At 38.6% G+C, this 72,089-nt stretch overlaps 1 protein-coding gene across 2 annotated transcripts; it reads right to left on the bottom strand.

Moving 5' to 3' along the window:
- Positions 1 to 45,745: 45,745 nt before the first annotated feature.
- LOC120307270 (probable phospholipid-transporting ATPase VA) lies at positions 45,746 to 58,558 on the bottom strand. 2 transcript variants are annotated; one of them, XM_039341834.1, is made up of 2 exons: positions 57,039 to 58,133; positions 45,746 to 46,307 (listed from the first exon to the last, which is right to left on the bottom strand). In XM_039341834.1, the coding sequence occupies exons 1-2, from the start codon at positions 57,473 to 57,475 to the stop codon at positions 46,304 to 46,306; spliced, it is 441 nt and encodes a 146-aa protein (XP_039197768.1). In that variant the 5' UTR covers positions 57,476 to 58,133; the 3' UTR covers positions 45,746 to 46,303. The 2 variants fall into 2 exon arrangements, with proteins under 2 accessions (XP_039197768.1, XP_039197767.1); XM_039341833.1 differs by lacking the exon at positions 45,746 to 46,307 and adding an exon at positions 53,723 to 56,736 and having other exon boundaries at positions 57,039 to 58,558.
- Positions 58,559 to 72,089: the final 13,531 nt, after the last annotated feature.

Below are 72,089 nucleotides of genomic sequence, written 5' to 3'. Positions count from 1 at the left end.
ATTGTTCACTCCCAGTAAGCAAGGAAGGGAGTTATAGGGACATCAACCAGGCTAAGACTTTGCTAGCAGCTGGAAATAATATGTTTTGTACATTTTGTACAAGGCCTTCAAAAAGTCTCAGGCAGGATACTTTTGACTGTTGTGCAATATGCAAAGGCTTGTAGTTCTCTTTTTTTACCCAAAGCAAATGTTATATCGAGTGGAGCCATCATTCCTGAATACAATAAAGGCAATATATCTTTAACAATCCCATCATATAATACATTCTTAAATTATTCCAAGAATTACAAAAAAAAAACAACAACCCCAACAACCGTGTACTGTATCCACATTAGTGAATTGAACAATGCCATCAGATTTTTAGAACTGTTGATGTATTTGGGAAATATAAACCTATTCACTGGAGGTTAAGTTTCCTTAAGATTAATAGAACTTCTAAGTCAACATAAAATTCAGCCTAAATCATTATTTATGGTTTTCACAAGCTATGATTTAAAACCAAAGAGAACAAATAGTTTTTACACTTCTTTGCAGCTAAAAGGCAAAAAGAGAGAGAAACACAACTCTTGAAGATTTAGTTCAAAACATTTAGCATGCAATAGCAGGGAATTATAAACCTGAACATTTTTTATATACCTCCCAAATGGAGTGTTGTAATATGCTCTATATTGGGTTGCCCTTGAAGAATACCAGAAAGCTTCAGTTGGTGCAGAAGTGGTGCAGTGGAGTGCTGGGTGTTCCTGGAATTGTACACATTAACCCTCTGCTCCCATTTCTTTTCAGATTCAATTCAAGATGCTGGTTTTGACTTTTAAAGCCCTACATGGTATATGGCCAGATTATTTGAGGAATCACCTCTATTAGAGTACATCTATTTATCCTATCACATCCAGCATAAGGAGGTGACCTCTTATGCTGTGGCACCCATCTGGTAGAACATTATCCCCCAACCAAAGGTGAGACTGGCCCCAACCCAACTGATTTTTCAAAAATCTCTTAAAACCTGGTTTTGTTCTCAGGCTTGGGAATCCCATGGGAGCGAGGAGCCTGTGAAATAGCTACGTTGTATATACGATCTTGAAGGTACTTTCCTGTGGTTTTAGTTATATTTAGGCTTAGTGATTTAATGTTTTTTAGAATTTTATTTTTAATTGTTCTAATTATTTGCCACCGAGAGTCACACATGTTAGTTGGGTAGCTATTCAAATCCAATAAATAAATAAATAAATAAATAAATATGTAATCTCTTTTATTCATATTTAACAGATGCCATAGGATTGTAGTGTTAATTCTTAACTTTACAGATCACTGCTTGTCTCAATGCCATAGGAATATGAATCTACAGTGAAGTAAATAGCCTCAAGTCACTAGAAGTCTGAAGGTGTTTTTCACACCTAAATGTTTTTAATAGACAAAAGACAAGAACTTTGTTATAATAAGATGGAATTATAGATATATTTCAGTTCACACAAAAAGCCACATCAAAGGTTACACTGAACAGCAGAAAGAGACATCAGAGTTGCAATGTTGTGGAGTGGGGGAGGCAAGTTGTCTTTAGTTTCCCTATTTTCCTAAGCATCACTTAGCAGCTAAGGAATTACCATTAATGTAGTGTTACTTTATTGATCAGATATATTTACATAATAGGAGTTAAAATATATATGAATAGCATATTATATACAGGTAAGTTCTTAGTTTATGACTGGTCACTTTGTGGCCATTCAAAGTTACAATGGACCTCCCCAAAAGTATTTACAATCCAGTTCCAATTCCCCCCCCCCCAAGTCACATGAACACACGTTGGGCACTTCACAACTGGCCTGCATTTATGGCTATCTGCAGCATTCTGAGGTCATGTGACCATGAATTATGACATATTTACTGTACTTCTAGTTTTCAGCAGAAACAGCCCATAGTGAGCAATAGCTTTGCTTGATAACCACAGAGTTTGCTTAACAATTGTCGCAAAAAAATTTGTAAAATCAGATTGGTCACATGGGTGACCGGCTTTATGACTGTCATGACTTACGACAATAATGGGCAGATTTCATTACAACCGTAAATCAAGGATTATCTGTATTTCAACCTATAATTTCAATATTCTAAACTTTTGTTGCTTTGGACATCCATGCTTTGGAATTTTTAATTAAAAATCAAATAAACTATCTTATACCAAATTAAATCATTGATCTACCCGTGTAACTTGGCACTATTTGACCAGAACCTTTGGTTTTCTAAATGCTCTTGAGTCAATCTAATCAGATTAGCCAATAGTGACAGGAGAGCTGAATCCCGTAGTGGAGACTATAATATATCATTCCTAGGTTAACTTTATCTCTCCAGAATTTTAAGCAGAGACCATTCCCAGCTGGAGATGTCAGAGTCCTGACTTGCCAGCCTTTGCATGCAAGCAAAAGAGCTATATGGCTCTTCCACTAGATGGCAGTCAAGATCCCTTCATGACTCCATCTTCTTCCCTTCTCTATTTTAGTGCTTTTTCTGTTTTATTTTCATATTTAGCTACACAACACTTCTGGGCTATCCAATCTGCCCCACCTTTTGCATATATTAGCTACAGTAGTGGGATTCAGCCAGTTCGCACCACTTTGGCAGAACCGATAGCTAATTTTTTGTTGCCCGGGCTCAGAATGGACTTCTGGAAGTGGCATCCACACAGAGAACCGATTGTTCACATATTTGAATCCCACCACTGATTAGCTACCAAGTCAAATTATGCTGATTAAAAAGTGCTAATTTTCACACCAAGGATTTGTTAATTCCTTACTCACAAAGTAGTCTCAGTTAGTTCCACTTTGCTAGATAACTTTAAGAATCTACACACGTGCCGGTTCCTTTTTTAGAACTAAAGCTCTCCTTCTCCAGTGTGTTCACTGAGACTTCATGACTCTGAGGCTTAACCAGGAGGATGCATCACAACATTTAGAACTATATGTTTAAAACTTTTTGTTCTTGATGTTTAAACCATTTATTTTCTCTATAGTGTCCTTGACACTTTTTTCACTGATATATCTTTGATCTTGCTGCATCACATATGTTTGATAAATTCACATTTATTTGTATATTCATATAATACCATTTCTTGCCACTTCCTTATTACTAACTGCTGTTAAATATGGAAAATAAAAGTTTCAAATCTCTTCTCAAAACCATCGAAACTAGTAGTACTCAACACATCTGGGGGTACTGAATCCTGTAAATTAGTTAAGTGTTCCGTTAAGAAGCACATCCTTCTGTGTAACCTGAATCTGTTGCAGATCAACTGAGTTGCCCAATTTAATATTACCCAATTTAATATTACATTAATCATCACATGAACCTTTCTGATAAACCCACTTCCTCAATGTAACTGGAAATGATTTCAGTTTCTGCAACCATCCATAGTTAATCTGGATGTATGAAGAACAAAACCTTTCCTACATCAAACTGAAGTTTAGCTTCCAGAACGTCTCAGATTTGTATTTTGAAACTCCTTTCTTGCATCAAAATCATCATGTTACCATAGAATAACATTTGTAGAGGATGATGGCTTTTGAGTTGTCAGTGGGAAATGACAATTGTTAAGTCTTAAGGCAATATACACCTCCTTTCCCAAAACTTTTTATGCCATTTTGATTTTTAATTAGAACTGGCCCAATCCTGCCAATGTCACTATGGACTTCCTGTTATCAGGGAATAGCAGTAATAAAATGTTTTTGCATTTGAATTCAGTGTTTGTGTTAACTCTGGACAGTTAAGTATTAACTGTTCAATTCCCAGCATTACTTCTAAATCTTTTAACAAACCCAAAGAAGAGAGTGCCATATTTGGATAATGTCATTATAATTTGAGATGTCTCTCTCTCTCTCATACACATACATTCAGTATATAAGTGGCAAAAAAAATCTTTTGTATTTTAGTTTTCCTTTTATCAGTTAAAATAAGAAAATATAATCTGAGGTCAGACATAATATTTTGAGAGTATTTGCTTTCAGCTTCAGTTTTTTCAGTATTAACTTTTGTTTAACTTGTGTTGAAATAGGAAACTTTGCTGTGACAGAATTTGGCTCTCCGTGTTTTTTAAAATTCTCATTCAACAACTTCGAGGTTTTTTAAAAATAAGACCAATTAAGAGTGAAGGAGACATACATATAAGACAAAATTTATAGTCCTAAATTCCAACAAATGAGCTTTACTCATTTGTTTGAAAGATTCATGTTCTCAGAGTTTAGAAAACCATTTGATATAGTAATGGAAAATTCATACATATTTTTAACATGACAATAAGGTGATCCAATACAGCAGCTGGATTAATATAGCAGACCAAAAATTATCAAATATTTGTAATCTTCTGCAAGTTTTGAATTTTTAATAAAAAATTCCAGTGTCTTTTCAGATTTCTTCAAGTCTATAGAGACCAATTCCTCTTCTAAAACTAATCACAAAATATTTGCAGCAATATTTATACCTTAAAGCCTCAAATATTATCAATAAACATATCCAGAATGGATTTTGGAAGAAAAATTGGTGATTGAATAACAAGAGCAAGGTTTGAACTTCAGACTTCATATCCCATCAGAAACTGTAAGCTCCCCTACACAAATAGGGCAGCAACTTGTGCAAATATTATGCATATTATATTTTTCAGGTTTTGTTGAGAAAAGAACTCCTGGGATTCTTTTCCTGACCACCACATCCATTGGAAAGTATCAAGTTAAGGAGTGTGATGATAGATGATATATATTAGATGATAGATGATAGATAGATAGATAGATAGATAGATAGATAGATAGATAGATAGGTAGGTAGGTAGGTAGGTAGGTAGGTAGGTAGGTAGGTAGGTAGATAGATAGGATGTATGAACTAATCTGTAAACACACAAAAAGAAAAATAATCATCCCTGCAGTTAAGTAATACTCATACTTTTTATCATGCTTTTCAGTTCAAAAGGACAGCTGTTGCTTGGGAGTGAGAGGTGATGTACTCAGGGATAAGCTGTCATTAAGAGTTTTTGAGGGGAAGAAAATGCAGTACTAAAACGCACATCAAGTGCCACAAAGAAAATCAGCAATCTGACATGAATCTCTGGAAGGGAACCTCTACTTTCAAAGTGACTGGTAAGCAATTATTCTGAGAATAGATTGATAGGATATACACAAATATAAGGTATATGAGCACTAAATCAATACTAGAGATTGGTCAAAATTCAGAGCTTCTATTCAGTGATTGTAGTTCCTCTTATCTCATTGAGGACAGTGAATAGCATACAGGATTGTGCATAGATGCAAAGATAGGAGTATTCTGAGCTAGTCTTTCTACAAAACTAGACAAAATTTTATACCAGAAGTTAGTTTGGAATGGATGTATTGTGCACTTCTTGTCCATCTGCTATGGAAAAAACAACTATCAGCTTTTGCATTAATAGTAATCACCACCATCTACCATGTCTCCAAGAACTTCCTGCTATCTAGACTGAATGCCTCACTATAAAGGTTGCAGAATTGAGACTTCCAGTTCTGGTTTGCGGCGTCTCTAATCTCACGGGGAGACTCGTCTCCTCGTCGACTAGCCTTCCCTCCGCCAGTAGACCCTTATGTGGGTCAAAAGTCGCCCTGGAGGGTGAGACTTCTGTCGAGGAGGCTCTGCTTGGCTGCTGAGGAGTGGCGGCTCCTTCAGCTGTCCAAGCCATCTCTGAGGGCCGAAGGAGAAGAAGATCGGCCAGTAAAATGGCCGCTCACCCTGCTGCTTCAAACCGCATGTCAAAGAACATCTAAACTGTAAGAGCCCCCGTGGTGAATCCGGGTGAAATTTTTCTTTGCTACTCTTTCTATTTTATTTTGGTTTTGGTACCTGAAAGAGCCTTGTTGGAATTATTTCCCTGGCTTGAAAAGGCAGCTTCTACATTCTTTGGGAAGAAAGGCGTTCTATAAAAATACAACAAAATTTTAAAGACTATATTTTACTTCTATATTTTTGGGGGTACAGAAAAATTTTTTTTTCTTTTCCTCTCTTTCTAAGAACTGTACTATCAGCCTATGCTGGAAGATTATTTCTTTTTCACATTATACTTTAAAAGATAGAAAAAAGGAAATGGTGTCTGGAAAAGACCTTTTTTAATTTACTTTGGACATCTAGTGGTAAAAATTTAATACTGCAACTTCTGGTTACTTGGTTTAAAGATGGAACAGACCTGACCTTCAAAATAATTTTGAAGAGAAAAGATAAGCTGTGCAGCTGTGGGAACTGTGGGGGTGAATATTGCCCAAATTATATCAAATATAGCCTCCACAAAAAAAGAAAAAAAGACTCTTTTTAATCACTATCAAAATGGAGAAACCTCAGTCACAATTAAACTGTACACTTATATTGGAAAAGATCTATGAGGCTACTGCAGAAATATGTACTACAATGAAAAAGTTTACTACAGAACTAAGATCCAGAAATTTCATTTCAAACGTTCAAATGGATATCCAGGCTACACCAGACTATGGTATAAATCAAAACATACTAGAAGAGGAATCAACAGAGATAAAAGAGGAACTTATTCTATCTTATAAACCTTCCATCTGTAACTTAGAGGAACAAAGAAGCAAAGACTAAGATTTCAAACTACAAAGCAACGATGCTTCAAGGAGGAGAGAAATAGATGTCTAATGCAGAGGATGGGATTTCTATCCTTTCAAAGGCTACTGCAAGCAACAAAAATAGATCTACTGGCTGAAAGGGAAGCGTCTTAATGGAAACCTGCCTGACACAGAAAAAAAGCCAGAATTAGACTGAAAAGAGAAATTTAAAATTGTGTAATGGATTAAAAGGCAATGTTGTACTTATGGAGTGTTTTAAGGATTATGATTTAGAGTTAGAAACAAGAAAAAATATAAATATCTATATACGAGGGTGATTTTTAGCACAGATATTTTAAATAGATTAAGAATGTACTTTTTGGAATAATAGATTTATTTTGATGAAAATTATGTATTGGAATTGAAAAAAATGTTGATTTTTTAGATTGAAATGGTTTTAATAATTAATGGAGTGTTTTAAATTAGTTAGATGATCTTTTTGTACAATAACATAGACGTGATAAGGTATGATAATCAGTTGGATGAAATTTGAAGTTTGTATAATGAATTGAAATGAATTAAGGTTTAACATTATTTTTTAATTAAGATAGCTATTGTGTAGTGGAAGAAGAAATAAATGAGATTGGTGATAAAAGGAGGAATGAGAGAGATTAAGAACTAGAATACATCTGGAACGGATACCTGAATTGATAACTTGTTGTTTTAAAGTTAAATTTGATTATGGTAATTGTAAACTGATAAAGTTGTAAAACAGGTTTAGTAGTAATAGAAATTTAATTTAGATATAGAATATTTTAAACGTATTATGTTATTTGAGAGAAATAGAGAGGGGACAGTGAATGTATTAAGTTGAGTTGTTTATTTATGTTTTTACTTTTGAATGTCTGATTACGGTGTGTCCTGAGTACTTTTTCTTAAAAATTAAAAAAAACAATAAAATATCTTTAAAAAAAGAAAACTGTAATAAATGCTGGTATTCAACTGTACATTTATTAACAACAATAAGAATTGTATTTGCTTAATGTGGAAAAATGTTTATTACCGGAAGAGAAGATGTATTGGATGGTGTAATATTGGATTTAGTCTGAAGAAGCTTATATGTACCACGGAATTACTAATGGACCCATCCAACATGTTGTCTATTAAGCACTTGTTTATAAAAATAGAAAATTAATAAAATATTTATTTAAAAAGAAGAAGAAGAAGCCATTGCTGGACCTGAGCATACTGGACAATTTTCATCCTGTCTCCAACCTCTCCTTTTGGGGGAAGTTTATTGAAAAGGAAATGTTGCTGAAGCTTCAGAAAGCCCTATATGATGTAGATTATCCAAATTCCTTTCAGTCAGATTTCAGAGGCAGCTATGAGATGAAACAGCATTGATTGTACTTCTGATAACTTCTGGTGCAGGTAGGATTGGATAAGTGCCTCATCCTAGCTCTCCTTAATTTCTCAGTGGTTTTTGATATCAATATTCTGGACAGGTTTTGGGATTTAAGAGTGGGGGCACAATCTTGCACTGGTTCTCCTCCTTCTTTAGGGATCAGCTTCAGCTAGTGTTGATAGATTCAACTCAGAACTCCTTTGTGGGGTCCCTCAAAGCATGATGCTCTCTCCATTCCTGTTTAACTTGAATATTAAGCCACGGGGTGAGGTCATTTAATGCCACAAGGTAAGATATCATCAACATGCTGATTATAGTTATACAGTATACTTCTGCTACAGGCTGAGCGAGTGATGCTGTTGAGGTTCTTTCTTGGTTTCTGGAGACTATTGGGTTCTGGGTGGGAAAGAACAGGCTTCAGCTCAACTCTAGCAAGCCTGAATGGCCTTGAATTTTTAAAGACTCTCTGGATACAGTAATATCTTTACTTCTGGATGGATGACCCAGAAGCATTTGGGGATCCTTCTTGACATTTCCTGTTTGAGAAGCACATGGCCAGGAGGGCTAGCAAAACTTTGTTTTATGTCTCAGTTGTATCATTTCCTGGATTAATGGGCACTGAACACAGTCACTCAGGTTATCTCCTGAATGAATATGATTATGTGGGGAGCTATATACACACCTTGATATAGCCATTTTACAGTTGTGCTTTGTAAGCTTCTCTGTGAGCTTTCATTATACTACTGGACAGAATTCAATGTGCTGCTTCTTATCTATAAAGCCTTTTTCTGGCCTCATGCTATATTATTTTTGGGACCATCTTTCTCCAATTCTACTTGTCCCGTCAGTCAAATAGTAAAGGCATCCTTCAGGTATCATCTAACAGGATCCAGGAAACAAGCCTTTTTCTATCACAGATCCTGCTCTTTGGAACACTATACCCCTGAGACTGAGTTGGCCCCAATCTTTCTGGCTTTTCGGAAAGCTATAAAAATCCAAATTTTCCTCAGGCATGGAGTTGGGTTCTTAATTTATGAAATATGTAATATTCATATCTATTCTCTAAGCTGGAGTTTCTGGCCAGAACTTCAGCTGATGACTAGTAAGTATGAAAAACGTATTTATTCCTATAAATGAACCTTATTTTTAATTTATTTGATAACACTATTTAAGCTGAGCAATTGCCGAGTTGCCTATTATCTAATTTTGTTAGCAGTATTAGGAAAGACTTTGCTGCTCAAATAGCTCTATTTATGCAACTTAAACCACTATTAATTTTAGATGCATTGGAGTAATTGGATTCTTTTAATTACCCTATTTGTCTTCAGAAATGCTAAATTCAGTAGAAGCATTCATGATTTTATAAATGGATTTGAATACAGAAGATTCAGTTCTCCAGGCAGTCTGGTAACTGTGAGTCTTAAGTTACAATTTTCAGACATTGTTCCTAGTGTTTTGCTCCTTACACTCATTAGCACCGATGATGTTACCCAGTTGGCTAATACAGGCAAACAACCAAATTCAAAGAGCATCAAGGATTCCACAGTTCGACCCTGAGGTACATATTTCCCTTCTTTTGGGAACATAATTTAGTCATAAGGTACAATATTAATAATAGTTGTACCTATTGTAATTGTATGTTGTGAACATACTTGTAATTAGCAGAACATGAACATGATTTATTTATTTATTAAATTTATATGTTGCTGATAAGGTGACTCTATCAAACCTGATCAATCAGTTTTGGAAGTAGATGCACACACACACACACACACACACACACACAATTCTGTGTTTCTCTCTTTGACAATGAAAATAGGTATGGAGATTAAAGAACATATGAACCAAGAAGGAGTTGGCATAAATACAGACTTGTGTAAAGTTTTGCAAAATGTTCAGTATAATTTCAGTTGAATCAACCCATCACAACCAATTCTTTAACTGAAGCAGAAATTTGCTTTGAAGTACAACTCCAATTGGATGGCTTTGAGGCATATCATAGGGTGTGGTGACTTGAATGACTTGATGGTTTTCCTGACATGAATGGCCTCCCAATAAGATTTATCACCCTATTATGCTGTATACTTACAGTAGCAGTGGCTAAGATTATTGTGGGGCATCATTCACTTTCTCAGGTCTCAGCTTTGGCTAGGCACAAGCCTTAACTTGATCTTTTTTGCGATAATGAACAGACTTCTGAGCTGATCCTGCCAATCTTATTAGGAGCTCATTTTAAAGCAAATCATTCTAACGTGTCTTCTCTGCATGACTGGGGTAGATTTATTTATTTATTTATGAGACTTATATACCGCTTTAAGTGCAAGCACTCTCTAAGCGGTGTACACTAGTAAGCAATGTATATATATTTTACATATATTTATGAACAACGAGCAAATTAATGCCAGACGAACATAGGTGCTGCCTTCAACTTTTGCTGTTTTTAAGAACAGGGAGTGAAAAGGTTATGAATACATATTGTTTGGTCCCAGCCTCTAACTCTATAACCTGCCTATCTACCTGGCACTGCATCTCATTGTTCAAGTTGCCTCTACTATCTCTGCTAATTAAATAATATAATAAGCCATAATCCTTACACAAATGAATCCTGCTATTGGTAAGGAAGTTCTTCCCAAAAGGATATTTGGTTGGCCTTATTTTCATGTGCAGTTTAGTTTATTTAATCTTGCAGTCAAATAGCAAAATCTCCTTTCTATGGCTGACCACAGATATTTCACAAAACTGGTTTAGTCCCTTCAAGCAGGATACAGTCTACCCTACAGAAATCATTGCCTAAATAATGTATGAAATAAATGGAAGAGGATACAACTAACTAGGATCAAAAAGCTATTCACCTGTGTCTTGATCAGGATTGACAGTGATCTAATGATATCATAGGTCCTCATGAATCAGCACTACGTTTTCTTTACCAATGACCTCAAGAGGTGGCAAGCTCCCCTTTACGTGATGTGTTTTAAAGGATGTAGAACAGCCCTCTATATGGAATGCCTTAATTTAGGTTCCCACATTCAGCACAGATTGGATTTGATGTCCTAAGTGGTTCTTCCAATTGTATGATTCTACAAAACAAAAGCTAAATCAGAAAATGCACATATTCCTCTATAGTTGCAAATAGTAGCAGTAAAAGCTGAAACTGTTAAAATTACTTTAAGTCTAGTAGGCAGCCCTGTCACAATTAATGCTACACATGTATCTAGTATGAGAACAAATTTGCAAGAAACTCAGAAATGCTCCAACTAATCACATACAGTTGTTAATTTGAAGCCCCTTGTAGCAAAGACTTCAATTTCCAGAAATAAAGGCTAATATTGAAATTTCAAAATACTTCATCTACTTTACAGCAGCTATTCTGAAGAAAAAAGGAAGGAGTAAATTAGCTCTCACACAAGAAATCTGATGGAATTCATTAGTAGATTGCGTTGAACACTTTATCTAGAAGTAGCCTATTCTGATGACAGTTTGTGAGTTAAATGATTAAAAAAATCAAAGTCAAAAATTATTTATTGTATATTGGTCTAAAGAGAAGGACTGAATATAAGCTGACTTCCCCAGAGCCTATTTTCATACCCTTGAAGAAACTGTGGTAGGTGAGATAAAGATGTTTTATTCCTGATCCTATTGAAGTTTCCCCTGAGACCTTGAGAAGAAAAGTATATGATGTCAAGGGTTGAACTACCCATATTAAAAAGAGGGGGAGGTCTCTCTCCATTTACTTTTATTGCCGGTATTGTCAATAGTCGCTATTATGGGCAACATTTAACAACAGAAGAAGAGTTGCTATGATGTGGGCCCCCATCAGTCATGTACACAGTTATGTATTAGATTTCTGCCACATCTTTTGTTCAGGAGATCAAGAAATTATGCATCCCATTGTTTCCCACAACAACTTTGTGAGGTGTCTTTTTGCAAAGAGCAAACAAAGCGACATGGCAAAAATGAAGATAGAAAAATTGACGGTGTCAGCCAACTGAAATAACTTAGATCAGTGTTTCTCAACCTTGACCTCTTTAAGATGTGTGGACTTCCATTCCCAGAATACTGCAGAATTCTGGGAGTTGAAGTTTGGACAACTTAAATTTGCCAAGGTTGAAAAACACTCACTTACATTATGCCAATGGCTGAAGATTATCACTGTATAATACAAAATTACTTATTTTCAGAAACAAATATGTTCAAGCAAAATGTTTGTTGGTAAACAAGTTAAAGAAATCATATCAATGACCTAGTGCACAGGTCGGCAACCTGCGGCTCCGGAGCCGCATGCGGCTCTTTGAGCCTTCCCCTGTGGCTCCCAGCTTCCTCTGCCTTTGCAGAGAGAGACAGAGACAGAGAGAGGCAATTGCACTTCCCTGCTTCTCTCTCTCTCTCTCTCTCTCTCTCTGTGTGTGTGTGTGTGTGTGTGTAAAAGAGAGTGCACTCACAGTGTTCTCCAAGGAGCTGAGAAGCTTAGTGGGCGGAGCTCCTCCCTTTGCTGCTCTCTGCAGGAAGCAGGAAGCAGGAAGGGCATGAGAGAGCTAGCTAGCCCAGCTAGGCTGACTCAGGAATTCTGGGAGTTGAAGTCCATGAGTCATAAAAGAGACGAGGTTTTCTACCCCTGAGCTTGTTGGACAACAGCTTGAAGCTTGCCAGGTGAGCAGCAGATAGGGGGGGGGAGAAATAGAGAGAGAGAAAGAGAGAGAGAGGGAGGGAGGGAGAGAGACAAAGAGAGAGAGAGACCCTTTTGACATCTAAAATGAAGATAACACTGCATATATCCTTTTTTTACCTGTGTGTGTATGTAATTTTATTCTCTTAAAGCATTCTCTTGGTGATCATTGTTTTAATAGTCTGGATATTCCCAAGAGTCATATTTTTACTTTTATTTTTAATGTGTGTGTGTGTGTGTGTGTGTGTGTGTGTGTGTGTGTGTGTATGTATATATACACATACATACATACATACATATACACACACATACATACATACATACATATACACATATATACACACACACACACACACACACACACACACACACACACCTATAATAAAGGTAAAAAAGGATATATGCAGTGTTATCTTCATTTTAGATATCAAAAGGGTTTTGTGGCTCCCGGTGTTTTGTTTTTGGTGGGAAACGGGTCCAAGTGGCTCTTTGAGTGTTTTGGGTTGCCTACCCCTGACCTAGTGGTAATTACTTTGTATCTGAATTAACATTTGAATTCCAAGACCACTGAAGTGGTATCATCCACCTTTTAGCTGCATACTCTTATTGTAGTATGGATAGATTCACCCTAATTTAACAAATAATTAGCAGGAAAGTTTGCATGTCTTTTTGCAAAGAGCAAAAAGAGCAACAAGGTAAAAGTGAGCATAGAAAAGTTGACAATGTTAGCCAACTAAAATATCTAACTGATTTTTAAAGGTCACATATATAAGGAAGAAATACATGTGCCAGTTGGTTGAACCAACATGTTGCTGAAAGAAAACATTAACTCTGATAGACATGTAATTTTTTGTAATTTTTACATGTACTGTAAAATAAGCCCCAACTCGAAAAACAGATCTACCCTGATTTTTCAGGGTGGGCCTAATATAAGCCCTACTCCAAAAACAAGCCCTAATTAGGACCCCGCCCACTCCGTCCCACCTGGCTGCCACAATGGGGCAGGAGGCCGCGCAGCACATTGTGCTACTACCACAACGAGGTGAGGCAGGTGGGGGAGGGGATGGAGCTGCCCCATGCGCCCTGCACCCAGTTCCTTCAGCCCCTCCCCCCAGCCAGGCCATTCCTTTCTCCCTTTCACTACCCTCCCAAGCTAGACTGCCATGCTACCATATGGAGGATGGGCGGGGTAGGCCCGCTCCTCATCCACCATTTCGTAGATAGGGGGGAGTGATGGCGAGAAGTTGGAAGGTCTGACTGAACTATTTTTAGTCCCATGAACTCCATTTCCCTGCAGCAGGAGACAAATGCACCAGAACTCGAAAGCAGGTTAGTGTTGAAATTTTTTGCTTTTGGGAGGAGAAGTGGCAGGAAATTTCAAGAAGGGAGAAGGGAGATGCGGGGTGATGCAGAGTAGCAAGCAAGTGCTCTTTTCTGCTCTGCATCACTGTGCAGAGCCGTTCCGCTTCACATTCTCCATTCTCTCCAGTGGCGGTGACGGAGGGCTGGCGGAGAGAGGTGGCAGGGGTGGCTTGTGCCACCCGGTCATGGTGCAAGCCACAGGAAAGTTGGTGGAGGAGGTGGGGGCTGCCACTGGGCAGGTGATCTGTGGGGCAAAGTGTGAAGAAAGCCCCTCCAGCAGTGCACAGTGGCAGTGGAGCCTTTTGCCGTCACTCCCCCCTGTCTCCGAAATGGTGGAGGGGAACCAGGCCTACCTCACCCATCCTCCATATGGTAGCATGGCAGTCCAGCTCTGGAGGGGAGTGAAAAGGAGCAAAGAATGGCCTGGCTGGGGGGGGGGGCTAAAGGAAACAGGTATGGGGCTTGTGGGGCAGCTCTATCCCCTTCTCCATCTGCCTTGCCTTTTTGTGGTGGCAGCGGTGCAATGTGACTCACAGCCTCCTGCCGTGAGAGGCCACAGCAGAAGTGGGCCAGCAGCCATGCGGGCTCCTGCTGGATAGGGTTGTTGGTGCAGCCACCGTGAGGCAAAGCAGGTGTCACGGAAAATATAAGACACCGCCTGAAAATAAGACCTAATGCCTCTTTTGGAGGCAAAAATAATATAAGACTGGGTCTTACTTTCAGGGAAACATGGGTATTACTGTCAGTGCTTGAGGTAGACTAGATCAGGAAATAGACACTGTAATAACTATTAGAACTCTACTCTTATTTTAAATGGGTATAATAAAGAATCTTGAAAATCTCTCCCATTTTCCCCCTTATATCAAACAAAATCATAGCAGGACAATCTTCAATTTTGTTCTTATTCCATATTTCCTTTCAGATCTAAGCTGGTAATGCTGTTAATACTTTCTTCAAGGACATTTTTATATTCCTCTACAATTATTGCAACAACAACTTTTGCTTGTCTATAACAGCCCTGGTTCCCCTGGCAGCAAAATAGCATCCACAATTGGTTTATATCCTAATTTCACAAAATGTGTCAGGTTACTGAAAAAATGATCAAATATGTCCACTGTTTAAGGTGATTTGAAAACAGCATTTTTAATAATGGGCTTCTTAAGAACAAATTCCTACATTTGTATCTGAGAAGTGATGGATAGGTATGATATTTATCTTGGGCCAAACTGCACTTTGGATTTTTGTCCTAGTGCATTTATAACTTTTGGGAGTCTCATTTTGGATTGATCTTTATTGCAATGTGGCAGTTATGACTCCTCTGTTATTCTAAACTGAATTGTTCCTTTAGATATGAAGAAAGGTATTGCGACTTCCGGTGGTTTAGCATCGTGATGGCGGCTACTTTGTAGCCGTCCTCCTGGGAAAGCGTGAGAACTGCAGAGAACAGCAGACACCAGCTGTTCCGCGGCTCAAAATCTCCCTCCCAGGCGAAGGGGGGGGAGAGGAGTATCACCTGAATAGAGGTAGAGCCTCTTAAACCCCCCAGGAACTTTTTCCTTGGGGGGTGAAAAGAGAGCTCCCTCGGAGTTCGGGTTGCATCCGCCTCCCAGCTGTCTGTGATCCTTCGGGAACAAAGCAAAATGTTGCTTCCACCTCTGTGCTTAAAGGAACTTGGTGAGTTATTTTTAAAAGCGGACAGAGCTGGATAAAGGATTGGATTTATTGGATTTTATTTGAACTTTAGACTGAAAGGTTGACCTTTCTTTTTTTTTCTTTGTCTTTTCTTGTGTGGAGAGTGAAAGTAAAATGGCGATTTGAAAGTTTTTTGTTCCGGAAAAAAGTGAGTGAAACGGAACGTTATGATTTTCTTTTAAATTTTTTTTTGAAGGTGGATTTGAGTTTTGGAAAGATTTTTTTAACTCTCCTTTATTCTTTTTTTCTCTTGAGGATTTTTTTTAAGAAGGAAGAAAGAAGAAACAAGATTTTTTCTTTTTTAAAATGGCTTTAAAGAGGCAAGCAGCTTCTACAGTTCCTAAGGTGGCTTCTTCTCCTGCGATCTTACCGGTACACCAACCTAAAGCTACACCACCATCTTCTCCTCCTCTGCCAGCAATAACGGTACAAGATATGAAAGATATAATGGGAAATGCTGTATCTCAAATCAGAGGGGAAATGAAAGAACTTTTAGAGCAGAATAAAATTCAAATCAGAGGGGAAATGAAGAACCTTTTAGAGCAGAATAACACTATTCTGAGGCAAGATATAGTTATGGCTTTAACAGGACTTGCTTCTGTGGTTGAGAAGTTAGATTCCAGAGTGGAAGAGGTGGCAGACAAGGTGGACATTCTGGAAGACAAGTTTGAAGGTATGGAAAAAAAGATGGAAATTTCACAAGATGACATTGTTATGTCTCAGTACAGGGAGATGGAACATGCTTTAAGAATCAGGGGCCTGAAAGAAGATATGCAGCAAGATCTGACAGAGATTGTGGTAAATGACTTTGCTGCTATTTTGAATAGAGAGAAAGAGGAAATATTCAGAGAAGTTGAAAAAATTTACAGAGTTAACTCCTGGGTTGCAAAGCAAAAAAATTTACCAAGAGATGTGGTGATTTATTTTGCAAAGAGATCTCTGCGCAATGAAATCATACAAGCTTTTTATAATAAGAGGTTTCAGATTGCTGCTCAAGATGTCATTATTTTAAAGGAGATCCCATCTAAAATTCTAAGAAAGAGAAAAGAGTTTGCTTTCTTAGCTAACGAACTTAAAAAAAGATTGATGCCATTCAGATGCGAGATTCCAATGGGTATTGTTGTGAGCCATGCGGGGACTCATTATAGACTTAACACAGTTTCCAAAACAAAGGAGTTTTACAGCTCGGTCCTGGGAGCAGGCTCACCATTATTTATGATGCAGAAAGTTTTGGATGGTAAAGAGGTGGAACAGCAATCTGAAGGTGTAGGAGTGATGGTTGCTGGAAAGTTACAGGCGGAGTGGTCGCAACAAACAGAGATCAAAGAGCAAAGAATGACTCGTGCAGCACATAGACGTAAGGAAAAGGAACAACAGAAGAAAGAAGTTAAAGAATCTCTTCAAGAAGTTGTCTCGTTGCCGGTGGGAGGAACAAGACCCAAGAGTTCTGCAGTACATTCTTCAATGGCAGATCTTCAAGCAGTCTTCTCCAGGCTTCTGGTTAAGGGAGATGGTAAAGCTCCTGACTTGGAATGCTAATGGCCTTAATTTCCCCCAAAAGAGAAAGAAAATCTTTCATTATCTAAAGCAACATAATAATGATATTATTTGCTTGCAGGAAACACATATTACATGTAAAGATCAAAAATATTTAGTTAATGCTCGTTTGGGATCTCATTTTGTATCTTCTGCTCCTGGGAAAAAAGGGGGAGTAGTTATTTATGTTAAGCAAAATCTATCAGCCTGTTTGGTAGAATCTGATCTTCAAGGGAGATATGTTATGATTGAAGTTGGTTTGTATGGCAAGAAAGTACTTATAGTGGGACTGTATGCACCAAATCAACAACAAGAACAATTTTATAGATTGTTACACCAAAAATTAACCTTGTTGGATTACAGATCTGTTATATTAATGGGACACTGGAATGGTGTTTTAGATACACAAAGAGACAAAAAAGGATCTTCTATTTCTTTTAAACAGGCTAAACTACCTAAAGCTTTTTTTGATCTGAAAGAGGACTGGGAGCTGCGAGATTATTGGCGTGAACACAATCAGGAGGAGAGAGATTTCACTTTCTTTTCAGATAGACATCAATCTTTTTCAAGAATTGACTTTTTCTTGATTACAACTGATTTATATTTTAGGGTAAAGAATGTTAAAATTTTTCCTAGGACATTGACGGATCATAGTCCAGTCTGGATGGAATTGGTTGATGAAAAAGGGGAGAGGAGATCGTGGAGGATGAATGAAAATTTATTCAGACAAGAAAAGAATGTTCAAAAATTAAAGGAGCATTTAAAGGATTATTTTGTTTTAAATATGCATAAGGGAACTTCAATTTCAATGGTATGGGATGCAGGTAAAGCTTTTATGCGAGGGATTTTGATACAAATGAATAATGTTCAGAGACAGAAGCAGATTCAGAAATGCAAGGAGTTGGAAGATGAGATTAAATTAAAAGAAAAAACTTTGATTTTAAATCCTACAGATGAGAAGGTTAAAGAATCTATAAAATTGCTCAAATCACAATTTAATATGTTGATGGCTGATCAAACTGCAACTAATTTATTGTATATGAAACAAAATACATTTTGTAATACTAATAAACCAGGGAGATGGTTGGCTTATCAATTGAGAAAGAAACAGAAACAGAGAATTATAGATAAAATAAATTATAACGGTAAACTGGTATACCAGAAGGAGCTGATTAAGAAATCTTTTTTAGATTATTATCAAAAATTATATAAGAGTACTAAAGTACAGGTTTCAGATATAGATAATTATTTAAATGAAGCCAACTTCCCTAAATTAACAGAAGATCAGAAACAAGAAATTAATGGTTTGATTACTAGTGAGGAAATTGAGACAGTGATCAAAGAATTAAAATTAGGTAAAGCACCGGGTACGGATGGCTTGACATCTATTTATTATAAAACTTTGGTACAAGAGATGATTCAACCTTTAAGTGAGCTCTTTAATAATATATTACAGGGTTCAGAGATCCCCCCGTCATGGGGCAGGGCCTTCATATCTCTAATTCCAAAAGAAGATCAAGACCTTATTTTACCAAAGAATTATAGACCTATATCTCTCCTAAACGTAGATTACAAGATTTTTGCAAAAATTTTAGCTAATAGGCTTATGAGGGTTTTGCATCATGTTATACATACAGATCAAACAGGCTTTATAAATGGAAGGTATATGAAGAATAATGTTAGACAAATTATTAATTTATTAGAATATTTAGATAAAAATAATCAAGTTCCTGCAGGGTTGATATTTTTAGATGCTGAAAAAGCTTTTGACCAATTGAATTGGCAATTTATGTTAAGATTAATTGACAAAATGAATTTTGGAGAAAAAATTTTACAAACTTTTGGTGTTATTTATCAAAAACAAACGGCACAACTTATAGTTAATGGGGGTTTGTCAGAGGTGTTTACAATAGAAAAAGGGACTAGACAGGGTTGTCCATTGTCACCATTGCTGTTTGTTTTAACTTTGGAAATATTGCTGATTAAAATTCGAGAATCACAGCAAATAAAAGGAATAGAAGTTAATAAAAAAGAATATAAATTAAGGGCCTTCGCAGATGATTTGGTGGTTACCTTATCCCAACCTACTTATTCTGTAATAGAGTTACTACAATTGATACATCAATATGGACGGGTTTCGGGTTTTAAAATTAATAATAATAAGACTAAAATATTGCCCAAAAATATGACTAATCGGGACAAGCAGATTTTGGTTAATCTGACAGATTTTGAGGTTGTTAATAAGGTAAAATACTTGGGGGTTATTTTATCTGTTTCTAATGCAAAACTGTACAAAAATAATTATGAAAGGCTGTGGGTCAATATACAAAGAGATTTGAAAAATTGGGAGAAATTGCAATTATCTCTTTTGGGAAGAATTGCGGTGATTAAAATGAATGTTTTGCCAAAGTTTCTTTTTTTATTTCAAATGATACCTATCTTAAAGAATGAGGTTAATTTAGATGAATGGCAGAAAGGTATTAATAAATTTATTTGGGCAGGGAAAAAGCCAAGAGTAAAACTTAAAATTATACAAGATATTCGTGAGAGAGGTGGACTCAAGGTACCGAATTTGAAATTGTATTATGAGGCTGTGGTTTTAACATTAATAAGCGATTGGATCAATTTAACTAATGTAGAAATACTCCTCCTGGAGGGTTGGGATTTACTTTTTGGATGGCATGCCTATTTAATTTTTAATAAAAAGGTTGATAGGGTTTTTAAATCTCATATTATAAGGATTTCTTTACTTCGGGTTTGGAGGAAATATTACAGAAGTGATTTTAAAATTCCACTATGGGCCATATCATCGCATGCGATAGAAGGGATAAGGAGAGGAGTTAAGATGGACAGTGTTTCTTACGTACAATTACTTAGATGGGATGGTAAAAATTGGCAGTTAAAATCTTTGGAAGATTTAACACAAGAAAATATTATATACTCATGGTTTCAGTATAGACAAATAGTGGATAGGTGGAAGATAGATCGTAATGTGGGTTTGCTTAGAGAAGATGAGAATTTGTTAAAACAAATAAAAGATCAAAGACGAACTCACATTAAGAGAATTTATGGGGTGTTAGTAGAATTGGATTCAGAAGCAGAATTAGTCAAAGAATGTATGATTAAATGGGCACAAAATTTTGGTGAACCAGTTCTACTAGATACCTGGGAAACTATTTGGGTGAGGAATGTCAAATTCACACAAGCCCAAAACTTAAGGGAGAATTTTTACAAAATGTTTTATAGATGGCACCTTGATCCACAAAAAATGTCTCGTATGTATTCTGACTTACAGCCTAAATGTTGGAGATGTGGATGTTTGGATGCTACTTACTATCATATCTGGTGGTCGTGTAAAAATATAAAAGCTTTTTGGATTAAGATATGGTGGAATATTCAAAGAATTTTTAGAAGGAGGGTAAAATTTACCCCACAATTGTTCTTGTTAGGTATTGTTACTGATTGTGATACCAAAGAGACTACATTGATGTTAAATTTAATTACAGCCGCAAGGTTGTTAGTAGGGCAATGTTGGAAGAAGGAATCTTTGCCTACTTTGCAAGAGTGATTTTTTAAAGTTTCTTATTTGGCGGAAATGGCAAAGATTTCGGCTTTCTTGAAGGATCAATCGCAAGAGAAGTATTTTGCGGTATGGAAAAAATGGATAGATTTTATACAATATAAGTTGGATATAAAAAATATTATTTAGTTTTTCAATAACTTATATTTAAAAATTTAATATTTTATAGACTTTATTTTTTTATTTTTTTTATTTTATTTCCTAATATCTTTTTTCTTTTTTCCTTTTCTTTATTCTTTTTCTTTTTAAGCATTTTTTTTCTAATATTTATGTTTTTTATACATACATTATTGTTAATTATCATAATTTGTTTAAGTAATGTATTTAGATTTATTTATGGTTTATATCTTTTTAAAGATTTTTTGAAGAAATTTCAATTAAGCCTATATTCAGCTCTGGGAAGGTCGGGGGAGGGAATGGGGGGGTCGGGGAGGTTTGGGCAAGGGTTGTTTTGTTTTTGTAAAATTTTAAAAATTTTCAATAAAATAAAGAAATCAGAAACTTAAAAAAAAAAAAAAAGAAAGGTATTGCATTAGTTTGTTCCCAAATATCAGCCCAAAGTTACACAAACTTGAAAAGTTTACAAATTATGTGAACTGAATGCATTTCATTGCATGGAATGTGGCCTTGGTTGTACAATATACACCTTTACATTGGAAAATGTCATGGATCCCAGATTTAATCCAAATCTATCCTGATTTTGCATGCAACCGGTGTTTATTTAAAACTATCAAACTCCATTACAGATCTCGGTAAGAGTTAAATGATGCAATCCACCACTAGATTATGTACAGTAATATTATCATCAAAGGACATTGTTAAACTACCTTACATAAAAACAGTAAGTCAAATATCCATCAAGTCAGCAATGCTATCAAGATTTTTATCTAATCTATTTTAACAAAGTTAAGTTTATGGATATCAGAATAAAAATGTAGCAGACATTTTATAATCATATGGGAAGAAACACTGCTAAAAATGAACAATTTTGGCATGGTAAAAGAGCCTTTCAAAGCTCCCACCCAAAATGCTTGACTTCCAAGTATATTCAAAATTGTTAGATCAGTAAATAATGCCAATAACATCAAAGCCATTTAATTTGTCAGAATATGGCTAGAGCAAGTCTGACGCCTTCTTCTTAAGACCATGTTGAAAAATACTTGTTTTACAGGTAGGAATGAACATCAGAGCAATAATCTCTGTATATACAAAGTGGTGGGTGCAGCCACTGTGCAAACTTGGCATTTGGAAGGAAGGAAGATAGGGAGAATTCTTTTTTCACACAGAAAGTCTAGAGTGAAACATGAGGGTTGATAATAGATTTTCTTGCCTGGTTTTCTCTAATTTGAAGGCTTCAGTGGAATCCTGGAAGTTATTGCCAGCTTCTTTAAATTTTGCACAGAGGCAATTTTAGGCTACTTGATTCTCCTCCCCACCCCCACTTCCTTACAGCTGTCAAATCTTGTTTTGATTGAAAAGTACCCTACAACTTTCAGGAGCTAATTATTTGGGATCTCATCTTGGGAAAAATAGTAGTTACATATTTTAAGGTTCATTACAGTAGCAGCAGAACTATAGTTCTGAAAAACTAGACCTAAATCTGGTCTGAACCCTGAAGAAAAGAGGGAAGATGTCTGCAAACCTTTTCCCATTCATGAAAATGACACTCTAGTTTGGAGATCCTTTGAGAGGGAAAACATCAATAGGGATAACATTTCTGACGGCTATCAAGGAAGTCAGTATTGTATTAATACTCCCTCCATTATATATCAGAGTGTAAGAATGTTTTATTGCTTCTTAGTGCAGAGGGCAGCATGACAGATAATTGCCTGACCACCACAGTTTAAGAATATATTTCTAGTGAGATTGGCAATGATTATAAAGCTGTAATTTTGAAACATCATTTCATTAGATGATTCTAGTCAGACAAGTGCCATATTGGCTACACTTTTACAAGTGGGGTAATTTCTTTCTAAGGATGGCCGAACAATTATGCACTGCAATGTCAGGCCAGATAGTTAGCTACAATTCATAGGTTTTGCATGATTGTTCTTTCCTCTATTTTTATTTTCATTTATTAGATTTTTATTCCACCATTATTACCTTATAAAGTGGTGAACATACCTATAGTTCCTTCCCCTCCTATTTTCCCTGCAAGATCAACCCTCTGAGATAGATTGGGCTGGGACAGAGGGACTCGCCATGTAAGTATGTTTTCTCCCTGAATTTTATACCAAATGTTCCAGAGTTAAGGCTTGGAATAAGAAGATTTCAGAGCTGAGTAGCTTAAGCTCTCCAAAGACATAGGAAATGCCAAATAAAGTTGCATTAAATCAACATTTCTCAAACTTGGCAACTTCAACTCCTAGAATTTCCCCAACATATTGGTTAGGGAATTCTGCAATTTGATGTTCACATGTCTTAAAGTTGCCAAGTTTGAAAATACTGCACGAAATGGTCCATCTGGCCAAGCTATCTATAGCAAACACGAGGCTTGGATATTTCAAGCAACAAGATGGGAAGCCACACTATATTCCTAAAATCCTATTTAGTTGCCTTTTCCAAAATGTAATTTTATACAAGAAAAACATTTTGCACAGGAAAAAAATTGTCCATATGGCTACAATGTAAGTAAAACCTTACTAAATCAACAGAACTAGTTCAACGTATAGGTAGTCCTTGATGTACAACAGTTCATTTAATGACAGTTTAAAGTTACAACAACACTGAAGAAATTGACTTATGACCATTTTTCACACGACCGTTGTAACATCCACATGATCACATAATCAAAATTCAGATGCTTGGCTACTGGCTCATATTTATGACAGTTGCAGTGTCTCAGGACCTTCTGACAAGCAAAGTCAATGGGGAAGGCAGTAACAACCATGTTACTAACTTAATTGCAATGATTCACTTAACAACTGTGGCAAAAAAGGTTGTAAAATTTAACAAATGTCTCACTTAGCAACATAAATTTTGGACTCAATTGTGCTCATAAGCTGAGGATTACCCATATAGTAGTCAGACATAACATAAGCTAAAAAAAAAAAAAAAATAGGATACCAGAATCTTTATGTTTATTTCTAGGACCAGTAATCCCTTATGCCACAGAGAGCCAAATATCCTTATTTTTACAAATTAAACTCTGATATCTGCATGAGCCTGTTCTAGATTGCAATTGTGCATTGTGTTCAAGTTATAATTAGGGCACTGATCTTGTTCCAGATTGTAATAATAAATTATGGTCAGTATCTTGTGAGTTAGTTGTATGCTTTGCCTACAAAAAAAACACAGTTTTCTAAGTCTATGGGTAATTCCTATTGAACACAGCAGAAAGTTTTCCCAAAGAAGCACACAGGTCATTCAAAAGCTTATTTTATGGTTTTAAATAGGAGTGTAAGGTGACCACAAATTTCAATTCAGACTCAAATATCCTAGTTTACTCAGGACTGAATCCAGTTGAAAAAAACAAAACCTTTTCTCACCTGCAATGCTTTGAACTGGCCTCCGAAGATGTCAGTACATGTATTTTTAAATACAGATGAGGACTATTTTAGCTGACTTCCTGCTGTGTGTGTGTGTGTGTGTGTGTGTGTGTGTGTTTGAGAGGGTGGGCAGGTAAAGCAAACTAATTTTCTCCAATGCTTTGTTCCTTTCCCAGAACAACATGTCCTAATCAAGTTTTTTAAGATGTTTCCATTGGTCTCACTGAAGCATATTTTAAAGAATAATTGCAGGAGATGAATTTTGTAAGTATCAGTATATTGCAGATGTGTGAACATAAAGAAAAAAAGCATTCATAAAAGACAACTGTTTGATCCAGATGGGAAAACACAGGAGAGTAAGGAATAATCACCAGGATCTGTTCCAGCACTTCTGACTAGGTGGTTCCCCAGCATATAAAATTATTTGTTAATAATTACACGTTAAAATACAATTTTATTATGTATGTAAATGCATATTTATAATCAACAACAAACAAACAAATAAGAAACCATGAGAAATTACTTCAAAACCCTTCATACAATATAGCTATGGGATCCTCAAACCTGCTGACAAATTCAAATGTTAAGAGATTTCCAGGAAATTAGTAGGTCAGCGCTGTCGGAAGTCACCCCCCCACCCCAGAGAAAGAAATATTTTTGGAAATATTTAAAAGACAGAATATATTACCCTAAAGGATTTAAAGGCAGAAACCAATCTACCCCAAGTCTCTCTGTCCCAAACAGAAATCAAGTCTGTAATATTGCAGATGTGACAATCTTGTCAGAAAGACTGGAGTCAGAAAACTGGGATTAGGAAGAAAGATCCCTAGAATCAACAATCCCTCACACCAAAAATCTAAGAGTCATCAGCCACAGCCACAGCCAAAGGGACATAATAGGATTAACTCACCACCATCAGAATACCAGAAAGCCACATTCAGACTCAGGTCAAAGTTCATGCCACAGGAACAACTCCAAACAAAAGGCTCCAGAGGGTATAAAAGCCCACTCCATGTGCTCACTCTCTTTTCTTCCCCAGCCATCTTTCTGTCTGGCTCGTCTCTGCAACCTTCTTTCTAAAGCAGTCACCAGGTTGTTTGTTCCCGGCTTGGACTGAACCATGATGAAGACTTTTCCCTCAACAATTTGGCATCCAGGATGGGACTCCAAGCTAACCTCTCCAATAGACTGAGACTTGTAAGCCCCATCTTGCCTACAGCAGACCCTTGTGTCTGTGGATGGGTTTCCCAGGCTCTGCCCATGTGGAGCCAGGGTAGCAAAGGGAGTTTTGGGTTTGAGCTCAAGGGCTCCTTTGGAAAGAAGGTGAAGGTGAGTACTTCTAAATTTTAACTTTAAAGCCCAGGGGAGTGAGAGAAATGTGTGTATGTGTGAGTGAGAAGACCCTTTTCCCAATTACAGTTGGATTTTGCTCCCTCTGGCCTTTCCTAACTGCAGAAAGGATCTGTTCAAGTGGCAGACCCTGGAAAGCATGCGGGTTTGGCCAGAGTACAGGACCTTTTGTTAAGGAAAAGGGAGAGGCTGTGTGAAAATGGAATGGAATGAGTGAATGAGATAATTGGATTTGGGCAACCAGCTGGTAAGGCCCTGTAAGCAAAGCCCGAAGTTAGGAAATTAAGCCCCGGGCTAGGAGCATCCCTTACCTTTGGAAAGCAAGCAGAGGTCCTCCTGGACATTTGAAGTCTGCAAACAGTGGTAGTGAAAAGTGAAGGTAAAGCTGGTAAGGGAGTGTCCCATTCCTTCTGCAGGGAAGCAGAAGAGTCCTCGACAGACCCCTTTTTGGTCTGAAATCTTGGTGGTAGATCTCTAAAGGAGCATCCAGTACTCTGGGTTCCTTTTTGACTCAAAACCATGGTAGTAAAGCCCTACATCAAGAATAAGGGAATCATGGGGTGTTCTAGTTCAAGGGTCGAGCTCCCCAGTAAAAGCTTGCATGAGGCCTGGGACGGGAATCAGCTACCCATTCAGGCAGGTATGAAAAAGAGATAGGTAGAGAAACTATTTAAAAAATTGGACTTTGCTCAGGGCTTTTGCTGGGAAACCAATTTGGCTAAATAAAGGTACTTAAAGGAAAAATAAGAAATAGTGATTCTCTCCCCCCCCCTGCAACTATGTGGTATGTTTAAGATTTGTGCCTTCCCTAATTTGAGTTAACTGAGATTTATGGTGGGAATGACTAAGACTATTTCCCTTTTCTGTTCTCTTTTCCTTGTCTTTGTGTGTATATGTGTGTCAAAGTCTTTGTGTGTGAGGTGTATGTGACTGTTAATTGTCTCTAATCCAAAGAGAAAAGAATTTTTAAATTCTGCTTAAAATAAGCCACCAAAAGGAAAATATCCTCACTCTTTTTATCTGGCCAATAAACAGAGTGAAGAAAAATGTATTTGTTTGTTTTTTTCTTCTTCCTTTCTCTCTCTGTACTCTTAAGAAGAGCCCAAAGTTACCAGGAGAGAATGTTTTAAATTCATCTGCTGGAAAAGTTTCACTCTTGCATTTATTTATGTGTTGTAAATGGTTTTTATCTGTCTATCCTTTTCCTGAAACATGACCAGCATTTTTCAAGTTGCAAGTCCTTAAGTCCTAACATGTTGCAAATGTTCACTTCAGAAGTGAAACATTTCATTTATGTTCTCTTACCAAAATTCAGCCTTTCTTTTGTCCTCATCTGTGTTATCCCCATCTTATCTGTTCTTTTAACCACTGCAGTATTAATGCCTTTTCAAACTCTGTCTACAAGCTACCCCCCCCCCAATTCTACTTCTCCTTTTCTTATCCTGTTCTCCGTGCCTTTTTCTGCCTCTCCTGGGAGAGTCCAGCCAGAAAGGGGGGGAGGAGATCTTGCTCTCATGTCTTTCAGCCCTACACAGATGACCCCTCCCAACCTTTGGAAGCAGAGCACACTGATCCAGATGCTACCTCCATCCATTTGAGCCATGGAATTGGGTTTTGAATCCAGCCATCCACTAAAAAGCCAGTATGTAACCAGAGTGGAACAGATCTTCCCAAATCCTACCATTCCCCTAGATGCCTGTGAAAGCTGCAGAGGAAGGAAGGAATCCTGGAGCCATTGATCCTCACGTGAAGCCTCAGAAGAAAACTAGGAAGATTATGGGGGGGAGGGTGGAAACTCATTGTAAGGTTTTCTTTCTTGCCCCATTTGTGTTGTAATAAGCCAGTTGAATGTATTTATGGAGAGATGGCATTTGGGAATAGTTGGCACAGCAAGTCCTGAACACCTTGGATTTCTATCTGGTGGGAGGAAAATGTATCCAGAATGTTGTATTGCCTGTTTTGTGTTAGTAGCTGCACACACACACACCATTCATAATCACACTGAGTCTATCTCTTTCACCTACCTTCAGTAAAACTCCAGCCTGATTCTTGCTCTGTGTCATTAAAACTTTGCATGTACAACTTCCTGCAAATTCCAAGGGGGAGGGAACCAGGCCCCCTCAGGTGATTTGCAATTCATAGGTAGCAGAAAAGAGATCTCCAAACCTAAGCCCTGAATATCTTGCACTGGTGGACTCAGATTGGGAGTCCTAGGGTTCACTATGTGCAATTTAAGGAAATGTAATAGCCTGGCTTACATGCTGGCTAACCTCAATTGGACATTACAAACCTGGATGCACTGAACTAAGAGCTAGGGCAGGAAACAACCCTTGAAAATGTGCAGCCAGTGGTTATGTACTGATGAAGACCATGGCTGTGAAGAATTTTGAGAGGCATGTGCTTCAAAACCTGACTGGAAGCTCAAAGTGACATCCAACATTTGAAAAAGAATTGGCACAGAATGTTGGACACTATAAATTTATTTTCCATCTAACAGAACTTTTGTCCTGGCTTTAGACCTTCATGGTTGAACTCTATTAGTGCCTCCCTTTTTTTTGCATTAACAGTTTAAAGTTTTAATCTTGTGCCAGTAAAAGTGTATCACCCACACTATTATGACACAAAGAGGGGATTTGTGGGAAGTCACCCCACCCCCCCAGAGAAAGAAATATTTTTGGAAATATTTAAAAGACAGAATATATTTCCCTAAAGGATTTAAAGGCAGAAACCAACCTACCCCCAAGTCTCTCTGTCCCAAACAGAAATCAAATCTGTAGAATTGCAGATGTGATAATCTTGTCAGAAAGACTGGAGTCAGGAAACTGGGATTAGGAAGAAAGATCCCTAGAATCAACAATCCCTCACACCAAAAATCTAAGAATCATCAGCCACAGCCACATAATAGGACATAATAGGATTAACTCACCACCATCAGAATACCAGAAAGCCACACTCAGACTCAGATCAAAGTTCATGCCACAGGAACAACTCCAGAGGGTATAAAAACCTACTCCTACATGTACTCATTCTCTTTTCTTCCAGAGCCATCTTTCTGTCTGGCTCTCCTCTGCAACCTTCTTTCTAAAGCAGTCACCATATTGTTTATTCCCTCCTTGGACTGAACCATGATGAAAACTTTTCCTTCAACAAGGCCAATCTCACCTAGGGGAATGGAGAGTAAGATGATGTTCTGCAGAGCCAGTACCTTGGAGGATAAGGCTTCTGGGTCCTGTCAGGTTGAACTCTTTAGCAAATGGGACCCATAACATGCTCCTCGTGCCAAATATAATGGGAAAGGTAGATGTAACCAGAGAGAGGCAGTCCCTCCAATGACCCAGCCCCATTCTATGCAGAGCTTTATAGGTCATTACCAGCACTTTGAACTGAACCCTGAAGCAAACTGACAACCAATACAGCTTATGAAGCAGGGATGTGCAATTCTAAGAGCAAACAAAACTGCTGCATTTTGTACCAACTAAAGCTTCCAGATACTATTCAAGAGCAGCCCTATGTAACATGTTACAGAAGTCCATTTGAGAGGTGACCAGGGCATGAGGTACTAAAAGTAAAGCCTCCCAATCCAAGAACAGGTGCAACTGGTGCACAACAGAGGTTTTAGACTTCATGACTGCCAACTGGTCTTTGAGCAGGAGCTGTAAGTCTTGAAGGACTGTGCATTGGTTTGTTTGGGGCAGTGCAAACCCATCCAGCACCAAAGATGGTACATACCCACATCCTAAAGGCCTCCAACCCAAAGCCACTCATTATTTTTAGGATTCAGGATAGCAAATGATACCTGTTCCCACTAGATTACTTATAGAAGTATCTCAATGTGCAAAAAAAAAAAAAAAAGGCCTTCATTCATGAAATTAAATTAAACTTCCCAGGCCACATGAAGAGGCACAATAAGAAAAAATGATACAACATAAACAAGGAAAAGAATTGAGGAACAAGTATAGACATTCAAATTAACCCTTATTTAATAGTACCTATTTGGAAGGAAAATCCCATCCCATTCGTGTCAGAAACACCTTTTATGGCGCTTCTGGGTTGCAAAGCAAAACTGTTTCAGTGAATTTTGCTTTGGTCAAAATTATAAAAGATTCACAAATTCCCAAGGAAGTTCAGAGAGTCCAAAAAGGAAATAACAAGCTGGCTAGGCAATAAAATAAATTAGCAAACAGACCTTGTTCTAGTAACCATGAACTGAAGCACTCAAAACCACACCTATGATTACAGAGATAGCTTTAAAGCTTTGTTGTTTGTAAGCGGATTTTGTTTATTTTATTAAAAGCAATGTATAGTATATTTTATTTGCTCAGTATGTACTTCTCCAACCTTGCTTCACTGAAATCAACAAATGCTCTCCAAAAATGCTTAAATTTTATTATGGTTTTGTAATGAAATCAAAGTAGATTAACTGAGATGATAGCGGTGGTTAACAGTTGTAATTTTATAAGATCCATATTGGATAAATATAGTGGATGTTCAAAAGAGATTCAGACAATTGTAATGATGGGCAAAAAGGACTGAAGGGCCTAGATAAATTAAACACTGAGACATTTCAATTAAGGTAAAGGTTAGAATGAGACACTCATGGTTTTTCTATTAAAATGTACAAATGTTAGAAGTGGGTTTTACATAAAAGTGAGAGGAATTGTGCTAATAGTGAAAGAAACTGATAAGCTTGTATCTTTTAAATTTTTATTTACAGGCAATCCTTGTTTAGGAGCTACAATTGGAACCAGCAACTCTGTCATTAAATGAAGTGGTTGCTAAGTGAAAAATCAATGTACTTCTGTGCCTTATGTGAAATTGATTAGAGTCTTGTCAGTGTCAGGCAGCAGCTGCCAGCTGAGGGAGGTTAGGATCAATTAATTAAGGTCACAGAGTTGAGCATGTTAACTTGCAGGTAGACTTTTTAGGGAGTGGTGAGATGCCAAGAAAAATAGCTCAGAAAGAGTGGGGACGGAGAACATGGGGGTCATGACAAGACAATGCATAATAAAAGGATGTAATGGTGAGCATGTGTGTGTGTGTGTGTGTGAGAGAGAGAGAGAGAGAGAGACAGACAGACAGACAGACAGACAGAAAATGTCATAAATGGATGCTGTTTGCAAAGTTACTTTTTCATCACTGTTATAACTGTATACAGATTAACTATCCAAGATAGGTAAGTGAGCATTACCTGTATTTAATCATAATGCAATCAAATATACACATAGATGCAATGGTACACTAAGAGTGTACACTAGAAAAATAGTAATAATAGTTTCAAGAAGATCACATACACTGACTACAAACAATGGCACGGAAAACTAGTAAAAATGGTGCATTGGAATGTCTGCCAGGAAATACCATTTTCCTTCAAGCAAGAATTGGTGGAACCACAAAATAAAGTAACAGAAAATGAAAAAGTTACACATAGCACCCCAGACATAACTCTCGATAAGAAACTCAAAAATGTCTGGATAACGGATGTGGCGACAGAAGAATAGAGCAGAACTGGATAAAATCACAATTACAAAGACCTCTAATAGCAGAATAATGACTATGGCAAAATAAAGCAAAGATAGTTCAAATAGTAATAGATGCCTTGGGTACAGTCCCAAAACATCTAGAGTACTACTTGAACACCACTGGCAATGAAAAAAAAAATCAATTGCAAAAGGCAGCTTATATCTTATGCCAATATCTTGAACACCATCAAACAACATCTGCCCATCTCAGATCCTTGGGAAGGACTGAATAGGTGGATAAAAATGCAAGTCCAGACTAAATATCTGACTGTGTGACCAACCATTAGATTACATAAATATGGCATAAAGCAGCCATTGTGGTTCCAGTGGTTATTGGCACACTGGGTGCCATACCAAAAACTATTGGATGGCACTTAGAAATTAGTAATTGGTAAAAATTTCCATCTGTCAATTATAAAAGGCCACACTGCTTGGATCCATATATATATACTATACCACATGTTGGGACATCTTAAGTTCTTGAGAAGAACTTGCTGTGTATGGAGGCCAACACCAGCTAAAAAATTGGTAGCTGTGATTTCACATTGTTGAGTATATAAGAATCAATTATTAACTAATTCAAATTACTATTTAAAAAAACAAATACCATCCAATTATACCTCTCCAAATGAGGGAAAGTGTCAGTTAATGCAAAAAAAAGGGTTAAAGTTCAAAAATATCTGGTAAATCATGTCATTTAGGATCTGGACAATAGATGTCTAAATTTTTGAAAAGTGAAAAGAACTTTGGGAGGTGGGGAAAGGAGGAGGAATTACTTTGGTTTTCAGATGGGAGGTACACTGTTATTTATAATTTTATGAGGTTTGTTTTAATGATGTGTATGTGCATGCTGAAGTGTAAGTAAAGATATTAAAAGAAAACAATGCACAGTATCTAAATATAAACTGCAAAATAGGTTTGCAATGTGTTCTCCTTGGGAAGTGTCTCTCATTTAGAAAAAAAATGAAAAAAGCTGAGTTGAAATGGTGGCCCAAACTTCTACTTGCACCTGTTAAGGTTAAAAAAAAACCCAGCCTTTAGTGTAGCATCTGAAACAAATTAAGATAATTTAGGCAACAACCGGCCTTTTCTCCCTTTGATTAATATGGGTGTTTTTGCTTCAGTTACTTCCTCAAGTAATTGTTTTCAAAGGGCCATGTGACTTTTTGTGTGAGTCACTATCAATAAGGCATGATTCCTGAATGAGGTTCAAAACCTCATTCTATTTCAGGAAACCTTTGTTCCAAATAGATCTGATCCAGGAATATAATAGAAAGTCCCACCATCAGCAAAGATTGGCTAGAACAGTGGTGGCGAACCTATGGCACGTGTGCCAGAGGCGGTACTCAGAGCCCTCTCTGTGGGCATGCAGAGTTCGCCAGAGTAGCGAGCACATGGCATTTGGAAGCGACAGGGCAGAAAGTGAGCGAGCAAGCAGCGTTGGCCCCACGGGGATGCCACGCTCACCCAGTCTGCCGTGATCACTGCAGCCACACCCACCCAATGCCCCCTCCGAGGGCACCACAATGCTGATGCAGTCCTGGCACTTTGCGATAAATAAGTGGGTTTTGGGTTGCAGTTTGGGCATTCAGTCTCTAAAAGGTTCGCCATCACTGGGCTAGAAAGAGGCAGCATCAGGCTATCTAATCAATAATGAGCAACCTCACAATTATCAATTAGCCAAAATATTTCCTTATATGTTGATTTTGCCAAGAAAGTAGTTGGACCTGTTACTGGTTAAGGCACGGGTGTCAAACTCCTGACATCATGTGACGTGTTGCGAAGTATCGCAACTTTTTTCCCATGGGGTAGGTGCAGTTTTGGCATGATGCATCCGACCCATGGACCGGCAGTTTGACACCCCTGGATTAAGAAATCAAGATGTCAATAAAGTAGCAACCAATAGATAAAAAGTTAAGGAAACTCTATCTGAAAATTCTAATATGTTACTCTATCATATAGATCATGGGTGTCAAACTTGCCGCATCACGTGACATGTTGCAACATATTGCAACTTTTTTTGCATTGCCAGAGCTGGGATGGGCGCCCACATGCCGGCAGTTTGACATCCCTGATATAGATAATATGCATGTACATACCATGCGATCCCTGCAGTAACGTACATAGCCCTCCAACATTTGCTTTCCAAAGAAAGAGGCTTCAAATAAAGGCAGGCACTGGAACAAGAATGCTTAGATTCTGTTAGACATTTACCTGTCCCTCATTTCAGTGTAACATTATGGGTAGTCCTCAACTTACAATCATTCATTTAGAGTCTGCTCAAAATTACAATGGCACTGAGAAAAGTAACTTATGAAATGGTCCTTTGCATTTACAACCATTGCAGCAGTTACGTGACCAAATTTGGACACTTTGCAACCAGCATGTATTTACAATAGTTGAAGCATCCTGAGGTTATGTGATCACCATTTATGACCTTTCCAGCAAAATCAATGCGAGAAGCTGAATTCACTTAACAACTGCAGTGATACACTTAGCAATCATGGCAAAAATGGTCATAAAATCAGGCATCACTTACCTTCTTAGAAATTGATCCAAATTGTGGTTGTAAGTTGAGGACTACCTAAAAATGGTTTACTTGTAGAAATCTTTTTTGGGGGAAAAGAGAGAGAGAGAGAAGTTCCCTGAGGATGGGGGCTCTAGTCTGAAAGCTCGAAAGACCAAAACTTCTGAGATCCCAATGACTGACCCAGGTCCTGCAACATTATCCTGGGACATGTATATTCGCCTTTATTCATGACAAACCCTTTAAGTAAAAATATAATTATTATCCCATTTTTTGATATCTTTAGATATTTTAGAGTAGTTTGTAGAAAAACAATAAAGCATGTAAGGAGGATATAGCTTTCTGCATTTAAAAAAAAATCAAATCATATTGTTTCATTCAAAGCAGAAAAAATACAATCAGTTGGCTTCCAGATCATATACTGTGCATTTGTTTTTTCTTGCCTAAATGTAGAACCTTACTTTTTTCACCATTGTCATCTTGATTGATTTTTATCTAAGTTCAACACGATACAAACTTATAATGGTTTTTATGTATTTCTCAGTGAAGCATAGTTCAGCATTTTAAATCATTTTCATGAAATCAAAGCTTTACCCTATACATTTAAATTGTACCCCAATGCAGCATCCTCTAAAGTGTTTTTTACCAGATGAAATTTCTACATACTGTATTCAGTTTTACACAACGACAATGAAATAACCAATATTTTATTTAAATATTGAAAAATGCAGTTCTTTCCCAATCAACCTATGTCCAAAGCTTTTAGGGTATAATTAAAAAAGAATACAAATTGGTAAAAATGATAAAGTAGACAATGGAATTGATAAAATAATACTGAAGAGAAGGAAGATTCAAACATGCAAAAAAATGAAACATAGAAATGTTCTGAACCACAGATTTGATTAAATACTGATGAAACCATTCCATAATTATATTGGTACTCTTACTGGCTAGAAGGGCTTTTGTATTGCGTGTTTTGGTTTCAAATGTTTGGCACTTGATATGCACATTGGGGCTGAAATTTCTAGATTCTAAAAGTGCCTATGTTAAAATAAAAATTGTATTAATAGAACATGTTACATCAAATATGGTTACTATACTATTTTTCAGATAAATGAACCATCCACTTTTCCAGAGTACTTGGTATTTTTAGTCTTCAAAGTAAATTCTCTTCTGCTGATACCTGTTTAAAATAGAGTAAAAGTTCCATATTAAGTAAAACTATTCTAAAAAACAGAAGCCTTTTAAACTGGCATCTGTGTGGGTCCTGTTTCACATTCCAATAAAAATAAAGATAACAGGAAAGAGGTTTTCCAGTTTATTTGGAATGCTACGATATGGGATTTGACATAGGACTAATGAAACACATGCCTTATGGAACCAAAGTAAATGTTACAGAAGTAGAAAAATCATACACAGCTGAAGATGGCACAGAAGCGATCTGGCCTAACCCCTGATCAGTGAAGCAATTTCAAATCAAGAGAATCTACAACAGATGATGTACAAATCTCTGTAGGAAGATTTTTCTGTAAGGAAATACTTGCAGTTTTTAAGGCAGTTGCTTTCAGTGACATTTTAATATTAGCCAAATTTTATCTTTCTATCTCTTTACAGTGATTTACAGCTAATCATATCTTCTGGAACAGCAACGAATGGATCTTTGCAGTTTTTTCTCTTTAAAGAACAGTATCATACCTGAATCTACTCTTAGTTAAGTTAAGCTGCATGATAAAGAGGAAAAAAAGGTGATTCACATGGTTAGGATGCTGGGGTGATGACTGATAGGCTCGTGTTCAAGACCAGGTTGCTGCCATGTGGCGGGGTGAGCTGCCGTCACTTGCTCCAGCTCCTGCTAACCTGCAGTTCGAAAGAGGCGACCATGAGTAGATAGATGGGTGCCATTTCGCTGGGCTCATTGATGGATTACTGCCTTGCCATGGCAAAAAGACTTGCGTAACTCAATGAAGCTATGAGCTATGAGATGCAGGGCCACCCAAGACAGACAGGTCATAGCAGAGAGTTCTGACAAAATGTGATCCACTGGAGAAGGAAATGGCAGCCCACTCCAATATCTTTGGCATGAAAACCCCATGGACAGTACCAAAAGACAAAAAGATATGATGGTGGAAGATGAGCCCCTCAGATCAGAAGGTGTCCAATATGCTACTGGGGAAGAGCAGAGGGCTAGTACAAGTAGCGCCAGAAAAAGTGAAGCGACTGGGCCAAAGCCAAAAGGACGCTCAGCTGTGGATGCATCTGGTGGTGAAAGGAAAGCCTGGTGCTATAAAGATCTTTTCTCCATAGGAACCTGAAATGTAAGATTCACGAATCAAGGCAAGCTGGACGTGGTCAAACAAGAGATGACAAGACTGAACATCGAACTAAAATTCACGAATGGGTGAATTTAATTGAGAGGACCATCAGGTATACTACTCCGGGCAAGAATCCCTCAGAAGAAATGGAGTAACCTTCATAGTCAATAAAAGAGTAGGAAAAGCAATACTGAGATACAATCCCCAAAATGACAGAATGATCTCAGTGCGAATCCAAGGCAAACCATTCAATATCATAGTAGTCCAAGTCTATGCCCCAACCACTGGTGCTGAAGAGGTTGAAATTGACCAGTTCTATGAAGCCTTACAGCACCTTATAGAATCAACACCAAAAAATGATGTCCTTATCATCATGGGGGATTGAAATGCTAAAGTAGAAAGCCAAAAGATAACTTGAATAACAGGCAAGTTTGGCCTTGGAGTACAAAATGAAGCAGGGCACAGGCTGATAGAATTTTGTCAAGAGAATACGATGGTCATAGCAAACACTCTTTCCCAACAACCCAAGAGACGGTTCTATACATGGACATCACCAGACGGTCAACACAGAAATCAGATTGACCATGTGCTCTGCAGCCAAAGATGGAGAAGCTCTATACAGTCAGTAAAAACAAGACAGGAGCTGACTGTGGCTCAGATCATGAGCTTCTCGTTGCAAAATTTAGGCTTAAATTGAACAAAGTAGGGAAAAACACTAGGCCACTCAGGTATGAACTAAATCATATTCCTAATGAATATACAGTAGAGGTGTCAAATAGATTTAAGGAATTAGATCTGATAGACAGAGTGCCTGAAGAACTATGGACGGAGGTTCGCAACATTGTACAAGAGGTAGCAACTAAAACCATCCCAAAGAAAAAGAAATGCAAGAAAGCAAAATGGCTGTCTGAGGAAGCTTTGCAAATAGCTGAGGAAAGAAGGGAAGCGAAAGGCAAGGGAGAAAGAGAAAGATACACCCAATTAAATGCAGAATTCCAGAGAGTAGCTAGAAAAGATAAGAATTCCCTCTTAAATGAACAGTGCAAAGAAATAGAAGAAAACAATAGAATAGGGAGGACCAGAGATCTCTTCAAGAAAATTGGAGATATGAAGGGAATGTTTCATGCAAAGATGGGCATGATAAAGGACCAAAATGGCAGGGACCTAACAGAGGCAGAAGAGATTAAGAAGAGGTAGTAAAATTACACAGAAGAACTATACAAGAATGAGCTTAGTGTCCCTGATAACCATGATGGGGTGGTCACTGACCTCGAGCCAGACATCCTAGAATGTGAAGTGAAATGGGCCTTAGGAAATCTGAGCAACAACAAAGCTTGTGGAGGTGACAGTATTCCAGTTGAGCTATTCAAAATCTTAAAAGACAATGCAGTAAAAGTGCTACACTCAATTTGCCAGCAAATTTGGAAAACTCAACAGTGGCCACAGGATTGGAAAAGGTCAGTTTACATTCCAATTCCAAAGAAAGGCAATGCCAAAGAATGTTCAAACTATCGCACCATTGCACTCATTTCACATGCAAGTAAAGTTATGTTTAAAATCCTACAAGCTAGACTCCAGCAGTACATGGATCAACTTCCAGAAGTACAGACAGGATTTCGAAGAGGCAAAGGAATTAGAGATCAAATTGCCAACATACGCTGGATCATGGAGAAAGCTAGGGAGTTCCAGAAAAACATCTATTTCTGCTTCATTGACTATGCTAAAGCCTTTGATTGTGTGGATCACAACAAATTGTGGCAAGTTCTTAAAAGATGGGAGTACCAGACCATCTTATTTGTCTCTTGAGAAACCTATATGCGGGGGAAGAAGCAACAGTGAGAACTGGACACGGAACCACTGATTGGTTCAAAATTGGGAAAGGAGTCCGGCAAGGCTGTATTCTGTCATCCTGCCTATTTAACTTATATGCAGAGCACATCATGAGAAAGGCAGGGCTAGATGAATCAAAAGTTAGAATTAAGATTGCCGGGAGAAATATCAACAACCTAAGATATGCAGATGATACCACTCTAACGTGAAAAAGTGAAGAGGACCATAAGAAAGGCTGAGTGCAAAAGAATTGAGGCCTTTGAACTATGGTGCTGGAGAAGACTCTTGCAAGTCCCCTGGACTGCAAGGCGATCCAACCGATCTATCCTAGAGGAGATCAACCCTGACTGCTCTTTAGAAGGCCAGATCCTGAAGATGAAAGTCAAGTACTTTGGCCACCTAATGAGAAGGAAGGACTCACTGGAGAAGAGCCTAATGCTGGGAAAGATTGAGGGCAATAGAAGAAGGGGACGACAGAAAATAAGGTGGCTGGATGGAGTCAGTGAAGCAGTAGGCGTGAGCTCAAATGGACTCCAGAAGATGGTAGAGGACAGGAAGGCCTGGAGGAACGTTGTACATGGGGTGGCAATTGGTCAGGCATGACTTCACAACTAACAATAACAATGTTAATAGGGATATGAAAGGAGCCCAGGGCATTCTCTGGGCAATGGTTATGACACTGGCTGAACATTTCACCACAGAAGCACTGTGCTTCTGACACAGTAGTATGGTATGGTATGGTATGGTATGCTATGGTATGGTATGGTATGGTATGGTATGGTATGGTATGGTATGGTATGGTATGGTATGGTGTGGTACAGTGCCAGTATCATATAGTATTATATAGTGATTGAAAACTTTTTTACATAGGACTACTTAATTTTGTTCCTCTGAAGCCTTTCCAATCTATCAACATCTTTCTTCAGCACCTAGCACAGACTTATGGATAACCTCTGATGAATATAGGATAAAGTAAAATATTGCATCCATGGACAAGAAACTTGTATTCTACTGCTCCTAAAGTAAATTCTGATAGTAATGAACTCAAACCCTGATTTCATTTTCACACACCCTAAAAACCAGATATTTCACACATCTATTTACCAGGTGTTATATCCTATGTTTCTGCTGATAGTTTGAAGGAGGGATGTCTACACCTATAGCCTTCTTTTGGGTCTATGCAAGTTAAATGCTCCTGTTATTTAAATAGTTCTTTGCTTACAAAGTTTTAAAATCAGCTTAAAATAATGCTTAAAATACTTCCTCTAAAAATAGTGAGAATAATGGAGAAAACTAAAACCTTCTCCTTTTTGGGGATGCAACTTCACTCCCTTGTAGCCCAGAGGGCTAAAGAAAAAAAGAAAACAGAAAAAATATATAAAAATGTAGCTGTTGGTCATGGAAAAATTGCTCATTTCAGACGAAAAGACTAGCTTTGGAAAAGGGTAATGTTTACATGGTTTTGATCAAAATAAATTCATCTTTTGCCCATTATAAGGAGAAATTTACGGAGAAGGGAAGAGGCAGATGGGAAAACCACTTCTTTCTACTAACTTCTGTTCTGATGTAAAACACAATTTAAAAGGTATTCTTGGCTTTCTTAACATACCCACCCACAAAACATACCCACAACCTTTGTACTCTTGTGACAGCCACATTTGTATTTTTGATCATACACTAAGGATAACACTGTTGCTATTATTGGAAGATCCCTGGCTTTTTAAAATCTATACCCTGAAATAGAAAATAGACAGAATAACACATTTATTAACGTTTATTTTACATTCTGATGCCCTTAATCATCTTTGTTGGTTTTCTCCACACACGTTTTAGTTCTTCAGCATCTGTCTTGCAATGTAGCAACCAAAACTGGACACGGTATTCCAGGTGAAGTCTGACCTGCAGTGTAGAGCAGGATTATCACTTCCTCTGATCTTGGCATTATACTTCTGATGATGCAATACAAGATTGCATTGACCTTTTTTGGCACCTGTTGCTCACATTTAATCTATCAGGGCATCCAGATTCTGCTCAGAAGAACTGCTGCTAAGCCAGTTACTACATATCTTGACATTATACAGCAGGAGTGTCAAACTCAATTTCATTGAGGGCCGCATCAGCATTGTGGTTGCCCTTGGAGGGCTGGGTGGGTGTGGCCAGGGTGGGTGGAGCCTACTGGGTGGGTGTAGATGAAGTAGATATGGCCTACTGGGTGGGCATGGCCAGATCTACATTGTTCACGTCAAAGGTGCTTGTGGGGGCCTGGGCAGGAGTGGGATAGATCTGAGGGTCTCTGGCAGAAGGGGGTAGGACCAGGGCAAGTGGCAAGACATGGTCCACTGGAGGAGCCTCACTGTTCCTCTCAGGCCATGCGGGGGGGGCTGGATGATGGAGCGGGCTGCCCGGAGCCCTGGGCAGCAGAGGTCAAATGCCCAGGCAAGAAATGCAGCTGGGGAGGTGTCACTCTTCGTGAGGAATGAAGAAAATGCACCATCACCTGGAAGTAGCCAACACATGGCCCTCACCTACTTCATATATCTGGCTTGGTGGGCTCTGGGGGAGGGAATGCCATGAGCAGCATGATAGTCAACATTACCTGCGCAATGCCGCCCAGCCCCCAGCCTGCCGGTCTCGACAGGCAGTGGGGTGCTTTTCTCACAGCACCGAGAGGTTGAGCCGGGCGGTGCAAACTCATCAGCTTTGCACCTTGTTGCCTGCTGAAATTGGGCAGACTGGAAGCTGGGTGGCCTCACACTTTTTTGTGGATTCGCGCCACCCAGCTCAACCTCTCGGCACTGGGAGAGCACCCCGCTGCCTGTCGAAACAGGGCAGGCTGGGGGCTGGGCAGCATTGTGCTTCTTTTTGGATTTGCGCCACCCAGCTCAGTCTCTTGGCGCTGTGAGGAGAGTGCCCCGCTGCCTGCTGAAACCCCTCCCCCGGAGCCCATCAAGCCGGATAGGTGAAGTAGGCGAGGGCCATTTGCTGGCCACTTCCAGGCGATGATGCATTTCTTCATTCCTCACAAAGGGTGACACCTCCCAGCATGCGCAGGGGGCAGGGCCGACACGGCAGGGGCTGGTTCCTCGCTGTTTCCAGATGGCCTTGTGGAGCTAAGACTGAATGCATTTCAGCATAGATGGCCACCACAAAATTGTACATTGGCTCCCGGCTGGTCAGGGCCAGGGCCAAGGCAGAGGGAGCCGTTCCCTCACTGTTTCCAGGATGGCTTTGTGGGCCACATGAAACCACTTCACAGGCCATATCCGGGCCCCGGGCCTTGTGTTTGACATGTCTGTTATACAGTGTAGTGATTAAGACACCAGGCTAGAAAGCAGGAGACTGTGAGTTCAAGTCCCACCTTAGCCATAAAAGCCATCTGGGTGACTTTGTGCCAGTTAGTCTCTATCAGACTAACCTACAATCACACGGTTGCTGTTGTGAGGAGGAAGGTGTGTTGATATGTTTGTTGCCTTGAGTTATTTGTAAAAATAATAAAGGCAGGGTATAAATGAATTAAATAATGTTTCAATTTTCCTACTTCAGCATAGAACTATTCAGCACTGAACTGTATTTTGTTGGGAAACATCCAATGTTCAAATCTCTCAGGAGTGCTTTGAATCTAGAGCCTGAATAATATATTTCTATATAGTTACAAAGTATCATGTTGGACAAAGGTAAACATATTTAAAGATTTTTACTTCCTGGTCCTTTTTTTACAGTATTATTCCTTGGAGGTTCACATGTTACTGCTTCACATAAAGTTGATAAAAACGTAATGTCTCAGAAATTAAAGTGATAGTACTTATTTGTCAGCTCAGAAAACCGAAAAATAGAGTGTCCAGGAGAACAATGTGTGAGCCTTCGCACCCCAGAGACACATGAATCAATAAATGCTAGCAGAATGCAAATGCATGCATATCTATGTGCTTGTGTATGCATGCTTCTGTGTTGGTCTGTAGTTAGAGAAAAGGAAATCTGAAACAGTGTGACAATGTTTATCTGAATAGCAGCAACGGAAAGATCCTTTCAGCCTATGCTGTTCCTCTTACAATGAGATCTAAAACACCTATTTCCCAAAGGAAACAAAACAAAAATAATTTGCTCTACTGGAAAAAAAAATCCAAGGACATACAATGTGCATTTTGTTTCCCCAACATGACTGGAGTTATTTAAGACTGAATGTGAAAATTAAATTGGGAAAATTATTTAGGAAAATAAGTTTAATTCCCCTTCCTGAAGATTCACAACTGCAAAAGATGTCTCAACTGTAAAACCCCATGGAAATCTGGCATTCCATTGATTTCAATTAAAAAAATCAGTATGGGCTGTTGATATTTGGATAAAGGAATACTAAAATATTGTAAGAAAACCACATAGCAAAGGCAGAGTTAACAGCAATGGAGAGATATAGTTATCAGACAAAGAGTAACTGAAACTAGCAAAGATGATGGCTTGACATTCTCAAACAAAATTGGTGTTCTTTCAGTAAAATTTTTCCCTGCCCTATTGACAATTTATTCCATTTCCAGTTGCTATTAAATTACTGAGTCAATAACTAAAAGTTCATTGATCAACCATATGATTTAGAAAACAGCCTCATTCTTACAAGATTCCATATCAGTTTAATGGCCCCAGATTGAGCCTGGCTGCTATAAAGTAACAGTCATCCAGCAACATGCCTGTTCCTCCATGTGAGATTTAATATTTTATCTCAAAGAAAAAAAAATACCTCATCTTCCAGGAAGTTCATAAACCATTACTGTATGTTTCAATTTGATAAGCGAAAATGAATAAACTTCATGGACAAATTCTATTTATTTATCAAAGGTCATAAAATGGGGCATGACTCACAACAACTTCCTTGCTTAGAAACATAAATTTTGGGGTCAGTTATGGTCGTAAGTCAAGGACTACCTGTATACCAATAGAATAAACAGACATAGCTACATTCAACAAAATAAGAACTTTAAAAGTCTTTTTTTTCCCCTGATAGGGAATATTAGAAATTTAAGCCAAGCTTCAACTTCCTCATTTGTTCCTGTGTTAACTCCAAAGTAGTATAAGAATTACAATAAACAGACAGAATTTGAGAGAATTTATTTTTTTTAAATACCCCACAAGCAAACAACAGAATCTATTAACCTTAGCAAGGCACAATACAAAAAGGTACCTTTTTTCTGCCAATATGCTTGACAGAGGCAATTTGTTGACACATATGAATATCCTGCACCTTATTTATATTATGAACTGGTCTTCTTGCAACACCTCTTAAAATACAATCCAAGCAACATGGGCAAATTACATCCAGGAGAAAACACCAAGGATGTAAGGAGCACTTCATGTGCTTTTACATTTGTCAGAGTCAGCCTTCCCAAATTTAGCAAATATAGCAGCACATTAATCAACTACAATTTAAAAAATTAGCAAGTCATGAATTTAGGATATTACATATCATTTTGGTTCGAATGTAGGCAAAACACTCAAAACACAGGAATATCGTCCCAAGCTTAGAACACTCAATATTGCAAACCCAGAACATATTGTGTACTCTTGCTCAGGTTTGACATCAGCAACTGGCATCCTAGGATCTGCCAGACTCCTGGCAGGGCCCACTCTGATGTCTTCTGAAGCCAGTCAGTGGAAGAATAATAAATGATAAAAGACCAGAGTGCCCTGCCAAGCTTCAGCTACCCCGAAATATAGCCAATTCACAAAAGTCACACTTGTGAATAGCCTCCAAGTGCAAAGGCCAAGAAAAGTCTTTGAAAAGAAAGGAAAATGGAAGCTGCAAAGTAATAACATCTGTTGCCCTTGTTTCAACTGCTATTGCTGCTGTATTGCATCATCTTTCATGGTACTGTCATTGTGATACTCTTGCCTGGTTTTAGCCCATCTGAACTGATGCTGCAGCAATACCTATATTATTTTTTAAAAAACAGAAGAAGAGCAGAAAGGCCAGCAGGTTTGCTCCAGCTCAAAAGTTCTGATTAATGTATTTTCAGTGCAAAAAACCATCAACATCAAAAGTTATACCCAAAAAAGCATCCCTCACTACATTTTATACAGTATTGATGTAGTGTCTTTGCAAGAAGGCATTAAAACTGTCTGCCTTATATATCTGCTCCAGCTCAAACCTCTGATCAAACACATGCTTAATCTTAGCCAGAAGTTCAAGATCTTTTTCTTCTAAATCAGAATTGGTATTTTTTAAGAAACTGTATGTGTATGTAAATGATTTGATCTATTTTATATTGTGTTAAGTGCACAGATTAATATTGTATGTACATTATTTATCAATACTATGAAGCACAATTGTTCTACATGATGCTCTTGAGCAACACATTGAAAGCCATTTTCCACTTGTAAATTCTAAAACAAATAAATCTTTGGTAGGAAATTTAGATTTCAAAATGCAGGCATGTTCAACACATGATCTGCTTAAATCTAAACCCAGATTACTATTTGTGGTTTGCTAGGTATCTTAGAATGCTTTTTGATTTTATAGGCCCAGGAATTAGCTTAATGGCTGCAAGGATGTGCACACCTGTCAAAATGTGATGCAGTCCAGGGGATATTCAACTTAATTATAACAATCAGTTTCACAGCTAGTTTCTTTGCATCTCTTTGTTGTTGTTGTTAGTTGCGAAGTCATGTCCGACCCATCGTGACCACATGGACAACGTTCCTCCAGGCCTTCTTGTCCTCTACCATCTTCTGAAGTCCATTTAAGCTCACGCCTACTGCTTCAGTGACTCCAGCCAGCCACTTCATTCTCTGTCGTCCCCTTCTTCTATTGCTGTCAATCTTTCCCAGTATTAGGCTCTTCTCCAGTGAATCCTTTCTCCTCATTAGGACTGACCACTTTGATCGCCTTGCAGACCAGGGGACTCGCAGGAGTCTTCTCCAGCACCATAGTTCAAAGGCCTCAATTCTTTTGCATTCAGCCTTTCTTATGGTCCAACTTTTACAGCCATACATTGCAACTGGGAAAACTGTGGCCTTGACTATACATACTTTTCTTGGCAGGGTGATATCTCTGCTTTTTAGTATGCTGTCTAGATTTGCCACAGCTTTCCTCCCCAGGAGCAAGCGTTTTTTAATTTCTTGGTTGCAGTCCCCATCTGTGGTGATCTTGGAGCCCAGGAAGATAAAAATCTGTCACTACCTCCATTTCTTCCCCATCTATTTGCCAGGAATTGAGAGGGCCGGATGCCATGATCTTGGTTTTCTTAATGTTGAGTTTCAAGCCAACTTTTGCACTCTCCTTCTTCACCCACATCAAGAGCCTCTTTAGGTTCTCTTTACTTTCTGCCACTAGTATGGTATCATCTGTAGGTTGTTGATATTTCTCCCGGCAATCTTAATTCCAACTTTTGATTCATCTAACCCTATCTTTCTCATGATATGCTCTGCATATAAGTTAAATAGACAGAATACAGCCTTGCTGGACTCCTTTCCCAATTTTGAACCAATCAGTGGTTCCATGTCCAGTTCTCACTGTTGCTTCTTGACCTGCAAGAGACAAATAAGATGGTCTGGTACTCCCATCTCTTTAAGAACTTGCCACAATTTGTTGTGAACCACACAATCAAAGGCTTTAGCATAGTCAATGAAGCAGAAGTAGATGTTTTTCTGGAACTCCCTAACTTTCTCCATGATCCAGCGTATGTTGGCAATTTGTTGAGTTTCAAGCCAACTTTTGCACTCTCCTTCTTCACCCGCATCAAGAGGCTCTTTAGTTCCACTTCACTTTCTGCCATTAGAGTGGTATCATCTGCATATCTTAGGTTGTTGATATTTCTCCTGGCAATCTTAATTCCAACTTTTGATTCATCTAGCCCTATATTCTCATGATGTGCTCTGCATATAGGTTAAATAGGCAGGGCGACAGAATACAGCCTTGCTGGACTCCTTTCCCAATTTTGAAGCAATCAGTGGTTCCGTGTCCAGTTCTCAATGTTGCTTCTTGACCCGCATATAGGTTTCTCAAGAGACAAATAAGATGGTCTGGTTAACAATGGATTTTTATCCTTTTATTTGAAGACACATCTAGATCCTTCACAAAAAACCAATGAATTTATACTAGTAGAGTTGGTAAAGAATACCTTTATAAACCTTTAATACCTTTAATCTTGTTGGACTATTTTTTTATTTTATTCATGTTCACACCTAATTAGAACATTGAGGGAAAAGGCATTTTCCCTCTCTTGGGAGTTACCTTTTGCTCTCTCAGCTATAAATGGCTACATAAGCTGTCTTGGGATATGATGGATACTGCTTCACTGGAAATATTTATGCATAAGCAGGGATGCTATAGCTCATGCTGAGAATTTCAGAGAAGCCTGTTAAAACCAATCCTTGGTAGAAGCCCACTTCTCTCATAATCCTTCCTCCTTTCTCCCCTCATGGAAGATATTATATCAAGGAACTGGTAGTTATCTTGAAGAAGCCCTTTTCAATGTTTCATTCATTCCATGTTTTATCTAAAGGGGAAAAGAGAGAGAGAAAGAGATGAAAAGAGCCTCAAGGATCAAGACACTTTCAAATTATGCCTTTCACAGCAGGAAAAAGTGAGAGATGAAAAAAAATCACCTCTCGAGGTTCTAATGCATTAAGGAATACCTACAAACACTAGCAAGAATCCACTACAAAGTGTTCCTGGAATTTCAATGGATGTTCTCCAATTATCAGAAATAATGGTGAGAGATAACTGGGTTTGGGTGGTAGGATATAATGTGGGCTGTAAAAGGAATCCTAGAAAAAACTATTGGCTTTGGGCCTAATCCTATTCGCCTATCTGACTGTAATTGCCTCCTTTTTTTGGTTTATGAATCGTGTGTTAAATTTAAATTTCCTAGCAGTTACACCTGCATGCAAATATAATATGTTCTAATCTAAGCCTTAAAAGTAATGAAATTTGTTGGGGGAAAAAAAACCCAATAGGAAGCATCATGGTGTATCAAGCAATTGGTCCAATGGGATTAGCTTGTCCGACTTGTTCCAGTAGAAGGGGCTTGCTGCGGACCCTGTTTGTCAAGAAATTTTGGATGGCATGATTCAGGAAAAAAGCCCTATGGAATATCATGCCAGTGGTGGTAAAGTCTTTCCCCATCCTCTTGGCTTTCTAGAAGAGTCTTAAAATGTGACTTTGCCAGTTAGTTTGGGCCCCCAATGGGGACACTCTATGCTGAAGATGGTTGATGGGATAAGAGAGAAGACTCCACCCCTTAATTTTTAATCTCTACTTAATTCTTACTAATTTTAATTGTTTAATTTTAATAATAAAATAAAATCATTTTATTATTCGGAAAGCCATCCAGAACCATTTCAACCATGAGATGAGTGGCATATACAGTAAATCAATAAAAATTCTGACAGGGCAACCAAGATATTTTGATACTATCAGAACTTCAGTTAACCAAAATGCTATTTACACAGAGGTTATTCAAATTCAGGATTATGTGTAGGTCACTTAATGTGCTCAGATAACAAGATATTTCAGATAGCTGGATGAAACAAGTGAGGGCTGTTCTATGTTTTAAATAAACTTTATGTTCTTTATCTGAGTCTCTAGAACATGGGTGTCAAACTCGCCACATCACATGACATGTCACTACATATTGCAACTTTTTTTGCATTGCCGGCAATGGGGTGGGTGCAGCTTTGGTATGATGAAACCAGCTCGCGGGCCACCAGTTTGACACTCCTGCTCTAGAAACTATCACAAAACTTTCTTTTTTATTATTATGATCACATTTTCCATTTTAAAAAGTGGCACAGTCCATTTACCCAGCTTACAATGCTTAAAAAATTAGAGACAGCAAAATCATTGTTACTATTACATACAAACCCAGAATTCTGTGAGTGAATCAAAAGACAACACTTTATATACAAAAAAAATTATTCAACATATCCAAATTGACTCAATTTGATTCTATTTCAACATCTAAGGTGGTAAGATTACATTTCAGTTTGAAATCTGGAGGCAATAAGATTTAATCAATCAAAAAATCAACTATAAATTATAATAAGGAAGTATCAAAACAGCAATAAAGATGATAGATCCTTTAGAAGACATTCAATTTTATAAATGTTAAGAGTTTAAATATATTTTTTAAACAGTTCATATGTTCCTCTTTTAAGTGCAAAAAAATCCCCAACAAAATAAAAGTAAGGAAACACCATTCAACAGCTTCTAAATTACTCAACTAAGAGCTTCAGAGAAGTGTCCATACTTCTATTTAAAATACATACTTCCACAAAATGTTCTAAATATCAAAGTATCCACTAGTTCTGTGATCACCTGCTTTTAATAGTCTGGCAAGGTTTTTGGCATGGCTCACTAGCAAGATTAGCTTCTTCTGGCCATTATGTAGAAAAATACCAAATGATTGCTATGTAGTGGCATTGTGGAAGACCACTGTTATTTCAATGTTTAGTGGCACCTTTTGATTTCTCCTTCACATTCAGAAAAGTCTAAAAGTTTAGAGTTCATTGTGAGCTAACCTACTTGGTTACTGAAGAGGGAGGGGGAGCATATTTTCAATTCTCATCCCAAGTCATGTGTCACCCAGTTATGGTCAGATTTTCCAGTCCATGAACAAATCAGGGCCATGAAGTCATGGTGCCAGGTTTTGATAAATATCTTGGGGATGTTGTTATTTGTTGGGAGCTTCCACACAAAACCTAGCATAGGGTATTGTGGAAACTAGCCACACTTCAGGTATCTTTGCTGTCATTATTAAGGAACTCCTGGCAGCTTGTAAGAAATTTGGGTATCATTCTGCTTCATATGTTTGCTTTTTATGTTTTTAAATCTTTTGCCTGAGCTAATAATAAATAATAAAATAAAATAAAATCCTTTATTTACTGGTATGCTTATTATCTCTGGATCCAAAAGAATCAATTGCCCAGACCTCTATCTGATCACTGCCCTAACAACTTGGAAAAACACCCTAATGTCCACATATTTCATAAGCAGTGTAAAGAAACAACAACACAACTAGCCACAGACAGTCATAAACACAGAACATATAATTGACCAAACAGATTTACTCCACACTTATAATCTAGGTAACTAATTATAGAACTAGTGCCTTTGCAGCAAGTAGAGTCCTTTTTAGCAACAGTCATTGTCTGTAGTTATATTGTTAGCTTTACACCATATAAGTCTATCATAAAATTCTTCCATCAAGAATGCTGGAGCAATGGATTTAAACGATTAGCTCTATACCCAGACAAACACAACAGATAGGCAATGATACAAACAGAAGAGAAAGTTAAAGTGTCAAAATTTAACCTACAGTAACTTTCTTCCTGGAGCAAAATGGACTGGGAGCTGGCCTTTGAGAAGCATATACATTTATTTATGCTTAATTTGTTATTTAATTCAATTTAAATTAAATAGTATTATTTGAAAATAATATTCCCCATTTGGTTATTAAAAAGATTACATAATTATCCCATATGGTCATTAAAATTCTGTCAACAACTGGGAGGGCTCTGAAGACTGCATCTAAGCTTTTGAGGGACCAGAAAAACAACACAGACCTTTGTCATCTAAATCTTCACTGTTAACCTCTACCCTGCCACACCCATTGCTTTAGGCAACTGATTCATTCCATCTAAAACAAGAGCCAGCTCTCTTTTTTTAAGTTGAAAGAATTTTTAAAAATTCGTCTGTAGTTGTACATTTGTCCGTAGTTGTAAATGCAAATCTAGATGTTCAGAGAAAAAAAATGGGGGAAAACTAGGCTAGAGATATATTTGCAATAGCAATAACACTTAGATTTATATATTGCTTCATAGTGCTTTACAGCCTTTAAGTGGTTTACAGAATCAATATGCTGATTTGGAAGGATGGAAGGCTGAGTCAACCTTGAGCCAGTGAGAATCAAACTGCTGGCAGTCGGCAGAATTAGCATGCAATTCTGCATTCTAATCACTGCACCACCATGGCTGCTTATGTGTAGAAATAATTGTTAATTTTAGCAGTAGGATCTCTTTTTGCAATAACTGCATTAAACAGCTATGGTGACCCTAGCATCACTGACAATATTCTACAAGTCCTAAAAATGCAGAGCAGCCATTAGCATTATGGTTAAAAAAATCTCCATATTTGTTGCTGTGCATATTGGATAGTTTACGTGGCAGTTACCCAACATTTGGGGAATGTAAACATGTTTGCCAGTTTGGAAATAGATTACTGACACTCATGTACAATGCCTTCCATAGAAGGTGCAGCCAACTCAAAACAACTTTCAACCATAAGAAAATATGGTGACATCGACCCCAATCATTTCTGAGACTCTCCATTACCTGAATTCATATTTCAGCTGTTTTTTCCCCCTAAACAAATGGATCTTTTTAAAATAAAACACCAGCCTGCAAACGTGCATCATTATTTTTTTTTCAAATGTTCTATGTGAAACATAGAACTGTTCATACAAATAAGAGATTGATCCCTCGGTACATTGCACAGTTGGAATATGGAGCTTGGCATGTGACCAAGGAAGATCTCCAATGAGAGTAATATTCACAAGGGACACCAGGCTGAAGAACCAGCACTGCTATTGTCATCCCCTTCAGACAATAAGTTCAGTCACCACATTTAAATGGATATACTAGAATGCAAAAACCAATGAATCCAAGAGACTCTGAATCCTCTATCACAAATTAATAAAACATTAATTTCAAAAATCAATAAAAGGAAGACTTGGCTCACTTAAAACTCTTCTTCACAAACCAAAGACCATATCTCTGGTTTATAAATTGATTCTGGAGCTTATGGGATATAAACATATAATGCATTCTGAGTCTCTACTTGTTTGAAATGTTCAGAGATATGACAGTATTTACACACTCATGTATCACACACACATACATATTTACTGTTCTGATTAAAGACAGGACAAAAAAATAACATCAAATAAAAACAATATTCAGAGATACATTATTTGAGTGCATGTTTTAATGTCAGTAACAAAGAACTTAGTCACAGAGCTGATAATGCTAGTTTTAGAATCAGAATGTAAAAAGATTTTGTCCTGGACACAGTTACAAAACAGGTAAAATAAAAAGGACTCCATTTATGTCTATAAAAATTACACTACCTCAATACATGGAATATGGTTTCAATCACCCATATTCTAATTCTAAGTTTATATCATGGGGTATGAACTAGGTGAAGGACTTTCCTTGTGCTGATCCCTATCCTATGCAATAACCTTTCCTTGATGTTATAGGTGTTCACTCAGAGCAGCACTCATTTGATAGACAGGCTTGCAAATTGAAAATTATTCTATATGAATGTCACATAGCAGTTACTAATTACAAATTTTTAGAAGCACTGCAAAGGCCAGAGGTGAGCCATCCAACGAAAAGTTTAGCAAGCAAGACAGTTCTTAAGTGAGTTTTGCTCCATTTTACCACTTTTCTTGCCACAGTTGTTAAATGAATCACTGCAGTTGTTAAGTTAGTAACATGGTTGTTAAGTGAATTTGGCTTCCCCCTTGACTTTGCTTGTCAGAAGGTTGTAAAAGGCAATCACATGACCCCAGGACACTGCAACCATCATAAATATGAGTCAATTGCCAAGTATCTGAATTTTGATCCTGTGACTATGGGGATGCTGCAACAGTCATAAGTGTGAAAACCTGTCATAAGTCACTTTTTTCAGTGCCGTTGTAATTTTGAATGGTCACTAAATGAACTATTGTAAGTTGAGGACTGCCTGTACTTAGTTGGATTCCAACTTGTATCATTAAACATGGAACCTGTTTCACACTGCTAGATAGAGGTATACATCACATTGGAAGAAGAAATTATGAAAAGTTGTGCACCTTGTTACACAAATATGTTGATATTACAGTCTTCGGCCACAATTCCAAACCTATTACTGCTCCTATAGTGATACTTACAACACTGTGGTTTGTTATACTATCCAAATTTTCAAAATTCAAAGGATGGATTATTTTTTTCTCAATAACAAAAAAAGATCTGACAGCAAGTTATCCTCCTTTTCACAACTTTATCACTATCTCACATTTCTGGTCAAATTCAACATAATTTGTATTAACTGCTGGCACACCAAAGAATATCAGAAAGTAGATGAAGCAACTGAGGAAGAATCTGTTATCTGATTTGTATAAACGAATATACGGATTAAGATCTGAGAAGACTTCTAAAGCTCTTCCAGTATATCTTGTTTCTAATTCACTTATTATTCTATTTTTAAATAAAGCTCAGCATTCTGCGGAATAGATTTTTCATAGCTCCACTCTGTGAAACTTTATCCTCCATCTACAAAGTTTAGAAAAAAAATCTTTATTACTCTTTATTGTCCAATAACAAATCCCTGCAAATATCCATAGAGCTTCTACTACAGATTCCAGATGCTATAATGCTTGTGAATACAGTAGTCCTCAACTTACAACTGTTCATTTAATCATCATTACAATGGCACTGAAGTCACACTTATGACTGTTGCCAGTTACTTGATGGCGCAGCAGTTAGAGTGCAGTACTGCAGGTCACTTTAGCTGACTGTGTTCAGCAGGTCAGCGGTTCAAATCTCACCAGCTCAAGGTTGACTCAGCCTTCCATCCTTCCGGGGTAGGTAAAATGAGGACCCAGATTGTTGGGGGCAATGTAAATATATATATACATTGCTTACTGGTGTACACCGCTTAGAGAGTGCTTGCACTTAAAGCGGTATATAAGTCTCATAAATAAAAATAAATAAATAAATGATTGGCAACAGCCTGTATTTACAATTGTTACACAGTCCCAGGATCCTGGTATTTCTTTTTTGCAATTTTCTTAGGTTGCTTCTGACAAGTAAAGTCTTTTTTTAAAAAAGGTTTTATTGAGTACAAAGAAAAAAAAGGATTAAGAACATTGAACATGGAAAATCGTCTTTCACTGACATCTCAGTCCATATTGTACATTAATTACATATAATATATCTATATACAACTATACATTTCTGGTCTCTATCTTAACTTATCTCTTTGCTGTGACCTCCATTTTTTCCCCTCCATCTATAAAATTTATTTCATATTCGATAAAATTCTGTTTCTTCCTGATTTTTTTAATCTTTTAGTTATCCTATCTAGTTCTGCACAATACATAATTTTCTTTATTAGTACTTCCCCACTCGGTACTTCCATTGCTTTCCACTTTTGAGCAAATAGTATCCTTGCCGCCGTAACCACGTGAATAATTAGATATGTGTACTCTTTATTTACATTTTTCTCTAGCATTCCTAATACTAATGCTTCAGGTTTGTATTGAATGTTTTGCCTAGTCATTTCTATTGCCCCTTCCCAGACCATACGCCAGTACACCTGTGCTTCTCTACATGTCCACCATTTTCTTTTTTACACTTCCAGCACATAGATGAGTATCCGTTATATATTTTGGCTAATCTGGCCGGAGGGAGATGCCATCTGTAAACTATCTTATACAGGTTTTCTTTATATGATGTTGCCAATGTGATTTTGTTATTTCGCTCCCATACTTGCTGCCATTGATCCATATTTATATTATATCCTAGATCTATTGCCCATGTCACCATTGTTTCTTTAACCTGCTCCTCATATAGCTTATACTCCAACAAGTGTTTATAAATATTCTTTGTTTTTTCTCCGGGCCTAGCAATATTTTATCTAACCCTGTATCTTGTCTGTTAATACCCCATTCTTGTTTATCATTCATGTATCTTGTTGTATCTGGAGATAAGACCACCACTCCATGTCTATTCCTTGTCTGACAACCAAAGTCAATGGGGGAGATGCCAGATTCACTTAACAACTTCAGTGATTCTCTTAACAATTTCAGTGATTCACTTAACCATGGCAAAAAGGTCATAAAATGAGACATGACTCACTGAACAACTGTCTTGCTTAGCAATAGAAATTCTGAGCACTATTGTGGTTGTAAATCGAGGACTACCTGCGTGTACCTATCCAAATAACTAAAAGAAATAAAACTTCAGAATACTATTATTCTATCACCACACCTCTAGTGTTCATATCTCCTGCTGTTTTCTAGAACATACAGTAAAATGTCCAGAAAGGAAACAGCCCAAGGGGGTGGGGTGGAAGCCTAACCAGCTTGTCAACCTTCAATTTATTATGTATATTTATGATCAAAATTCAAAGAGAAAGGGAAGCTGCTCTGAATTTTTTAAATTTTTGAATATTTTTTTTCAAAAAAGAATATTTACATGACTGCTCATTCCAAATGCGTGACTTTGAGTGGTTAACAATAATTAAAAACAGAATAAAAACCTCAGTGATTTAAAAAAACATACAGATAATTCACAACCAAGGTAAAACACCGTAACACAGATTAGTACAGCCTTCGCACAGGCTCAGATACACACCCAGACCTCCAGGCCTGATGACAGACCACGTCTTTAAAGCCTTGGGAAAGGCAACAGGTTGGGCCAATGTATTTTCTAGAGGACTGATATTCAAAAGGGTAGGCACCACAACAGAAAAGTCTTAAAAATATCAACTGATATTTGACAGCCCAGGTATAATGGATCTTAACAGTTAAGAAGTCAGACTCAAGTCAGGCCCGCAAAGGAGGAAGATCACAGGAAACTATAACTTGTGGCCGAGTTTCATTAAGGACTATTTTTGCTAGATCAGTCCTCTGGCATTGACTTCCTCCCAAAGCAAAAGGCATTTAGCCCTTCAAGCCTGCATAGATAAATCAATGTTTCTCAACCTTAGCATCTTTAACATGTGTGGACTTCAATTTCCAGAATTCTCCAGCCAGCATGGGGACTTAAATAATAGGACAAGAGAGCTTTACCCTTTAAATCAGGGGTGTCAAATTGCTGGCCCATGGGTCAGAGGCATCATGCCGAAACCATGCCCACCCCATTGGAAAAAAAAGTCTTGATATGTCGCGACACGTCACGTGACATTGCGAGTTTGACACCCCTGCTTTAAATGATGTTTTTTAATGCAGGCTTGCATGGCACAATTAAACCTTAGCTCTTTAGCTGAGACATTGTAACCAGACACATCTTCCACTAACATAAGCATAAAAATAAAGACAAATGGAAACATGAACACAATCTTTATTATGGCCAGTGACCAGTATAGATAATCCTCGACTTACAACCACAATTGAGCTCAAACTTTCTGTTGCTAAGCAAAACAGTTATTAGGTAAACTTTGCCCCATTTTATGACTTTTCTTGCCACAAGTGAATCACTGCAGCTGTTAAGATTGTTAAGTGAATCTAGCTTCCCCATTGATTTTGCTTGTAAGAAGGTTGCAAAAGGTAATCACCCGACCCTAGGAGACTGCAACCGTCAGAAATATGATTCAGTTGCCAAGTGTCTGAATTTTGATCACATGACCAGGGAGATGCTGCAATGGTTGTAAATGTGAAAAATGGTCAAGTCACTATTTTCAGTGCTGTTGTAACTTCGAATGATCACTAAATGAACTGTTGTAAGTCGAGAACTACCTGTATCTAATGTGGTCATGCTCTAACAAACATGGTTTGTTAGATTAGGGATATAATAACTGGCAATAAAGTTTGTCTTTTCACCAATTCACCTATAAATAATAAAGTGACAAGATGGTATTAAATGAATACACAAATCAGACCTTGGAAATAAAAAGACAAAAAAAAACTTAACTATTTCATGCTTTGCTATCACATTTTCTGTTGGGTCAGTAAAGGTTTAACTGTACTTTACTATAACAAGATTTAAAATTATTAGGGGAGGAATACTATATACTGTAACTATAAATATAGCTCTTTTTGCTGTAAAATAATCTCAAAGATGCATTAATGAAATAAGGCATTTTAGAATTCAGTCATAATTTCACACTGCATGAAACTTAACTGACAACAGATTTTATATTGCTCCATATATTCCAGTAATTTAAGTATTGTATCCACTCATTGGTAATTTAATGTTTACACTAACAACATTTAAGTTCATATTGGATGAAAAAAAATATATTTCCCATGCCTAAAATTAGCAGGAAAATATTTCACAAGCATTAGCAATATCAATTAAATTGGAAGAAATTTGAGTGAAGATACATAATTTAAAAAGACAGTCAAGGAGTTACTTTTGGGAAAAGAATATAACACTGCAAGACTGCACTCACTAATACATGGAATCAGTGAGACTTGCACAAGCATTGTAATTCACAGAATCTCACTCCATTGTGGTAATTATAAGCAGGTTTATTCAATAGTTTGATTTCCATGTGGTTCTTTGATCACATGGTCCCAACTATTTCAATGCAATTTATAGAACATAAAATAAGTTATGCTGGGTCAAAGTCCTATTAAAGGCAGCGCCTCAAATTCAAAACCCAGAGTTGAACATAGTGCATACAGCAGAGAAACGATTGACAAAGTACCTGTTTGAATCACCTTAAAGCAGTCCTGCTTTTTCCTGTCAGCCAAAATGCCTTTTGGCTTTTCAATTCAAAGGTTGGGATGACTGATCAACCAAAATCCATCAGGAGGTAGGCCAATATAGCATGTTTACACTTTCCCACAAATCTACAGGGAAAAATCTTCCACAAATCCACCAGCCAATTTCTCAAGGCGGCCTTTTTTTTCTCCCACAGAGAAAAAGATGCACAGAATAGAACTTTTGTGGCATGATTTCATATAAACAAAGCCCATGCAGAGAAATGTACAGATGGAAGTAGTGAAAAGAAAATGAAATATATTGCCAGAAAAAAAGAAATTAACCTAGGGGCTGCAGTCTAGATGAGAACCATATTAATATAGTAGCACAACATAATTTTCTAGTAGTCTTGTGAAAGTGAAGAAAGTAAAAGGTGAATGGAGAATCCAAAATCTGTGGTGGACACTTAGTATGACACTTAGGGAGCCATCAAGGTAGGAAATAGCAGGAACCCTGCAAAGACAAGGGGGGTTGTGCATTATGTTTTCAAGTAAGTGAAATGCACTCATACATTTCAAATGGAACAAACACATTGATGCCTTATAATCTATCATTACTTAACTATGTCACTGGAGGTCATTATATTTGCTCAAAAAGGGGAAAGCAGTAAACAGTTAGCAAGAGCTAGCAGCACAGACTTTTCAAAAACTGCCCCATTTATCTTAGTTCCCAACCCATTCTGTTCACCCAGCACCGCATCCTCTGCATTTTGATCCACTTTTCAACTTTCCACACCATTCTCTTGATCCCATTACCTGCAATAGACCAAACATTCCATATGGTTGATCTCCTGGTCTGACCGGTATCTGCTATAGTCTTCCCACAAGTCCTTGACTGCTGTAACTGCCAAGATGAAGAGCACTGGGGCCAAAGCCAGCTCTGGCTGGAAGGCATTGACAGCCGGCACAAAATTAAGTAAAGCAATGAAAACAAAGTATACATTGGCAAAGCGATGGAACTGTTCAAAGAGATTCTTGGGCAAGAAAGACACTGCTGTGTATTTGGTGGTCTTCAGTCTATTATTAGCTGGCTGCCTGGAGGTCTCCATTTCAGGCCAGGGAGACAACAGGTTCGAAGCTACAATCCGCACCTTCCTGACATCTTTCTTCTTCCTCCTTTTCTTCTTCCTTTCTTTGTCTTGCTTTTGCTCCTGAGAAGATGAGTCCCCCACCGCATCTTTGCTTTCGGTCATTGCCTTTCCCCCAAAACACACACACACAGCAAGGACGGGAAATCGGTGTTAGAAAGTTCTCCGGCAGCTTCCAGCACATGGAGAAAGTCTCCCTCCTTCCCCTCCGTGACTTTATGTGATCATCTTCGGGAACTTAGTCATGCCCTTACAGTTCCCCGCAAGCTGAAGGAGGCGGGTGGGTTCCCCACCTCCGCTCTAACAAACTTTGCCCGGATTGGGAAGGTCTCGTTCTCACGCTTGCTTGTTTTCTTTGGGGGTTTTTTTTTTTTTTTTCAGCTCCAAGATGAGCGGGTGCGCCTCACCTCCCAGCTTTCTCCTTTGCCTCTGCCTTCCACCAGCGAGGCCAGTGAATGACTGGCCAGTTGTCTGGCGGGCGGGAATCGTACAAAGTCACTCTTGTTTTCACACGTCATTTCTCATCAACCCACTAACCGGTTTCCGCTTCACCACCAAGAAGGTTGGGGATTTACTTTAAAGTGGAGGAAAACAGTCGCCGCGGCAGCCTGTTGGACAAAATTATCTTCCCCTCGTGGCAGGCGGCGCGGGGAAAAGGAAGCGGGAGGGAAAGGCTTCAGAAACTGTCTCGAAGCCAAAAAGGGTGGGTCGCCAGGATTAGGGCGATGAAAGGACGAGCAGGAAGCTGCTTTTTTTTTTTTTTTAAGTAACGTAGAAAACGGATAGAGGTTTTTTTTTTTTAAGACTGTAGCATATAAGGGCTTATGACACCAGTTTTACAGAAATGGGCGATTCGCAACGCGTGGTTGTTGGAACTAAACTTTTATTCCGGTGACATCTTTGCGGAGGGCGTTTTTCTCGCAAAACCAACAAGTTTCAGGAGGTTTTGAAACAAGAAGACAACGCTTAGCAGGATATCCTAGAGGGAGGAAGATTCTCAGGTCAATCAGCTGGGGTTTTTTTGTTGTTGTTTTGTGGAATTGCTGGATATTTTGGAGGAGATAATAGAAGTGTGAAGCCTCGTTACCATACGAGCCTCTGGAAGCGGATGCGGGGGAACTCCTCCTCCCCTTCGCAAGAAGAATTTGAACCAAAGATTCAATTGTGGGTTGGTTTCTGTTACCCAAATGTCACCGGGTGGGAGAAATTGCCCTACTTAAGTAGATGCTGCTAAGAGCATTGAGGAAGGTTAGAATTATGAATCTGGTTTGTTTTGAGCAATTAATTAGAGCAGATTTCTCCTTTCTTCCTATATTCATTAGGAAGAGAGGTTTTTTTTCCCTTTCTGTTCAATCCTGTCCATTTTCAGACTGAGTGGACAACTCTCTGCAGTTTTCTTTGGCAAGGTTTTCAGAGGTGATTTGCCATTGCCTCCTTCCTAGGGCTGAAAGAGAGGGACAGGCTAAGGATGGCTGGCTTTGTGCTTATGATAGCACTAGAACTCACAGTCTCCTGGTTTCTAGTCCTGTGCTTAACCACTACACCAAACTGACTCTTAGAATAGGATGGAGACTTTGAAAAAGTCAGCTGGGTCTTCCCCCAAAATCCATGAGGGGTCAGAGCAAGGAGATGGTTGAATTAAGATGTAAGCAGTCCAATCTAAATCAATTTTAAATAAACCAAGTCTACTTCTGCATACACTGCTCCTTCTAGAGGAAAATAGGTAATGGAGAATTGGTCATCTCTTGTCTTTTTAGAGAACCTGGATGTTATCTGAAGCAGTGTAGAATTTTTCCCAACCTCTATGAGTGGGCAAGACTAGTCTGATTTCAAGCTAGAATCAGGCCTCTAAGTTAAGAAAGAGTCTCCATCCATTACTAAAGAAACCTTCAGTCCACAAATATGAAGCAGATCACATGGTTAGCAGGGTCTTAGCCACTAGTTTCCACTATGCTGCATAGAGTTACAGTCCAATGCTTACTGACTGTATGATTTTCTTATCCCACTATGGCCAGTCATGGCCTGCAGAGATATGAGATGAGAGATCCTTTGGAGGGGTGTGTTGTAGTCCATAATATTTCACCCAGGAACCTCAGTCTTCAGAAGTATTTAAGCTGGTGTGTCCAAAGAGAAAATTTACTGAGGCCAGATTCAAAACGTTTGATCATTGTATTATTTAAGAAGAAATGGACAAAGATTGCATCTATTCCGATCCAGAGTTAAGTTGCTTTGTAAACCCAGATCAGACAGATAAACTCAATAAGAATGATTTTAAAACAGATATTTAATTCAGAAATTCTTGCATTCCAACTTCTAATGTGGAATGAGGCCATCTGAGTCCTCCGGTGGTTCCATGCTTAACTCAGACAAAGGCATTCCAAACTGGCACATGGCCAGGATATCCTGTGATGAACTTTAGTGGCTCCTCCCACAGATCTGATAACATGGATTTGCTGACTAGCTAAAACTACATTACCCATAAGCCATCTCTTAAGGAGACAGCACTTAACTCAATAAATGCCAAACATTCTAACACAGGGCTTTTCAACCTTTTCACCCATTGTACCACTTTTAGGATATGGCAATATCTGAGTACCACCAGTTGCCTAGAAAGGTGTCAAAAACTTGATGACCCCCCAAAAAAGGAAAAAAAGTGATAAAGTACAGGTAGTCCTCAACTTACAACAATTCGCTTAGTGACTGTTCAAAGTTACAATGGCACTGAAAAAAGTGCCCCCCCCAAGGCACAGCCGAGTAAGACACCTGCTTCCCCGCTCAGTGGCGCTCTCATTCCCCTCCCCCACTACCACTTTTCTAGGATGGTCACGTACCACCTGCCTGGTGCCAATGTACCACAGGTAGTACCCGTACCACTGGTTGAAAAGCCCTGTTCTAACATACAGATCTACATGCTCTAGTCAGGGTTACACAATCCAGAACAGCATCCATGTTCTGCTGCAGAATCATGCTGCTGAGAGTTGATCATGAAATGTCAGGCATGTTAGGAGAAATCTGCCAGTATCCCCAAAGCATATTAGAACCTTCAAAACTACATTAGACACATCTGATTTATTGAACATAACCCATATTTGTAAGCACTTCTGAAAAACTCTAAATTGTTTCTAGGGTTAGTGAAGAAAATAAGGAATAAAATTCAGCAAGAGGCCCTTATTAAAGATTCTTTCAAATATCCAATTCATTTGGTACTTGAGGTTGCAATAGCTAATTTGATTAACATTGCTAATAGAATACAGTCTAACTCCAAACAAAAATACTAACTTTTCCTGTTTGGGAATTCTCTGTTTTTCCCATATTGGAAAGCCCAGTTCAATAAAACTAGCAACAAAGCTTATAACTTTTCACTGTACCTCTTACCCAAAAGCTTCTTAGAAATTTCATAAGAAGAATCCCTAGTGATGTAAATGCCTTAAGAAATAGTAGATGGGTTGCTATATAAATTTGTTTAATAAATAAGAAATCATCTTGACTTTTTTTCTGAAAACAGAGATCATGTATGAATCATATAACCTATCTCCCCTATCATCTTGGACATACACAAATAATGGTTCTATTAAACTTTGTTTAATTTTATACATTTTTATATTTTATAAAAATATAAAATGTTTAAAATTCTATAGTTTTTAAAATAATTTTATAACTCTAAACAGGTGTGCTATTCCACATCAATATACAGCATATACAATAGAAGACCTACACGGCAGGCAGTCAATAGTTCTCAGTAGTATGTCTGAATAGTAAGTCTTTCCAGATTCCCATGACTGAAAAAGACACAGCAACTTGATCTGCCCATCAGGTTTTATTAATTCAGTTATCTGTCTCAAGGAAATCACTTGAGTCTGACTATCTTACAAAGTATACATGGAAAAAAGATGGGGGACATTTGAGCCTCTTAAAATGTTTCATTGGAATGTATTTCATTGAACAAGTATGGGTAGAAAATATTAAATATATTGAATTAGCCACTTTAAGTGGGTTGAAAGGTATCTCTTTCAATTGCAAACTATTCCAAGCAGAAGTTAAAATAGGTGGGCCACAATATGTCTAGTGAGAATATGTCCATTCATCCAGAAAAAAAATAGAAGCCTAATGACCTGGTCTCAGGCAACTTCTATAAAGGAGCTTTATTTCTTTCTGCTTTAATTAAGTATACTAGCCACAAATCCAAAACATAGGAAACCAAGAGATAAACACTATTCTAAAAGGTCAGAGCACTTTGGGAAAAGGTGGATCCTTGAATGTGTAAATATTTTTAAAGCTCTTCACTGTTTTCCCCCAGTGTCTGCTTATATTAAACCAGGAGTATGCACTCAGATTGAGAGGCTTATGCCCTGTACGCCATCAGAATGGTGAATAAAACTGAGTGAAATTATCTTTCTCACAATTTTGAGCTCTGAGCTTTAAAATGGGTAGTGACACCCACTAGTAAGCATACATATATGAACATGTGTAGTATATTTTAGTGTATGTTCACAGAGAAGGCACTTGTGGCTTATTCTTCCAGGTTAACTCTGAGGCCAACCTCCACACAGAATGCTTATTTTCCCAACTCTGTAAAAAAAAGTGCCACATGTAGTGTTCCACAAATTTGTGTTAAAATTTTTTCTCATATTCTTCCATATCATATATGGAGAGAATGAAAATATTGACAAGATTCAGTTTTCTAAGAGTGAGTCATTTCCTGTCACTTAAAAATCATATCAGCCCCAAAATGCTCCTCTCATATATGGATAGTTGAGAAAAAATAAGCAAGACAATTAGGTTGGGGTGGCAGGAGACTAACAGCTACATGTAACCCTATGCACTGTTACTCAGAAACCATATGGAGCTTAATCCCTGATGAGTGAATATAGAATTTTAACAGAACGTAAATGAGTTGCTAATAAAAGAAGGACTTCCATATTACCCAATATTAGGCCACCGGAAGACGTTCAATGTTAAGCCATAGGAGTAAGTTCATACATTCATCTAAAACAGGGGTCCTGAATCCCCAGTCAATGGACCGGTACCGGGCTGCAGCATGCAAGCAACTGGGCCGCATGAACAAGCAAAGCCCCATCCAAAGGATGCAGGCTGCACACAAAACCACATACTCTCCGGTCCGTGGAAAATCCTTTTTCCACAGAACCAGTCCCTGGTGCCCAAAATATTTGGGACCTCTGATCTAGAATACGTAGAACAAACACATCTTTTGCTCAAATAGCACTTGAGAGAATTTAGGGAAGTACAGGTATTTTTAATATCATATGCAAGAAGTAAAATTGGAACAGTCGTAGTTCTTCCACTTTGGTAATCTATAGATTACATCATGTGTTTGCATTGCTTAAGTTAATGTGTAACACATTTCATTTACAGATGTAAACAAAGCACCATGTGACATTTTTCTGCAAAGCTAAAAAGATTAATTGCATACTACATTGCAAATAACAACTCCACTGGAAAATAACCTGGAGAAAACGTCATTATAGCCCCCAAGTAGTTTTATCAACTGTTATTCCTTAAGGTATAGAGAGTTATCAATGTCTTATGTTTCCTGATTTTGTGTTGCAACTGCAAATTGGGATTACTAGGAGTAGCATGTTTAAAATGTGTCTGATTTACCTCTTCAGTATCCTTCTGTCTTGCTGTGAATAAGGAAAGTGGCAATTCCACTTGTTTAGGCCATAGGAAAACCACTGTTCACTAGGCAAGTGACAATGGAGTTTATGTTTCACTTTGTTAGGTTTATAGTCTGGGGAAGGAGACTAAAATAGTCTGAACATATCACAAGGGTATGCCATAAGTTCAGATGTATATTGTATGGAATTTCCTGATTACTGTGGATAAAAGTATTCTCTTTTCATATTTCTTATGAGTATTAAATGTATGACATTAAATTTAGCATATATTACATAAAATGGATATAATATATTAAGGTACAGGTAGTTCTTGACTTACAACAGTTTGTTTAGTGATTGTTCGAACGGCACTAAAAAAAGTGACTTAAGATTGTTTTTCACACGACCATTGCAAAATCTCCATGATCATGTGATCAAAATTCGGATGCTTGGCAACTGATTCATGTTTATGACGGTTGCAGTGTCCCAGAGTCATGGGATCACTTTTTGCCACAAACAAAGTCAATGGGGAAGCCAGTCACACTTAACAACTGTGTTACTAACTATACTGCAATGATTCACTTAACTGTGGCAAGAATGGTTGTAAAATAGGGCAAAACTCACTTAGCAACAGAAATTTTGGGCTCAATTGTGGTTGTAAGTCAAGGACTACCTGTCATATATTTCTTTTGATTTATTGTATTTTTAAGATGTCTAGTTACACTTGTTCTCTGGATAGATTCCAGAAAACAGAATGAATAATTATAAAAAGCCAAGGGTATCAAATATCTAAATGCAATCATTCTAATGCTACTAAGACTTAGGATAAAGACTTGGGATAAATTAAGTGTCTATCTAGATGTGAGAGGAAATAAAATGAGTGCCAAATAAGTCTGTCCAAGGAGGCCATGGCAGGCTTCACATCACGGCTCAGCAGTTAATCATAGCTCCGGAGATACTTAACCTTTTATTCAGCACTTGGCTTGACTTGGCAAGGGAGTCTCAAACACGATTCAGCTAGATTTGAATCTTTATTGCAAGCAAGAAGGAAGCGTGAAACATAATCGACTGATCACTGCAGTGCAAAGAGGTCTAAGCCTACTATAGGTACATGTAACAAAATAACAGAATAACTGAGTTGGAAGGGACTTTGGAGGTCTTCTAGTCCAACCACTTGCTCAGGCAGGAAACCTTACACAATTTCAAACAAATGATTGTCCAATTTCTTCTTAAAAACTTCCAGTGTTGGAGCACCCACAACTTCTGGAGACAAGTCGTTCCACTGATTAATTTTTCTAATTGTCAGGAAATTTCTCCTTAACTCTAGGTGGCTTCTCTCCTTGATTAGTTTCCATCCATTATTTCTTGTCCTGTCTTCAGATGCTTTGGAGAATAGGTTGACTCTCTCTTCTTTGTGGCAACCCTTCAGATATTGAAACAATGTTATCATGTCACCCCTGCATGTGTTTATGTAAGTGCATGCATACTTACACCTTATAAGAAAACCTATTATCAGTCCAAATCAATCCAATGCAGGAAGAAGGCCTCTCCATTGAAGGTTATATAGTACAATCTACTATCTGGTTTACTGTAGGTTGGTAGATAGATTTAAAATCTGTGTTGGACCAGCATTGTGTTTCTATAAACATCAATAAAGTTTTGGTTTAGATAATCTTTGTAATAAACCAACACTCTCTCTCTCTCTCTCTCTCTCTCTCACACACACACACACACAGAGAGAGAGAGAGAGAGAGAGAGAGAGAGAGAGAGAGAGAGAGATGTTTAGCCTTTTTCTTCCTATTTCTAAGTTATTAGATTGTTGGTATTGGCAAACAGCTGTTAATGTAGTGGTGGTTTCCACAACACCAATCTTGGATGTTACAAATAATGCCTAATATTGTCCTTTCTATATTGTTATTATCCCTAATAACAGTATAGAAGGCCCTCTCCCTGGTAGCCATTCATCAAATCATTTGGTGTAGCCTTTAAGAGAAATGTCCATGAACATTATCTAAGGATCAAGATAAGTGCTCCTTTAGATCAATCTTATCCAACCTAGTACTCCCTAGATACACAAGCACTACAGTAGTTTGGGGTGGATTCTACCCAAAGATGATACTCTGTATATAGGACATAGAACATATAATAATAGAATTGGAAAGGACCTTGGAGGTCTTCTAGTCCAAGCCCCTGCTTGAGCAGGAGACCCTATATCATTTCAGATAAATGATTTTCCAGTCACTTTGTAAAAGCCTCCACAACTTCTGAAGGCAAGACATTCTACTGGTTTATTATTCTCACCGTTAGGAAGTTTCTCCCTAGTTCTAAGTTGCTTCTCTACTTGGTTAGTTTCCATTCATTGTTTCTTGCCTTTTGGTGCTTTGAAACTAGTTTGACCTCCTTGTCTTTTTAGAACACTGATACATGTCTCCCCTAGTTCTTCTTTTTATTAGACCAGACATACTCAATATGAACAGAACAGCACAGGTAACTTCTCACAACCTGATCCTGGAAAATAGGTACAGAAAATGTCTCACTAACTGACACCCATGACTCAGGGGATGTGGTTTGTATAATTACATGTTATGTTATGTTCTTTCAATTGATAAGGCATTGAAATGAGGCAGGAGTAACAACAGATGCTTCTTTATTTCAGCTTTAACAGAACAACACAAAATGGCTCTGCCTCCTTTTATACCTTCTATAGGGAACAGCGTCAGCCAATAAATGCAATGTATTTTCCCGCTCTGCGCATACTCAATAGGCTGGAGACAGCCTGTCTGGCCCAGGCAGGCCACAGGGTCTGCCCGGTCTCACTGCACCTTCTCTGTCAATCACAGGCCCAGGACATAACACCCCTCCCCTCTTGGTTAAAAAAAAATAGATACTTACTATTTTAGTCTACTACAACGTCACTTCTCCATAGCAATACATAATAGTTTTCAATATTAAAATACTGCTAGTCTCCCATGTTAATTAATCAATAATACACAATTATTGATCTCTGACACTCACCACATTATAAGACACATCATACTATTCAATGAAAACTCAAACACAACAACATTTTAATACAATTTTGAGCATGTTCTTATTTCTAGGGAAATACTAGGCCTGTCCGCTTACTGACAGGAACCTCACATGGTCCTGTAGGAACTTTGGAGGGCCTTTGGCCCACTCTGATCATCTCGGAGCTGCTGCAAGCTCGACTGCCAGGCTCAACAGACTGGGACTTTGAGACCCGTTTGATGCGGGTGAACCCGGATCTTGCTGGCTGGCCTTTCTGGTAGGCCCAACCCTTTGTCCATTTGATTTCAGCTAGCCCTTTCCGGTAAGCCCAAACCAGAGTTCCTTGGTGAGGTGGAATTCCCCGGATTGGCGAGAGAACCTGGTTGGGAACACTGTCCCATAGGTGCAAGGCCTGATGTGGCATGAGATGTGGCATGAGAAGCCGATTGAGTGCAATGTCCCATGGACCCAGTGCCAGAGTCAGGAGCCGCTTCGTTGGCAAACCCCCTGTTTGGAGAATGCAAAACTCCACTTTCATAGAGAGACTGAGATCCACGATCGTGATCGTGGTCCTCCTCCCCCCTGAGAGCAGAGTCAGGAGTAGAAGGATGACTAGGTAACCTCCATCGCAGTTGGTCAATGTGCCGACGCAGCATGCGACCATCTTCCAAGACCACTTCGTATGACAGTGGCCCAATGACTTTGCAGACCACTGCTGTCACCCAAAGATGTCCAAGCCCATAGTTCCTTGCCCAAACTGGATCACCAACTTGCAATCTCCTCAGTGTCTATGGCTGTGACACCTGTGAAGCCACCCGGTCTGAGTGTAATCTGTCTAATATGGTAATAAGACGGCGACCCCAGCAGAGTTCAGCTGGGCTCTTGCCTGTAGCTGTGCAAGGTGTGGTGCAGTGGCAAAGGAGAAAATCAGCTAACCTGTGATGCCAGCTCCCGTGAGTGAGCCTCTTCAAGGCTTCTTTGGTGGTGCGCACCATGCACTCAGCTTGGCTGTTGGAAGCCGGGTGAAAGGGTGCCAAAGTAGCATGATGAATCATGTTGGCTTTCAGGAAGGACTGAAACTCTGAAGAGGTGAATTGAGGTCCGTTGTTGGAGACAAGAGCATCTGGGAGCCCATGAGAAGCTAAGATCCCCCTCAACACCTGGATGGTCCTGGCAGTCATTGTGGTGGACACTGGAATGACCTCTAGCCATTTGGAGTGACTGTCCACAACGAGGAAGAATTGCCCGTAAAAGGGGCCAGCGTAGTCGATATGAACCCTTGACCAAGGAGCATGTGTGGCCTCACATCTATGCACAGGAGCCTGTGGTATTTCAGGCCTGGCCTGTTGGCAAATGTGGCACTCATGGACCTGGGTCTCAATCTCTTTATCAAGCCCAGGACACCAAAGATAGCTGCGCGCAAGCGCCTTCATCTGGAGTATTCCTGGATGTCCCTCATGCAGAGACTGCAAGACTCTAGTCGTCAATGAGGTTGGGATCACTACCCTGCTACCCCATAGGATGCAACTCTTAAAGGTGGATAGTTCATGCTTCCTTTTCCAGAAACTCTGGAAATTGGTGCCAGGACACGTGTTAGGCCATCCTGACAACACCCAATTTAACACACGTGTTAGCGTGTTATCAGTGGCTGTTTGTGCAGCCACATCCCCTGCATTGAGGGGAGACTCAGGCAAATCCTGGATAGCCAGGATGTGGTTGGCTGGAACAGGATCTGATTCTAAGAGCTGTAGAGGCAACGTACTAAGGCCATCTGCATGGCCCATTTCTTTACCTGGTTTGTGAACCAGGGAATAGCCATAAACAGAAAGGAAGATTGACCACCACAACATTCTAGGAGAAATTATGTGTGGGGTTTGTTTGTTCGTTGTGAACAACCCCAGAAGTGGCTTGTGGTCTGTAAAGACCATGAAATGGTGACCATACAAAAAGTCATGAAACTTTTTTATGCCAGCCACAATGGCCAAGGCTTCTCTGTCTATCTGTGCATAATTACGCTCAGCAGAAAACAGAGTCCATGAATAGTAGGCTACAGGGACTTGTGTCCTATCAGCCTTGAGGTGGCTTAAGACAGCCCCAATTCCATAAGGGGATGCATCGCAAGCTATACAAACTGGCAACTGCTCATTGAAATAAGCTAGAACAGCATTTGAAGACAACAATGCTTTGACCTCAGCAAAACTCCTTTTGTGGACTTCTGTCCACTTCCAGGGAGCCTGTTTATCCAAGAGCCAGTGTAACGGCTCTGCCCCTGCAGCCTTGTGTGGAAGGAAGGAATGGTAATAGTTTAGAAGTCCAAGGAAGGCTTGAAGCTCGCTCTTCAACTTGGGACTTGGGGGCTGCTGAAACGCTTTGAGCTTGGACTCAGCAGGATGGATGCCTTTGGCATCTATGCAAAACCCCAGGAATTCAGTGGAAGTTATTCCAATTTTGCATTTTTCTTGTTTGAGCTTCAGCCCTGCTTCGCGGAAATGCAGCAAAATGGACCGGAGCCTTTCAGACAGGTTTTCGATTGATTCCCCTGCAATGAGGACATTGTCGAAATATGGGCAAATTCCCGGAATGTTTTGGAGCGTTTGCTCCATCACGCTTTGGAAAATGTCAGAGGCTACATTAACTCCCAACTGCAGTCTTCTGACTTTGAAAGTTCCCTGGTGCATTACGATTGTTTGGGCCTCTGCCATTGCATCATCAACCAGCAGCTGTTGATAGGCCTGGACCAAATCTAGTTTGGCAAAAACTCGGCCTCCTTTAAGTGAGCCCAAAATGTGGCTCACCACAGGCACCGGATAAGAGTACTGCTGTAACGCTTTGTTTAGCGTGCATTTATAGTCAGCACAAATGCAGACTTCCCTGTTGGCTTTGAGTGGCATGACTATGGGTGTTTCCCATGAACTGCTATCCACAAGTTCCAAAATGCCTTTCTGTAGCAGTTTATCCAGCTCAGCATTAATTTTTTGCTTAAGCGCAAAAGGCACCCGATAAGGCTTAATCCTAATCAGTGCAATGGAGGGGTCTAACCATAAGACAATTGGAGGCCTTTTGTACGACCCTAGTTCTGGGCTGAACATGTCAGCAAATTCCTTGCAAACTTCCGCAAGACCTGCCGTTTGCAAACTGTGTAGCCCAGTCACCTGATTTCAAAGCGCCTCGAACCAATCGAGTCCAATTAGACTCATGCGGTCACCCTCAACCACGACAATGTCCAAAAACTCTTCAAAGTTCCTATGCTGCACTTTGAGTGTGGCCTCTCCTTTCACACTGACTCGGGAATTCTGAAATTCCGTCAAAATAAGATTCGACGGCCTGAGTTTAACTCTCTGGCCGCTTCTACAGCAGATCTGCTTGAGGGTGTTCTGGGAAATGATTGACAGAGCTGAGCCCGTGTCCAGCTCCATCGTTAAGGGGACCCTCTGCAATTTGACATCAATATGCAACTTCTTCTTCAATGGCCGGTGGGCCCCTGTTCTCAATACGCTTCTTCTGGACACGCAAAAACCCACCCTATTCTGGCTCGGGACCCTGATACCTTTCCAAGGCAATTCTTTTGATGGACAGTCTTTCTTGCGACCCAAACAGATGGTGGCTATGTGGCCTTGCTGGCCACATGCCCAGCAAGTAGCAGAGTGAAAATGGTAGTCGGTACGTTTGTGGCAGCCTCCACATCCGAAACACCAAGGGAATGGAACTGCCTTGTCAGACGATTGACCTCATTTTCGGATTCTAGTTCGGATACCTCTCTAGCAACCTATTGATGGACTGAGCCCGAGCATGAAGAGTTCTTGGAAAGCCACAAGGCCTTAACAGCTCCTCCTCCTGCTTCTTCAGCTGTGATCTCCCTTAGCGCATCTTGGAAGGAAATGGCTTCTTTTGCAAAAATCTTTTGCTGCAGTTCTCGGCTCCTCAGACCACAAACTAGCCGATCTCGTAGCCATTCTTCCAAGTCTTTAAACTTGCAGGGCCTTGCAGCTTGACGCAGAGCAGCAATAAAGTCTGCAGCAGACTCTCCTGGATGTTGGTCTCGCTGTTCAAATGCATGATGCCATGTTATCACCGATAGCTTCGGTTCAAAATGTTCCTTTAACATTTTCTTCAGCTCTGCGTAAGCGATAGATTCCAAAGGTCCTGGAGCAACCAAGTTTTCAGTGATGTCAAAAGTCTCTTGCCCACAAACGCACAGCAATGTTGCGGTTTTGAGCCCGTCCTCCCGAACTTGGTTGACTCTAAAGTAGTTCTCCACCCTTGCAACATGGGTGCTCCAAAGTTCAGGATGTGTTACGTCAAATTCAGACAGAGGTCCAATCTCTGCAATGATTGATTCTTGGCGGCCTCTTCCAATGCCTTGTGCTGCTCAGGCTTGCAAAGGGGTTCCAGGACGAATCTTGATGAGCTCTCCTCCAGCGTCTTCATACTGGCAGGCAGAGTTGCACAAGTTGGAACACCGAACTTCCAAGTACTTCGGGCCTCCCGTGGTGAGTCAGCCTATTATTGTTTTTCTCTCTCGCATCATGACCCCACCTTATCGCCAATTCTTTGCATTGATAAGGCATTGAAACGAGGCAGGAGTAACAACAGATGCTTCTTTATTTCAGCTTTAACAGAACAACACAAAATGGCTCCGGCCCCTTTTATACCTTCTACAGGGAACAGCATCAGCCAATAAATGCAACGTATTTTCCCGCTCTGCGCATGCTCAATAGGCTGGAGACAGCCTGTCTGGCCCGGGCAGGCCATATGGTCTGCCCAGGTCTCACTGCAGCTTCCTGCACCTTCTCTGTCAATCACAGGCCCAGGACATAACATGTTAATCCAATGAAAAATGGATTTCCAGATAATGAACTCATCAGGCTAATGTCAAGTACTTTTTTTTCATTTAGCCCACAATGTTGTCTTTTCCAGGATGCCTCTTTGTTTAAAATGCTAAAGCCAATTAAACTGGTTTTTCTTTCTCTCAATTCTTTTATCGCAATATTTTTCAAGTGAACATGTGTACTTAAACATGAAATAGCTCCAAGAAGCTTCTGAAGCAGCCATGAGAATTTTGGAAATAATCTTCCTGTCTTAACAATTTGAAAAAAGGTGAATTCAAAAGTCTTTTGAATGCTCAATGGAGCTGCTGATAACAGTTCTACAGAGGATTATTGGCTCTGTCATTTATACTTCTATAACTGTCTGATTTGGTACAGTAACTAAACAGGACAGACACAGATTTCAACGGATAGTTAGAACTGCAGAAAAAACAATTGCAGCTAGCCTGCCTTCCACTGAGGACCCGTATATTGCACAAGCCAGAAAGAGGGCTGAGAAAATATCTACAGACCCCTCACATCCTGGACATAAACTGTTTGAACTTCTCCCTCAGGATGCCACTACAGAGCGCTGCATGCCAAAAGAACTAGACATGAAGACATGCCAATTCTCTGCTAAACACATAATTCCCACAGCACTCTTATGCCTAAGGATTTCTAACTATGTGGTAGAACTGTATTATTATTATCTTTCTCATCTTTCCTATTACCTACTCCTATTAGTATCTTATGACTATCACTTTGTTGGTTGTATCTTATGGTTTATAATTGTATATTATGATTTATGATTTATCACTTTGTTGCTTGTATGTACACTGAGAGCTTATGCACCAGAGACAAATTCTTTGTGACCAATCACACTTGGCCAATAAAGAATATTCCATTCCATTCTATGACTGCTTGTTTGAACATTTAGACCAGATCATCATCCCTTGAATTGTCTGGGAGGTTTGAACCCTTCATTTCTCCAGATATAAAATCCACCAAACATACAAATATAAGAGGTTACATACAAAGAAATATAAGAATTCATTGAAGTACTTTAGGTCAGTGGTTCCTAAACTTTTGATTCTTAAATTACCCCTTATTACAGAAGCTTCTGTCTTGGATCCCACCAAGAGAGAAACAAGAAGAAAATTGATAAGGTTGCATACTGGCAGCCAGTGTAACTCATGGAGCAGAGTTGTAATGCGCTAATTGCGTAGTGCACATTATTGTTTCTGCTCCTGTATTTTCTACCAGCTTTAATCATCACCCTGAAGTCCCCAA

The sequence above is a fragment of the Crotalus tigris genome, unplaced genomic scaffold (assembly GCF_016545835.1).
Source record: "Crotalus tigris isolate CLP2741 ecotype Arizona unplaced genomic scaffold, ASM1654583v1 scf7180000017772.1543713, whole genome shotgun sequence".
Taxonomy (NCBI): domain Eukaryota; kingdom Metazoa; phylum Chordata; class Lepidosauria; order Squamata; family Viperidae; genus Crotalus; species Crotalus tigris.
The sequence above is the reverse complement of the archived record's forward strand: the minus strand, read 5'-3'. Positions and strand labels throughout refer to the sequence as shown.

What these genes read in the sequence shown, in the direction of transcription:
- LOC120307270 (XM_039341833.1), bottom strand. Translation starts at nt 57,475, where the DNA reads ATGACCGAAAGCAAAGATGCGGTGGGGGACTCATCTTCTCAGGAGCAA. An exon ending in GAATGTTTGGTCTATTGCAG is followed by an intron (nt 56,737 to 57,038) that starts GTAATGGGATCA and finishes TTGTCTTTGCAG; the next exon opens with GGTTCCTGCTATTTCCTACC.